The 72,089-nt window shown below is 41.4% G+C and overlaps 1 protein-coding gene across 1 annotated transcript; it reads right to left on the bottom strand.

The window, feature by feature from the left end:
* Nucleotides 1-23,479: 23,479 nt before the first annotated feature.
* On the bottom strand, nucleotides 23,480-54,552 carry NAMPT (nicotinamide phosphoribosyltransferase). The gene is made up of 11 exons (XM_034062864.1): nucleotides 54,384-54,552; nucleotides 42,555-42,711; nucleotides 41,171-41,274; nucleotides 38,265-38,393; nucleotides 37,661-37,819; nucleotides 37,164-37,300; nucleotides 34,932-35,157; nucleotides 33,646-33,765; nucleotides 28,336-28,476; nucleotides 28,047-28,181; nucleotides 23,480-26,310 (listed from the first exon to the last, which is right to left on the bottom strand). Exons 1-11 carry the CDS (start codon nucleotides 54,441-54,443, stop codon nucleotides 26,197-26,199), a joined length of 1,482 nt encoding a protein of 493 aa, XP_033918755.1. The 5' UTR covers nucleotides 54,444-54,552; the 3' UTR covers nucleotides 23,480-26,196.
* Between the last annotated feature and the right edge of the window lie 17,537 nt (nucleotides 54,553-72,089).

Here is a 72,089-nt window from a genome sequence, read left to right as displayed (position 1 = left end):
GACCGTCAGTTAAAGAAGCTTTAAAATGTGTCTGTTTGTGTGATGGAGGGAGGGATAAAATGCAGCACCCACTCTGCATGCTGAGCTACTTCTGCCTTGCTGCTGTGCACCTAATGCTGCTATGAAACTTGTTTGCATTTCGAACCAAATCTCATTAGAATTTTATGTAAAATTAATTATACATCCAAGCTGAATGCATTATGGTTTTTTTTTTCTTTATTTTTGCTTCAATGTTCCAGATTTCCCAACTGTTGACAAAGGATGTGCTAATGACATCATTATGAAGTTCTGTTGTTTACTGTTTTCTTCAACAAGTAGTAATTTTATTGACTTTGGCAGAGAGATTGGTGTTTTGCATGATTTCAATAGATTTTGTGACACAGAAGGATAATATAAACCAAGATGTTCCAGAATAAACAGGACTATTGCTACCAGATGGAAATAGTCCTGAAACATTACTGGACTTGAAAAAACAAAAACAATTAGGAAAAACAGTTTAGGAATCAGCCTAATCACCTTGAAAACAATATCTAAGTATAAAATACTGTTTATTGAGAAAACAACGGAAGGATATAAATAGTAATTATTTCAGATATTGCTATTTAATTGTCTATGCACATATTTAGAATGTGCTAGTCTTTCAAAGGCATGCCAACACACTTGAGTTAGTGAGCTAACTATGCAAAGTAATTTGAATCTGAAATGAGATGTTTCTGATTATAACACAAATCAAGGCAGCTAAAACTCAGAAAATATTCTGGCAGCAAACTTCAATATACAGAAGCTTACAGACAGTAGATGTTGGCTGACCTTAATGTAGAGCTGGTCAAATGATTAATTGCAATTTTCAGATGAATTCTAAATTTATCCTGGTAACAATAGCTTATGCAATCCATGGATAATGAGCCCTAACACATGCCATGACAGGTTTGCAACTCAAATCCGGGTCACGGACATCAGACAACAACATAAATATTAATCTATTCAACAGCACAAATATTTCTCATTCTAAATGGTGAGAAAGGAAGTCTTGTGTTGCAATAACTGTACACAAATACAGATGGTCAAGCAGGTATTATTTGTCTGCCAAAGGAGACACAATAGATGTTCTTAAAGAATCTCTTAAGAACTTAAAAACAATAAAATGCACTGGGAAGATTATGTGTTTTAGATCACAACTTGCAAAAATGCATGGGGATTAAATACAATGAGAAGTGAAACTGAAATTAACTGCATAATGAAATTAAAGTGGAGCTATGCAGTTAATTCAGTTATTATGTGACCAAAAGAATTTTTCTGGAAAACAAAACACAAATCAAAAAAGTCTCAAGCACCTCAGGTAAATAAAAAAGTCTTTCTAATGCCATTAAATATGGATGCTACTCTGTGAAAGAAAATAGTTCATAAATCCTTAGTCCAAAAGTTCATAGTCTTACAAATGCAAGGGTGAGTTCTCTTTTTGATGCAAACCAAGAGTTTGGCCAAGTCCATCTTCACATAGAAAAAGCAAACTGTACTCTTGGCACTGTAATTCTTTCCTCCTGGACTACTTCAGCCCTTGACATTTAGCAGAAACAAACTGAGCAGGCACACGGTGACCTCTGACCTTTTCTTCCTTCATCCAGAGTCAGGGAATAAACTTGGCTACTGCTGATACCTGCCAGTCACACCGCAGGCTGCAACAGGAGCATAGTTTTTGGCAGGAAATGGAGCAAACAAGGATACCAGTTGAGAAAGAAGATGTTGTAATGTTGCCGAATTGTCCTAGGAAAACAATACCACAGAGAAACCAGAAGGATCTCCTATGCTTTACCTGACAAGTCCAGTTATTTGAATATTAGGGTGGTAAAAAAAACTGGCCCTCACAGAAAGAATTTTTAAAATCAGGTTTAAGATTTGCTGTAAGAATTTTTCCAGATTAATTTTTAAAATGTCTTACCTTTTCAGAGCCTTATCAGTGTGATGAGTGGCAGTATAAATGCAATGTAAGATATTGTATAAAATACAGAAGGAAACCTTAGTTTCACAAGATGCTTCAGCTACAGTAATTTAAATGTGGCCAGGGACCTTCCTGGGCATGAGACCAGCTGACATGGTGTGATCTGATTCTCTGCTCACAAAGCCTCAGCCTCCAAATCACAGCGGTTGTAAGACATGGTGGGAATCATCTCTGAACCATCCTTCCTCCTGAACTGTGCCTGGGAATTATTTGGGAGCATGTCCATGTGTCCAGTTCTACCTCTAGAGCTTCACCAATTTGCTGATCAACAGTGCTTGAGGGTGGGTGGCTCTTCTTGCCGTTCTGTCCTATTGTCCTGGTTTGAGCAGTAGAAGTCATTTTTCTCCTTTCTGGTAGCTGGTGCAGTGCTGTGTTTTGACTTTCGGGCTGAGAAAGGTTGCTGATAGCAAGTATGTTTTGAGTTACTGCTCGGTTGGGTACGGTGGGGTGAGTTATGGGTCGGTGGCTGGTGAGGTGTTGTATTCTCTTCACTTGTTATTGGCTTTATCATTATTATTTGTAGTAGTAGTAGCAGGAGTGATTTGTGTTATAGCTTAGCTATTAAACTGTTCTTATTTCAAACCGTGGGGGCTACATTCTTTGGATTCTCCTTCCTAACTCTCTGGGAGTTGGGGGAGCAAGGGGGGGAGTGAGTGAACGAGCTCTGTGTGGACTTGGTTTAAAGCACGACACCTATAAAAGCAGCATTGTTGCGGGAGCTCTGGAGCACCAGTAGAGAGGGAAGAAGCTGCCTGAGATTTCCTTCTTATTCCCTTTAGCAGTGAGTCTCGTAGCTGTCCCACCTCTCCAGGTGCTTCACTGCTTGTGTCAGTCCTTGCAAGCCTGATTTCTTCCTTCAGCCATCACCTCCCTCCCTCCCTCATACCACCTTCGTTTTTCACAGGATCTCTCTCGTGTTAATCCCAGGGGAATTGTTCCAGCCTCCTGTGACTGGAGATAGAAGGCAGCAGGAGGCTGGCAAGAAGCCAGGCAGGCAGGGCAATAATAATGCTGCCCTGTCTGCTCCAAACCCATTTTATTGTAAGAATCCTGCTGTACAAGCCATTTCATGAGCTATTCATCATATTCACAAATGAGCCTTTTACTCAGAGAAAATGTTGAAGAACAGAAAGCTTAGGAGGAGTCTGCATTGCCTGATTATGTGGTTGCTCTGGGGTCATTTATGATTACTGGTGTAACTGTCACTGCAATGTGTCCTTCAGCAGCTACCTGCATGTCAGTAGGAGCGCAGCCAGTAAGATGTGCATTACCTGTGTACAGTTCTTTAAAGCCTCCAGCTCTGCTGTGCTGTAAGAGACACCCGTTGTGCTGTCATCTCGTGGTCATGAGCTGCTGTGTCTGTGTGTGTGTATGAAAGTGCAATTCAAAACAAACAGACCCAGGAGTCGGTTCTAGGAAGCAGTACAGATCATATTCCAGTGCTGGAAATGCTGTGTTTTGACTAGCTTCCTGGGTTTTTTTCCAGTAGTTGGTTTAATCAGTCTTGCTGGTAGTCTGTCAGCCCCAGGCAGCATTTTGGTAACGCATACTAGTGAAACATGAAGCTCTGAGGGCCACAGGCAGCCAACTGCAAGGCTCTCCCAGCTTGGCTGGTTCTGCAAAGGCATAAATCCACTGCTATTTCTTCCCTTCATCCTTTCTGCACTGAGCACACATCAAATTCTTGGCTATACATAGTGCCTGAAAATTCTACCTTCTCCATTCTCCTGTTAACATCCAAGTGAGAGGGTTTGGGTTTTTTTTGGAGCTCCTTCAAACGGGTATATATAGGCTTGGCAGATAACACATGCATACATAATCTACATTAAGCTATAAATTTCAAGCACCCGATTAAAATGTGTGTTATTATAGGCAGAATTTAGAGCCTAAGTGTTTTGACAAAACCTTCTGCAAGATGAAGTTTCATTTAATTTTTTCATTAATTTGATAGAAATCAAGAAAATCTCTCTGGAAGTCCTATCCTAAAAAACAGGTGCCATTGAGCATCTCCCATGGAAATAGATAACTTCCATTGAAGAATTTAGCTTCAGAGTGAAAGTATGAAGGTAGTAATCAGCCCAAATGAGAGCAGTTTGATACAGAGGTGTGCATCACTCTGTTCTCATCTATACACATAACATGATATTCTCACCTGGACAGATACTACCAAAACTGGATATAAGCAAGAAATTTTTATGATGAGGGTGGTGAAACACTGGAACAGGTTGCCCAGTGTTCAAAGACAGGTTGGACGGGGCTTTGGGCAACCAGGTCTAGTGGAAGGTGTCTCTGCCTGTGGCAGGGGTGTTGAACAAGGTGATTTTTAAAGGTCCTCCCCAACACAAACCATTCTGTGATTCTATGAAAAATTGTAATCTCTCTAAGTTGCATGGATTTACCCTTTCCCACCAACTTTTCTCTGGATGAGACATTATGACAGCCAGGGAGTTCACAGAATTGTACAAAAGATCTCCTTTTTTGCTACAATGCAACTGATGAATGGATTTCCTCACCTAATGACATGTGTCACAAATCATTTGAGGCTGGGAGAAACACTTGCATAGTTTTAGGTATCTTTTCCCTGGTTTTGGCACTGCCAGAGAACAGACTATAGGCTCACATGGGCTACAGATCTTGTATGGATATATGTGGGCAGTATAAATTTAGAATTCCCCACCCTACACTGGTGACACTCCTCTTCATGTGCTCACAGCAGAATAACTCCTCAGTAGCTTCCTTTTTAGCCTCCTCTTGGCAAATTTCCATTGCCAAGTGAGAGGGGTTTGATGGCTTGGCACAAGATTCAAGGGATGCTGGAGATGTCCCTGCTGAACTGTGATTGAATGTCAGCAAGCCATTAGCTGAGATTGTTTATTCTGTGCTGACCACTTGACTTCCACTTAAACTGCTCCATTATAAAGAAATGTGTTCTACTGATGGTGAGTGGACACTGCTCGTGCAAGGCTGTCAGGGACACACAGCCCAGCAGCTCGCAGTGCAGATCTATGGCAGCCCTCCTGGCTGGGGATGCAGTGGTGGGCTGTCACGTGCCAGATTCCAGCCTGGAGCGCTACCTTTCCGGCTCAGACACGGCCGTATCCTTTCACACTCACAAGACCCTGACATGCCTCTGTCCAAGAGCTCTGCGTGCTTGGCAGGCAGCCTGCTTGTGATTTTCCAGTGGCACGTGTTCAGTGACTGCTGCCATTAGCTTTGGCAGATGCAAGGAAAACATTTCGTAACCCTGGAAAATTCCCAGTACTCGCACTCCATCTGACTGGCTAACAGCAGCATCCTCCAATGGCATCTCTGGACTGAGAAGCATCAAGGAGTGTAAGCAATAGGCAAAAGCCTTAGAAAAGAAGGAAGAAGGGCAGGGAGCAAAGAAAGAAAAAGCAAACAAATATTTCTCTCTTCAAGAATTGAATGCTATTTCTTTTCCCAAGTATTCAGAAGTTAATATTTGTCTTCGAAACTATGCCACTGTTAAGCCATGCAGTTAGCTTAAAAATCAGGCTCTTGATACAGCTGAAATTCTGACCCTGCACCTTTAGGAGGTGACATTTGCCAGCTTTTCTCTAGTCTCAATGACTAGAAACTTCCTTTTCATTGTGGTGAAAGCTGAGATCCTCACATAATCATATGACACCAGAAGATGGAGACAGAAGAAGTACATTGTGTCCCACAGGGCTAGCAATCTGAGTGCTGACAACACTGCAGAATTTCCCTGAAGAGCTCATCCTGCCGTGCTTAATGTCCCAGAGATAATGTACAGAGTCTCAGATGAGCTGAGGAGAAATCTAAAGGTCACATTCAGGCCTGTGCAATTACCAGCACAAGTCTTTAGCTGACGTATCTCCCAAACAGGACCTCTCTATCCAGGCAATGCTGACATTCATGTTGACCTCAAGACTGGATTGAATTTCACTCAAGGTGTATTCAGAAGTGCCAACAGCCCTCCTGGTGACTGCAAAAGTGAATGGAAGCAAAATCTCAGAGCGAGAAAAGGGTTTGGAGGTTGGGTCTTTTTTTCCTTTTTTTCATTCTGACAGATGGCTTAGTCCCCACAAACCCCTTGTGTTGACCAGAAATTCTGTCTAATTCAGAAAGTATTGTTTGGATGAAGGTAATGGTATGAAATGTACAGGGAAGAAGAAGGTATGAAATCTTTATATTAATATGTTACATATATATGTGAAACATACAAATATATGTGAAACATACATGTATAGAAGTAAGATTTCATTTTAACATGTTTTCAATTAAAAATACTGTAGGTTGTTTTTTTTTCATTCTGAAACCCTGCTTTATTCTAAAATTTGTCTTATTTAATAATGAGAATAGATTCAAACCTGAGCAAACACAGAACATGTCACTTTGGATCCAACCGTATCTTTCAGCTGTGTGTGAATAAAATGTGGTTTATTTCAACTGCCATATTAAGCAAAGCAGTCCTCGGCATGGGACTCTTCTCAGACACTCTGACAATGCAGCAGATTGTCCAGGAGCGTGCAGGGAGCCAGGGCTGGAGGCAGCACAGCTCCAGAACTGCCCCATGTTGCTACTGCAGTCACTAATGATTATGTTGCTGCAAGAGCTGCTTTGGGCAGAGGAGGTCACATTTCACATCCAGCTGGTGCAAGGGCACATTCGTTTGAGCCAGAGCTTGTGCAGAAGCTTGCGAAGGAGCAGTGGGTGCCTATGAATTTTGCAATGAACTGGCAATGTGTTTTCTCTCTTTCTGTGTTACGGTAAAACATCCAAATGTCTTTGCTGATAGCCCTCTTATGGACATCAGCAGCACTGCACCCAGGCAGGACCTACTTTTAGGATGCAGATTAGCTCTTTTTGTCTTTCCTTATTACTAAGGAAAGGAAAAACCATAAGAGGCTTGTCAGTGTTTGGGGTTTCCCCCCATTATTTGCACAGAGAGGTGGGGAGTTTCATTATCTCTAGGTTCTGGAGCAAGTTTGGACTGAAAGTTGTGCCAAGATTTAATTTCTTGTCCCCATGTAGGTTGAACTTATTGTGGTGTTTCAGTTCTTAAAAAGGGCTTGTGATATAATGGGGAAAGACTTTTCAGCCTTGCAACAGGATGAGGGGTGATGGTTTGAAAGTAAAAGATGGAGATTCAGGCTGGATGTGAGGAGGAAATTCTTTACAATGAAGGTGGTGAAATCATGGTCCAGGCTGCCCTGTGGTGGATGTGCCATCCCTGGAGACATTTAAGGCCAAGCTGGATGTGGTTCTGGGCAACCTTATCTAGTTGAATATGTCCCTGCTTATCGCAGGGGATTGGACTAGATGACCTTTGAAGGTCCCTTCCAACCCAAACTGTTCTATGATTGTGTGATTCTGCGACTGCTCTGGAGGAAGGGGCATATGCAACAAGAAGAGCCCTCAGCTACTCCCAAAATACATAAAGCTCCTTGGCAGCACATTTTATGGAGGGCATTTGACACAAGTACTGAGTGTGCATTTTGTGGCACATTTTGCCTCTGTGACGTTTTCCCAGTGCCTTTCTGGTGGGAGGGGATGGGTCAGAGTACGCTGGCACAGGGTGGGATGACATGCATGGTTGTGGTTTAGCACAAAAACAAAATGCTGAGCGGTGAAACATGCTCAGACAGGAAGTCACTTACTTCCTTGTGCAGCTGCGATGACAGCGATGTTGATGTTGGATCTTCCCTAGCTAAAAAAAAAAAGTTCAACAAAAATAGAGCCTGATTCCTGTATGGATGAGTTGTCAGCTCTGTCTGGAAGGTGGTTTTGTACAGCTCCTGTGCACAGAGCATCAGCCATGCAGGCTGACAGAAGTGGATGGTTTTACATTTATCTTCCTTTATCTGCAAGATGCACAGCCCTGAGTAAGGAAAAACAGTGATTTAATTCTGTTTGGTTGAACTTCGTAAGAAGCAAGCAGGGATTTTCCAATAGCACTTGAGGCAGTTTCATTTCCATTGCCCTTGAGACAAAGATTTATAGTCCTGTCACTTGAGGGCAGCTGCTTGAGCTCTCATCTCCTGGGCTGCCTTTGGGGAAAAGGGTAATAGCCTTCAGTAACAAAACCCAAAGTCTTTCCTGGTCATTTCATGTGGAGAACTTGGGATTTCCTGGCACCAGGGTTGGCTGAGTTGTAATTTTCACTGCAGTTGTTGGGATTCATCTGCGAAAGACGCTTCACCGTCTGCTCAGCACACTGGCAAATGGGACAAACCACATTGTGACAGATAGATAGGTGTTTGTTTCTTTCTGTCCTCACAACTTGCTCTCCCTGTGTTGCTGAGAAATGAGCTGTTGTTTCATCAACCCTTTCCACAGCACTGCAGGCTGGTTGGACTTTTGAACAAAGTGGGAGCAGGGAGTATTTGTGAAGCTGTGTGGCAGCAGTTGCCTGTAGAGGAAAATCAATGCTACCCATCAAACCAGCTCAATAGCCTCACGTGCATCCCCAGCTCTTTTGTTTCCGGGTGCTGTGTTTTGCTCTAGTTTACAGTTACCTCAACCTGAGCAATATTGTTTACCTGCAAATATTTCAACTTGGTCAACATATTAACATGCTCAGGTTAATTTACCTTTTTTAAAATGTGTGGAGAAGGAGACCTGCAGCAAGGAGTTGGAGATTCCTTGTGAAGTGGTATATGAGAGACTGAGCAATGGGGTACAGAAGGCAGTAACATACATCTACGGATTTGATGGCACCTGTGTCTACTTTAGGCACCTGTGTCTACTTCACAGTGATTTACATGAGACCCATGTCAGGTATAACCACCCCCGAGGTTTTCTGGCCCTAGAGACAAAACCTTGGTGCTGGCACTATACCTTTGTAGCTTGCACTCTCTGGGGTATGCTTGGCATCTGCTTTGCAGTTCCCTGTCTTGCTCATGGAAGCAAAGAATGAAGTGTCAGCATCATCCCCATGTCCTCCAGGGTTTCCTATTCTTGTTTAAAAAGTAGGTCTTTCATTGGAAAACATCCCCATTTGTTCAATGTTTGTCTACATGGTATCTCCTCCTTTCCTCGAATCCCTCCCATCCATACCTGCCCTCCTACGTTAGGTACATGCCACAGTGGCCTCATAGTTATTTGATGTATTCCCCCAGTTCAGTTAGTGAAATAAACTTTAGTACCATTTTTTATATAAAGCAAAGCTGAGTTAAATAAAACACAATTTCCTGCTATTGCTATCTGAACTGGGGTTATAGCATGGGCTGGATGTAGGACTATGCTAGACATCACAGGAGGCAGGCGATGCTCTGCAGATCTGAGGTCAGGCTCAGCTCCCAGGCTGGGTGCTGTGGTGGCCACTGGACAGGAGCTGGGCTGAGCTTCCCACTAGCACAGTGAAGCCAGAGCCTGAAGGGACCGTGTCAGCCTACATACCAGAGGTGGGCAGGACAACCCCTAAACACATACAACACAAGTTGACATTGACTCGGCTTCAGTGGCATTATTTTGGGCTGCAAGATTACATTATTAAGGCTGCTCTGTTCCTCAGGGCTCCTGCCAGTGCACTGCAGGTGGCTGGGGGACCCACAGGCCCAAGCTGGGGTGTACATGTTCTGGATTTCACTGCTCCCACCATTGCACTGGCTGCCTTAGAAGATTTGTGGCTCCTGTAAGGTGAGGATAAGTCTCCAACAGCCCAGATGAATCCTGCCCCTGTAACTCCCAGGGACAGTGTCAGCAGGAGCTGGGAGACAGAGAGTCTCCATGGGGAAGTCACTGAATCACCCCAGGTCTTGGTGGGAGGACTCGTCCCTCTTTGCCTGCTGCAGGGGACACTGGATCCCCAGCTACCCCTCAAGTGTTGGGGATAGGCACCTGCCTGATCTGGCTGTTGGGGCACTGTGGTTTTGGGTGGCTGAGCTCAGCTCTGGGCATGGCTCTGAGTGTGGTTGTACCAAGGATTATGGAGACCACTTACGAACATCCACCAGTGGTATTGCCCAGCAGGAGGGCTGGTGCAATTTGAGGTGAGCTCAATGTACAGATAAACTAATGACAGGGAAAATGCCTACTAGAAGAAAATCAGGAGCCACATGAACCAGTGATTGATTAATTAAATGTTTACCAAAGGCATCCCTAGTTGACACTCTGGGTTCAGACTGGATTTACTCCAAAAGCTCCAAGGAGTTGCTTTTTTTTATGGCAGTGAATTTTTTATGACCCTTGAATTATCTCTTTCAGATGCAGAAAAGCCTTCAGACTTCTGCCTCTCTCCATTATATTTATTAGACATGTTTAAGCATAATGCTTTTGATTCTTGGCTATTGTTAATCACACACACCTCTGTGAACTTAGAAACCCTCACAATGACACTTTATTCCTGGCTGTTCAAGAAAATGTTAGGCTAAGCAGCAAGGAGGCAAAAAAAGAAAGCAATAGGTGAGTTTTTGAGGAGCAGGCATTAATTCCAGATGAAGGAGCCTCATGCCAGGGAGAGCAGCTCAGAAATGATCAGCTGAGGGGGAATAGCTTTGTCTTTCTTGGTTTCAAAGAGAAACATTTCCTGCTACAGGTGGGGACCTAAATAAGGGCCAGTTTGCACTGATTATACACTGCCTGGTATCAAAATGTTGTTTCAGCTCAAGGAGGATAAAAATCAACAGCAGCAGCTCTCAGGAGGACTTGCAGCAGGATGTATTATCAAGCAACGAGGAGGAAAGACAGGCCACTTAGTGTCTTCACTAACAACCACAAACCGGCACATTAATTTGGTACTTAGGAATTTGAATGAGAAGGGCACAGCTGCACACAACCCGCCTGGTTGCAATCTCAGTGGATTATGAAATGTGCTGTGCAAATATAAGTCATTATTATTATCTTTTTGACCCTAAGCCACAATGAATGATATCTGCAATGAGCCATGGTTTCATGCCTTCAGTGTGCCATAGGGCTTAAGGCCAAAGGCAGTATCATTTCACCCCTCCTGGAAGTGCATTATTACCTTGCCAGTGCAGGCTCTGGCAAAGTGATATTCTAGGATAGGGTATTCCTTTTTTGTTTTGGCCTTAAAAACTCCACTTTTTCCCAAATTAGAATTAATATAACTGGTTGTGTGTGCTTTCTCTGGTGTGGAAAGAAGGGGAAAAAAAAGAAAGAAGGGAAAAAGAAAGACAGTTTACTCACCTACTTTGTTTCGTTTTGGTTTCCTCCACCCACCAGTTATTCCCAATACATTTCCTGGACAAAAATACCTTTAACAGAGACCAGGATCTTGACTGGACCTTTATCTTGCTTTAAACACACCTCACAGTGGTTCAAGCCCAGAATACTTCCTTTCTGGGGTATAAAGTAGCAGCAAAACCATAATAAGCTTTCTAAGGTTAGCGTTGCTTAGTAAGACTGACATGTGTCTTTAGCTTAATGTTTGCTTTTTTTATCATTATATCTGCTTTTGGTGAAGAGGAAGAGAGCCAGAAATGCTTCTTCACCTGTTGCTTTCAAGCTGTGCTATTCTGAAAACAAACCCATCAAATAGGAGCAGATCAGTAAAGTAAGTTCAAATAGGGCTAGGATGGACCAGGCTTTGAGCAACCTGCTCTAGTGAAAGGTGTGTCTGCCTGTGGCAGGAGGTTGGAACTGGATGAGCTCCAAGGTCCTTTCCAACCCAAACCACTCTGTGATTCATGTTCCTATGAACATGGCATCACCCCATCCCTCCCTGTGCTGCTTGCAGGCTCAGGCAAACCATGTGGTGGCTGTGTACTGCCACAGAAAAATGGACTCAGTCAAAGATCAACGTGATCAGACAAAACCCATTTATTACAAAGCATCTATCCTCTTTATACTGTTGTCTGCATCTGCTTACAATAGTTTGATGTATTATAATTGGATACATACACAATAACTTGCTGTATTAAGACAATAACTGGCTGTATTGGATACATATTCAATACTGTTTATATATGTCATATTCAATAGTTTGCTGTATTAGATGATACATCTTCAATGGCTTGCAGTATTTAGATTGGATACATATACAATGTAGTACACAGCAACTAGCATACAGTTGGTTAAATTAAGCATATGGGAACCTAGCCTTTAAAACTTGCTAACAGTTCATTATTGTGTCTTAGCACATTCCAGTTTCTTCTTTTCTTGCTTGCACTGTTACTTTTGCTTCTTTACCCATGGCTTTCTTCATCCTCGGTTCATGTCGAGCTCCACGTAGGCACTTGCTGACTTGGGAATGTGGCCATTCTTTGCTAAAAATCCATCCACAGTGTACTACCTCCAAGCTGCTGGGAGAAAACATGATGAGGCAGGAGCTTCCTGACTCCTAACCAACATGATTTTTGCATCAGTGCACTAGACACTTTTATTGTGGGGGCAGCTCTTCAGAGGAAGTAATGGCTGCGTGCTGTCCAAATGCAGAGTTCATGCTTTCCATGACTTCTGTGGCCACAGACACAGGTCAGGGAGTTATTCGAGCCCAGTTTAGAAGAGATACTTGCAAAGAAAGTGATACCATTGCACAAGGTTGTTGGTTTATTCTAGAGCACAGGTATAAGGCCTCACTCTCTGATCGCAGATACTCTGCAGCTTCCCTGCAAGGGCTTGTTACCAGTCTCCTCCTGTATGGGGTGAATTTTCCACTCCTCAGAAATCCAGATTTCAAGGCTGCTGTGAACTGATGATCATGATGTGTTTTGGATCAGGTCGGTTACAACGCTTTGGTTTTAAGCAATGCAAAAATACTTCATTTTGGGTTTGCTTCTGTTTTTTAATAATTATTTATTTATTCATTCATTCTATCTTTTTGACTCCAACTGTAAATAAACTTTTCAGCTGAAGATTTATGCTGACAAACTCAGCATTTCAGCAGTTTCAGAACGTTTGTAAACAGCTATGAAATGGGCAGATTCACTGAAACCAAGCCTTTTTGCAAACTGCCCTGGTTTTAGCAAACTGGCATTTTGAAAGGAAAAATATGCTCCACAGGAGAAATTCCAGTTCTCTTTGCCCAAATTATTGTATAAAGGCTTTCATAACACTCAAAGGTCAGTTTGTTTTCTTGGAGAAAGCAAGTTCGTATTTTCTTCCACTCTCCTCCTCTAACTTGAAAGGAAATAAACAGTCCTCTTTTGGGAGTAAAGGTGCCATTTTGTGCCTCCGTAAGCATTTTATACATTTAAAGCACCATAGGAAAATGCCATTAAGTAGCTTATAATTTCTGCAGCTGAGCTGGTGAACCTGAAGCTCTGGAAATGCTGAAGTCCCAAGGCTGAGCCATCTCACGCTCATTGGCTTGCAGAGGTTGTCGGCCATCAGGCTGAGCAGCTCCAGTGTCAGATTGGTGGCTGTGCTTCAGTCCAGGGCCATGTTTCCCTTGGTAGAGCCCTGTCAGAGCTTCTAATGTGCAAAAATCCCAAAGCTTACCTTGAGCTCGCGGGTCTGCTCAGATGAAATCGAGCTCTCCTGTGCCCCTTTGGGTTTTCCAGAGACAGAATTTTGTCCTGGTTGGAAACCCTGCTGCTCTGCAAAGGTCAGCATAGGTCAGCAGAGCTCACCCACCAGCGTGTGAGCCAAGTCAAAGCATCCTGCTGTGACACATAGGCCGGGACAAAAGGGGACACTGAGCCGGGGGATGGTGGCACTGCTGGCATCCAGGTGGCAATTGCTGCAGGAGCTTTTGGGGATTGTTGATGTGGTGCAGGTTTGCTGGGGAAGGAGGATAAGCTCCTTGTTATAAAGCCCTCTGTAGTAGAAGATTATTTACCCAGTCAAAGAGAGGATGGGGAGTGGCTGATGCATGTCTCTACATAGCCACCTGGGGAGAAACAGTGACATTACAGAGGATTTGGGCTGGTGAGATGTGATGCCACGAGGATGCTGCTACCAAGAAATCACATCTACAGTGTGAAACAAATTTGGAGGGGGAGCTGTTATCCACAAGAGGCAACAGCTAAGTCTGTGCCTAGTGCACCAAGCTGCAGCGTGTCAAGCTGGGTCCAGCAGCCAGGGCCATGTCACTTACAGACAGCCCAAGTAACTTGTCCCCTCTGAGCTCTACAATCTCATCTCTGGTTGTCTCTATTTAATGACTGTTTAAATTTCTGGCATAGATAAAGGAATCCACAGTTCTAGCACAGCACAGGTGGCATTAGTGGAATCCTGCAGGTAATTTTGCAGGGCTGATGTAAAGTTATAGCTGTGGCTTATTGCTCAGGCAATTTACTGCACCCTTATGCACTTACGAATGAACAGCAGCATTCAGGATCAGGTTCTCTTTGTAGTTTGAGACAAGAGATGATGTAAGGCACACTGTGTGTGGTGCAGCAGGGCAAGCAGGAGAGAAACAGGGAAGAGGGATATGATCAAGCTGCCCCGTTCTGAGGCTGCCAATGGTGCCCAGCTGCCAGATGTGTTTGCAGCAAGCACTGTGTAAGATATGCAGAATGCATGATCTGCTGTGAGATCCTTTGCAGTGAAACCACCAGATCACCAAATTGTATTTCTTGCTTTAAGCAAGATACTATTTGCTTGTGAATGGGGCACAGGAGATGACATCCTGGCTTACAGATAGACTCTGTCTGCCTATGGAAGTGATCAAGTCAGTTTAATGAAGACTGTCTGGACTTTTCCTGGGTATATGCTTATTCTCTTGTGTCTTGGAGGAACAACTGTTGTTGATGCCCTGTCTTGCTGATGCTCTGGTAAGGTAAACTGCTCAGAAAATGAGTACCGGGTACCTAGGGTCCACTCAGCCCTTGCTGGAAGTTAACGCTACGTGCTCCTTCCCACTCAGCATGTTCCTAGCAGAAAAGTCCCAAGTCACAAACAACTGAAAATAGCAAAATGATCTCATAGATCAGTTGCTAAAAATACGGAGACGAGTCTCGTTACAAACGCTGTGGCCAGTGGTTTATTATTCACCTGCCAGAGGAAGGCCTCACAGAACCCTGAATTCTTCCACTTTCAAAATCTTTTTTCCTTTCAGGTGCTGCCCTTTCCTACTGGCACTGAGCTGACATCGAGACACATAAGGGACTGTCTTATTCAGAAGGAAGCACCAAGGAGTGAGGCAGGAGTATAGTGCATCTCCCATGGGCTGCTGGCTTTGCCAACACCTGCCCATCACCCAGGAGTGCCCTGTTGTGAGCCTGCACCAAGAGCAGAGAAAACCCCACACCCTGAGATGTGAGGTGTTTCCTCAGGGGAAAGAAACCCTGTGCAGACACAAGGTGGGTGCAGTAGTTTTGACCAGAAGCCTGATGCTGCCCAAGGAGCTGATGCAGTATTGGCTCAAGGCTACTCACTCACCTTTCAGACTTACCTGTGACAGGGAGTGAAGTCCTCCAGGGCTGCAAGATCAGAGAGGTCCCTCCTGAAAAGCAGCATCTGGGCAGCCAATGCTGATGAAGGGGCCTCTGCAGAGCCCACGCTGGCCTGGCTGTGCTGCTTAGCTTCAGCTTGGCATCTCCAGGGCAGCAGCTCTCAAAGTGTGCTCAGCCAGCTCTAGTTCAGTCCATTCCCTCCCACTTCCACTTGGACAAGTGTGATACTGAAGGCAAAGTGCATTTTAGCAAGGTACAGGCAGGATTTGGGAAGCTGAAAGGTCACTAGTGAAGCTATATGGCCCTTGCCTGTGCTCACCATGCAGTGTCCATCAGGATGCCCATAGCAGTGTTCATCCCTCTTCGATGCACACAGAGGGATCTGGCACCCTTGGAGCAGCCATTTTCCTACAGACTCCCTTGATATGTACGACTGCTCTGCCCGAGTTTGCAGCTAGGCTGACCCATCTTGAAACACAAATGCTCCTCACGTGGACAGCTTGGCTTGTTAGGAGGCATCTTGCATGCTAAATGATGATTGCCTGTCCCTGCTTACACCTAAACAAGCAGGATCAATGTGGAAGAGGAAAATGCACTTCAAACAAATTCCTGTGTTTTGTCCTTGGGGTACATTGGGCATGAGGGCAGTTTCCTCTTCACCCTTGGTTGGTTTGCTGTCTGGTTACTCCCCACCTTCTCCTTGACATTCTACTTCCCTGATCCAGACCTGGGTTGTGTCTAACTCAGCAGTTTAAATTCGTGGCCTCTCTAGTCCCAGATTTGGATGCTACTGCCCAAGGCCACTGTTCCCAGAGTTTGGGAGGTCAGAGTGTCAGCTCCACCAGGCAGTATGGAAGAAGGAAGGAGACTATGGGGTTGCTCCATGTTAGGACATGGAGCTCCAGGTGGAAAGATGTGGAAAGCACAGCAGGCAGAGCTCTCTGCTGCCCCACAGGGGTCTCGCAGCCCGCACGGAGCTGCATGTTGTGGCTGCAGTGGCTGTGTGTTTCTGTAGGACATGAGAACTCTTGGGTCCCAGAGAGCAAGCAGGGCTGGAGGAACCCAGCCAGGCAAACAGGGCAGGCTCTGGGAGGTGGGTTATGGTGCGTTCTCTCTGTGGCGCTATAGATAGTCCTAATAGTACATATTTACATCAGAGCTGCTCAAAAAATGCCCAGTTCCTCTCCCAGAGAGGCCTGTTGAGCCACTGTGGGTTGTCAAGTGCTGGCTGAAGCAGTTCAGTCTTTGAGTCCCTTCACAGAGTACCTGCTCTCTGCACACTTACCTGCCACCTGCAAGGGAAAGGCCAGGACTTTCTTCTCCAGACTTTGTGGAGACCTATTCTGTAGGAAAGCCTAGTGTCAGTCAGATGCAGCACACCAGCTTGCTTGCCGGGTGGTCCAGTTACTGACAGTGGCTATGCCCACAGCATCCCAGCACCCCAGAGCCCTACACCCCTTTCAAACAAAGTTCCTATGCTTGGGTGATGGGATGGCTGGCTAGGCTTGAAAGGCAAGCAAACCCCACTCATTCTTTCACTACCATGTGCACGTTGTCTTCAGGACAGAAAACCCCCTGTGTGCCCTTGTGTGTATGACCACCACTGGAGTAACAGTGGCTGGAGGCGAGCTGCCTCCAGGTATCACTGGCTTACCACCAGATATCACTGGCTTACCACCAGATATCACTGGCTTTGCCTGGACCATGTATATCTCAAGAAGTTGTGCTCTCCCTTAAAAATGTTGCTTCTTTACTGCTTTTTCCCATCTTATTAGCATTGCTCACTGTGTTGTAGGGACTTCTGGCACACAAACATGGATGAACACTGCATTTATGTTCATTTCAGCAGCTTTCAAATGTTGCTGGAGCAGTGTGTTGGGGACTAGATTTAGGTTCACCGCAGCTATCTTCCACCTTATCACCAAAGTACGTGGGGTTTCATCCTTAGAAATGAAGGCCCTGACCTGCCTCACGTCAGCCTGCAGCCCAGGAGCCCCCCTGCAGTCCTGTGGCCAGCAAGCCTGGTCCAACACAGACATTTGCCCAGGGATGGATGAGAAGCCAAGTCCAGGCTGTGCCAGGCAGGACAGTCCCCAGGGGGATGGTGTCCATTTCTCCTCTGACTTTACCTACCTATAACACAAATCCTGCTTCTCCAGGGCTGTGTTTCCTGCAGGCAAATATTCCCAGCACATTCCTTACCTAAAGATATTTCCTTTCATAATTAGGAATTGCAGTAGAAACCAGGATTTGGCAGTCAGCACTTCCTGCTCAAAGCTAAAGGGAGAAGAAGATCTCAAGTAAAGGACATCGTCCCTAACCTTTCAGTTCAGAGCACTTTACTGGCTGGTAGGAACATAGGGAACTGAATAGGGCTGGTGGGATTGGATTGCAGGTCTGTTGAATGAAGAAAACCATCATAATGCAATGTTAATTCCTCCAAGGCATTAGTAGAGCCCTGTGTTTGGTTTTAAAAACTTTAGCAACATGTGACTGCCAGGTAATTAACTACATGGATTAAAATCTGCCTCTTTCATTAATCTCAAAGTATGGATCATTGAGAGTCATCAATAAGCACAACCACATTTAGCAGTGATGCCAAAGGGCTGGGGTCAGTGTGTTCATTGGTGAACACAGTGACATAAAACTTCTGCTGCTGAAGCCTGTGGAATACGTATCAAGAGGGACAAAGGCAGGTTGCTGTTACGCAAACCTATTTGCCTGGTGATGGTCCCATGACACTCACTGGCAGGTAGCTAAATACCAACTTACACAACACCAGAGACAGACAGGCAGACTGTCTTGGCAAGCAGTAATTCAGAGACAGATTTAGGAGTAATCACAGATGATCATTTCAGCATAAGCTGCCAGTCAGGTGGTAGCTGAAAAGGCTGCTTACACAACCCTTTTATGTATAAATGAAGCTATCATTGGGAAGAAGTAGGGCAAAGATCCCGGTATGCAGAGATTGTGAAAGATGAGAGCCCATGAAAGATCACCATTACTAGAACGTCTTTAGTCTTTATGGATATCTCTTTTTCTAGATAGAATATATACACATTGGTCTATTTATGTACAGATAATTTGCATCTTTGTGGGTGTAAAATGTACATATATACATGTGCATATACTTATATACATGTGATCCCTGTACAGTCAGTACATGTAAAATACCAATTGCCAGCTCACTTCAAGCCCAGCAGATATGCCAGAGACATCTCAGCAGATTCAATATACCAGGTTTATATACTTGTTTTTTTGGGACATGGGACATGTCCACAGAACCTTGCATGAGGTTCTAAAACAAGTGTCCCTTTACACAGAAATATTCTGGAGTCTGGTTTAGTCCAGAATCCCTTGTTGAATACAAGAACTGTTTTGGAGTCCAAGTACTGGCAAACTAAGTTCTCCCTGCCTCTAGTCCACACCAAACATCTCGTGAAGTGGCTGATGAGACTGTCCCTTTTATAATGCCCAGCTTTCCTGTTCATGCATGTCCCTGAGAAGCCTCCCACAAGTTGGTCTGTCACTTGGTAACAGTATGTCTTTAATTCAAAACTCAAGAACCGCTTTGCCCCAGTGGCTAAACATTTTTCTTATCCCAAGTACTCCACTGAAGCAGGTGACTGTCCACACATGAATAACACTGCAGAATCTTGTTAGCACTGTGCCATTCACCACCAAGAACTATAATGCAACACGTCAAAGGCAGCAAGAGAACAAGGACTGGTTTCACAAATCCCCTGAACTGTCTGGAGTCAGATCCTCCAAATTTTCAAAATACGTTTGGTCTTGTGGGCAAAGGCACAGAAAGACCAAGGGGCCGGATGCTGGAGGTGAACAAGCTTAGCTCTGAAACTACACTGGAAGGAGTAAATTTAAACTCCTGAGGAAGACTCTGCATGAACTGTGCAAGAGAAAATCACTTTCTTTGAAGTCCTTTCAAGGAGTCAAAGGATAAGGGAGACCCTTTTAATATCACCTAAATTGATTTCAAAAAGGCATTCAACAAGGTTTCTAATCAAGTCTTGAAGGAAGCTAAGAAGTTTTGACACATGAGAGGGAGTCCTTACATGGATACAACATTGATCAAAGGATAGAAAACAGCAGGAAAAATATTCAGCTTTCCAGAGAGTGTGAAACTACTTAGTGATCTGTGCTGCAACTAACACTGCTCAACATGTTCTTAAACAATCTAGAGAAGGATGGGTAAGTAGGTGACAGTTTGCTGGAGGTGCTGAGTTACTCAGGGTAATAACGATTAGAGGTGATTATGAAGAATTGCAAAAAGACCTTACGAAACAGTGACTGCAAGTTAAAATAGGAGATGAAATTCAGCATAAACTGATGTGTACAGATAAAAATAATCCTAACCTCATGTGATGTGTTATAATTCATCTACTACCCCTTAAAATACAAAATCCTAGGGTTATAAAAAATAGTTTTGTAAAAATGTCAGTACAAACCACAATAGCACTAAACCCAAACACACAGAAACCCAGGCAGTTCAAATGTTAGGCAAGAACAGATTACACTGAGCTTCATCCCATTGTAGGAAAATTATACATGGCTGCTTGGTGAGAGTGGTACTTCCCAAATTCCATGTTTAAAGAGTAGTCAATAAAGTCAGCTGGAGAAGAACCAGAGGCAGCCAACACACACCTTGATACCCTGCAATAGCCTTTGTTGCAATGCTACAACCACCACATCAGTGACAGCATTTACATCTAATCAATTGACTTGGGAAAGAATTATTATTTACAGTCCTATCACAACCTGCAGTCACTCCCTTGTCTCATGCTGGGTTACAGCACACCACAGACTCAACAACCATATGGGTTCTTCTCTCAGAATGCCTTTGGGCAGGACCACACGGTAACAGGGAAGAAACTAATTAAACTTTTTCCAGGTCTTGCCTAGCTCTGTATGGGCTGTGAAAGGCAGACCAGGGATTAAACACATACATACTTTCCTACAAGAAAACAGCCATAGAACAGCTTCCACAGCTATAAGCAGAGCCAGAGCTGAATTAGGCTCCAAAACTCACCAAAAATGCTTTTTTTATCTCTGGGGTTCAGAACAGCACCTGAGAAGGTGCCACCTCTCTGTCTTGATGGGACTGTGGTATAAACCTTTTGGAATGTGGCTGAGACTAGTGAGTTAAGAAGCACCTGCAGAAACCACACTGAAGCATTTGACTATTCAGCTGTTTTATTACTATAAAGACCATAAGTGTACACTTCAGCATACGGCTTTTCGAAAGAAAGCAATTTGTAAGAGAATGAATTCTTAATTCTACCAGGTTCTCACGTCTTTACATTTTCACAGTCACAACTCAGGACACGAAAGGCAGCAAAGGGGCAGCTTTCTCCTCTGGTTTTAGTGTGTGAATCTATTTGCTTTTGTCTGAGGGTGTAAAGATTGCAAAACCTTGTACAGAGGTGAAATCTTCCTTTTTATCTTCTAGAGATTTATAGTTGCAATAAAAACAACTAATGGTCTTCAAGCAACAGTGCTGGAAGTGAGGCTGCAAAAACCACAGTGTGGGGGAAGAACACTAGCTTTAACGAATTTTGTCACTGGCATTCGGCTTAACAAGTAGCTACAAGCCTTGAAAACAGATTAAGGTTAAACTGAGGCACATTACCAGACCACTGCTTTGTTATCACGGTGACACCAACACTCTGTTTTGGTTGAACAACCTCAATGCTTTCACAGCAGATTATAGCATCGACTTGAACCTGCTCAGCTGAGACAGAAATCATGGGAGGCACCCTCACCAGAGGCAGATTAGTCATCATGCTCTGACCTTTTTGTGACCTACAGGCATATCCCTACTCAACGCCATTTGACCCAGAGATTGTCCTCTTAAATTGCTGGGATATGTCATCCTTCTGACACATCCAGAAACAAGCTGCAACTCCTTAGGCTTAAAATGGGGCAGCATCTTTCGGGTTAAGAAAAACCTCCTTGACAGGGAAGAGCATGCCAGCCTTGCTCTTCACAGTCAGAAAGCTGAGAAATCAGCATCCCAATACAGCTTTCTTCTTCTCCCTTTTCTGGGAAAGTTTAAGACTGATGTTCTTCGTTTTACCTTAGAAGATATAAAGGTTTAGAGCCCCTTCAGTTGGCCCGACATGTGTATTACTTTTGTTACTTGGTGATACAAATACTCAGCCATTAGAAAAGTTTCCTCATCTCCTTTTGTATAAAAGAGCTTTAAATAGCCACAGTAATAACCTAAACTAGTGACAAAGAAGTAAAAACCTCCAGCCCCCAGATCCTTTCATGCATTATTTATCTACCCACTTAAGTACTGTAAGTATAGATAATTCTGAAGCCATTTTCAATCATTTATGATCACCTGGCTACATACAATGTGTACTTTGGAACAACTGCTAACAATCAGATCCTCAGATGTCATAGACCACTATTAATCACTGAAGCATAAGTAAATGTAGTTATATGTTTTAACAGAATATGCTTGTGTAAGTAGAGATCTAGAAACAGCTTGAACTAAGTTGAACACAATTGAAATTTCTGGGAAAAAGGAGTTATACAACTCAAATTTTCTGATTTTTTGGCTCTAAGATAAACAAACCATAAACTTGCCCTTCTACTCAGAAGAGTTGTATAAGAGGGAATTACAATCATTGCTAGAGGCATGATGGCTCCCTAGCTGCCCTTAAAAGACCTCTCTACTTTAGCTGGGAATAGGAGAGAGACTGCAATTGGTTCCAGGAAACCTCACCATAAACTGAAAATTCTAGAAGTTCTATTCAGAGAGCAGTTAGGAGTAGGCAGATGAAGACTAGTAAGAAAATGGTATGGAACAAAGTATGTTACTTGAGCAGAATCCTGCTGACTTTGCTCCCTTTTCCTTTGAATTGCTCTGGATTATGCTGCAGCAGCAATCAGGGTACTCTTCAATAATATACTGTGCCACAGGAAAATACTTTTTGGAAATGCTCTATTGCTCAGTGCTTTTCATACCTTCACACCCTGAACTAAACCTGAAGTTTTACGTAACTCTGAAGGGTGATTTAAAATCATTAACAAGGCCAGCTGTGCTACAATCAAAACCATCAGTCAGATGCATCCATCCTCACAGCTCCTGCCTTGAGCAGCTCAGCACAGGTACTGCATTATTGATTACTGTAGGATCAGAGGACATAGGAAGAGACACATTTAGGAGTCCCCCACCTTCTCCTCTGCAGTCCAAGGCCTGGAATGTCCTTGCAGACTCCTTTGTGTGATGATCTGGGAGCTCACCACCACACACTCACCCTTGGTAAACACCTTGAACTTACACAAAGGCTGACTAGAAGGGAAGAAGTTGGTGTAGCTGGAGGTCTTTACCAGCACAGAAAGGAGAAGGAAGAGGCCTGACTGTCACTTAGGCAGTGCATGTTCTCTGTAAAGAGAACATAACTGAGACTTTAAATTCAAGTGCTAAAAAAAGACCTTTGTCAGAGATCCCTTTTTATATTACAATACGACCAAAAGGGATCAGCAACAAGTGATGATAATATTCTTTACACTAGGTGCCTTATACACTCATACCAAAAGCATCTGTGTTTGCAATGTACCCTCTGCAAGTTATGTAGAAGTGTAACTAATAACAAAAATCATGTCCTAACGTGAGACATTCTCTCAGCTGAAAAGCTGATATTATTTTCTGAAAGATATTGAAATGAACAGAAGGTTACAACATCTTTGGTTAATTTGCTTTTAAACAAAGATTTGTAGAAGTAAAATTTGAATACTGAATCTTTATTTGAGAAAGGATTATATCAAATATAAGTATAGTTTCTTATATCAAATTAAATTACAAGTGCTTCATTTTTGCACACAAACAGGCAAGATGCACCCCCTCCCCCCCAAAAGGGGGGGTCGGTGGGTAAAAAAGATGCTAGTTTCCCTTCTCTAGAACTGGGCTGACTGGAACTCAATCCCTTAACCACAAACTGCATGCCAGCCAGCTGAGCAGCTCCCCTGCAGAGGGCTGTAATGACAGCACAGCTCTGCTCTGTGTTTGGCAACAAAGAGCACAGAAATGAAATCCGATGCCCAACATCACAACTTTAAGACACAGTCAGATGGCTATTATTTTCACTGCCAGAACTAAACTTTATTACCATGTGTATTACATACTGGTGTTTGATGCCAAGTACATTAAAATTACTTTAACAGAGGATTTAAGTGAGGAATATTTATTCTTCACTGAACAGGTTAAGAAGGAATGTAAAAACCTACAAGAATAAAACCCGTTTTAAGCTTTGTTTTGATTTTGGCAAAACAAACAATTAAGCACTCTCCTGTTCTCTCCTCAGACCTTTCAAAGTACCAAAAAAAAAAAGTATCTTTTCATAACCATGCAGCTGAAGGAAAAAAAATCCTATAAAATCCATTTCTTATGCTAAATATGGTTACAAATAAAAGTAATAAACACAAAACTCCCAATTCCTATTTTTAAATACAAATATTGTATTGTATTATGAAATGGGCTTAATTAAAATATATCCATGACTACAAATCTAGTAATTTCAAGCAAACAAACATGCTGTTTGCTTTCACTTGGAAGAATTAGGATATTGTATGGTTCAAGCACTGCAGTCATTTCTGTCACTTCCTTGATGCCCAGAATGTCAAACCGCCAAACACAGATACACATGAATTCAGGTCTGAATAGCACCAGGTGGTTTTCTTTTTTCCCTTTTTAAAGTTATTAACACTTAATAAAATAAGTAATGTGACAACTTCCTGAAATTGACATGCACAAGGAGACAATTTGCTTCAAGTCTCCAACTAATAAGGTAAAAGTTTTAGACGATACTTAACAGTTACTAATGTATTTTATGGTACACGAGAAAACAGTGCTTCCACAGTATATCCTCAGTTCTTAAGTACAAAAATATCAGTTATGGGTAGCCAATAGTTATCAAAATCTTTATTGGTACAGAATGAAAGCAGCATTTATTTTATTGTTTTTTAAACCATACATCATAAAATTCCCTAGTACACATGGGGAGGAGTGAAATAGGCTCTGTACTATTTACCTGCTACTGATCCTAGGTTCAGATTTAAAATCTTTCCTGGCCAAATACAAATAGTATCATTAATAGCAAAGGGAAGGCAGTTCCTCAGTGTGAAAGGTCAGCATTTAGAGACTTACTAAAGCACTATTTTTGAAACAATACATCACTTCAATGTATAATTACATACACTACAAGTGGAAAACAAGTTTTTATTAACAAGAACTATTGAGACTGGGCATAAACGTCTTAACCACAAACCCTGGAAACATTATGGGTGCTTTGATGTGGCCCTTTTTGGCAAGAGAATAAGAACAATGAAGTATGGCTTTTCAATCTTCCTTTAAAAGTACATTTTATAAAATTCTGTAGCTTAAATTATTTTAAAGAACCCCTACAATTTTTCTGTAACATCGTTTACTAATTAGAAGCATTAATTACATCACTAGATTAAGCCATTGGCCAATAGTTGATCACCAGCATAACGCAGAAACCGTTTGCTGTTGGGTTTTCTTTTTATGGGAGGTACTTTTCTAGTGAGAGCCATCCTACAGTGCTATCGAACATCTCAGAGGTTACTACATAGCTTCTCAAATAAAATCCTCATCAGTTTCATTCTCCAGCAGATACTCAAATCAAGCAGATGCAGAGAGCAAATACAATCAAGTGCAGACAGTTCCAAAGTATCTCTCAAACACATTATTTTACAGCTACCCTCTGCAAAATAAAAGCCCCTCCTCAGCTCAATGAGACAGGGCAAGAAGGGGAAGCAGGTCTGCCATTCGTGTAGGAGTTTGGCTAGCATAAAGTTTTATTAAAGTTGTTAACAAAAATAGTTAAACATTTTTACAATTTCACATCCAGTCTGACAAAAGGCAAATCAATGAAAAAAATACAAAAAAGTAAAAAAGTGCACTACCCAGTCCAGTATTTTGCTTTAAAGTCATGTCACTTACAGCATATGAAAAATAAACCCAGAAGTGTAATTACTTTAAAATACACCGCTTCCATATTTCAGTATTTTACACATATATTCTATAGTGGAAGAGGAGATCTCTTAAAAACTTTACTCTTAAAATATTGAGGTGCATATGCCAAGTGGGATAGACTTGGCAAGTTAAGTTGCAGTAGAGAATCCTTTCAGATTTGGCATTTCATTTACATACCTTACTGTGCTAGCAAGGTCTGTAGTACCTAAGCCTTCTATTAAGAACAGCAATTTGCTTTAATGCAGATTTACTAATACAGACAACTACAAGAAATGGTGAGGTCAGCAATTCTATGGGATCTTAAGGAGATATGAGTCCTGATTTACTTGTCAAATGGTACAATGTCACAACAAACTTTAAGGCCATGTTTTATTTGCTGATTAATGGACAAAAGGCAATGGATTTCCCTCCCCACCAAATATTTTCTTGAAAGTCTGTGCTCATAAAAATCATGAAAAGTTGGAAAGACTTAATTATTGAAACTTTAAATATATTTTACACAATCTTGTTTGTACAAAAATACAAGTTAAATATAAACATAAAGCAATCATGATAATTTTATGTAAATCCATTTTGTGATATTCTGTTATATATAAAAAAGTTTCTCAGCTCTGTCTCATTTGTGAAAAGATCAATACCAGATTGCATCACCACTGGCAAAGGACCCTAAAAAGCACACTTTAGCATTAAATATGGTTTACAATGTAAGTACCATTTCCTGATTTCATCTTTCCTAAAGACTGGCAAAAGATAGGGCAGTATGTCCATAAACCAACAAATAATTTGGCTACGATGTCATAAAACACAAACACACAAATCTGTACAATAAACCCAGTAGCTATGCAGTACGTACTTGTTACACACACACATACACAGACATGGAATGAAACTTAGTGAGACGCCATTTCTAGTTCACTGTTCTTCAGCCTGGCATTTTGTCTTACTTCATCAAATGAATATGACTTCGTTACTTTTCCATTCTTAAATACTGTGTGAAGGAGATCCTGCAAGAAACACCACTGCTTCAGCAAGAGTGATTTGGCAACAACAACACAGGTTATACAAACTCAAAAGTGAGCACCCAAACCCTTAAAGCTTTACACTAAATTTTTAAAGCTTCCTCTGACACCTTTCACTAACGGTTAGGCAGAACAAAAGCTTTAGGCCACTGTGCACAAAGAGAAGCTTTGTGTTGAGTAGGCCCTAAAGTGAGCTGTCCACATCTGGCCAAAGCCAAATATACATGCTAAATACACCTTACTAGCTTACAGCTATTAAGAAAGGTGACACTCAAACAGTTAAATACAATTCAATGAAAGATTTCATTTAAACCTCTGTGGTTTCCTCTAGAGCAACTATGAAAAAATAAAAATCAAAATCCTTCTTCAGAGTCCCCTCTGCACAAACATTTTGTAGAACAGTGCATCAAGAAGTGCTCACAAACAGCACACTGAAACAGCAACAAGCACAGCTTTGTACAGAAGCTGTGCTGTTGTGTGTTAGCACAGCAGCAACACTGAGCAGTCACTGTGCCTGATGACATATTGCAAGGACATGTGGCATTAGGGCAATGAGAACACAGGAATAGATTTCCCTGTAACTTCCCAGAGAGCCCCAGAACCTGTACAACAAATAGACCCTTCTAATGTCCCAGGACAATTTCTTTTAATGAATTATTTCCCCTGTCAAAAATTAAGGAAGCTATATATATATTGCCTAATTTGAGAGCCAAATTCATTGGGATCATTGGGATCTCAAAATCATTGAGATTCATTTCCCACCATTAGGTGCCTCCCTCTATACATATAAATATAAATATGTGAATGAATATTAATCACAAACATATATATACAAATATGCATATATGATTTTGAAAAATACTTGTTCCTAGTTGCGTTTTCCAGAACACATTATCTACAATGTATCATTTTCTGTCTTCAAATTTCTCAGATCTCAGTTTTATGCTTACTGTTGCATAAAGTAGCACACCTATTAGTACCTCTCTGCTTAGCAGCACAGAAATGTGCTTCTGCATACCAGAAAACTAAAACTTCCAGGTTCTAAAGGCTGAAGTGCAAGCTGATAACTTATTTTCAGTCCTCTCAATTCAGGGAGACTCAACATGCTCTGAAGTTGAACATTTCTTTGCTTGCACACTGAAAACATAAAAGTTATCAAACTGAAAGCCTGACATTGACATAAGTTTGTGCCTGTTTTACTGAAATAGCACTTCATTTTGCAGTTGTAAAAACTTAACAGGGAAACTGAATTCCCTTTTTAAATTTACATCTTTGAACACTGGGTAACTATTCCATGAGCATTAACACCTGAAGGAACTATTTAAAAACCCCAGTGGTTAAGCAGAAACAAATTTTAGTTATGGCTGTCCCTCTCCCACCTCCAACTTGCATCACTACTCAAACTGTGCAACATAAGCCCATACAAAACTACCTGTTAGCATATAATCTGCAACGTTAGTTTAGGGAAAAAGCAACAATGTTCTCTACTTTCTGGAGATAAACAAAAGACAGATTTCTAATTGTAAAGTCTGAACATTCAGCTGGCATCCTAACTTTCTGCTGTTACTGAATCTGGCACCAGGGACATCTGAGGTAGTAAGAAGGCAGCTGAACAAAGATAATGAAAAATTTACTCTGAAATTAAGTTTTTAACTAAAACTTGCTTTTTCTCAGCCTACTTTTGCATGAGGAATGACGTAATACACTTCAGAAATCCATACCTGTCCATATTCTTCAAGGTCTCCCTTGCCTTCTTCAAGTGTCACATAATCTCCAGCAGGTGTCCTATGCAATGATAGTCGTCCTTTCTTTGACCTTTTGTTCGGGTCGGCAACTGGATCCTTGAAGACATTTACCTAAAGTGCAAAGAGTACTTTATTTCACAGGAAAGGGCCTTGTGGAGCTCGTGTACCAGTGCAGGTGGTGGAAGTGTAACAGGAAATGTCAAGGGTTTTTGAGTGGGGAGGCCTCTATTGAAAACACAATGGTAGAAGTTCTACTAAGACTTACCCCAAGACCATTGGTCACCACATAACTACACTTAAAGGAACAGTTTAAGAGGTCCCTGGTTAGTTTCTGCAACAAAGCTCCACCAGATCCAAAGGCAATATTCTCAATACTCCATTTATTCTTCTTCATTCCCTCCACAATCTAAGGAGAAAGAAAATTATGATGGAGCAAACTTTCAGGTGATGGCATTTTTCCATGAAAATATTACACTACTTAAACAAGATGCTTTTACAGACAATTAAACCAACTAACATTCAGTTTCCAGGAGATGTTCGTAACAATTCTGTCAATACTTGGCACTGGGTTTGCATTTTTAATTGTGATTTCAGCATGGCATAATTGTAGAAAGCTTTTGTCCTAAAACTATTTATCATGCCAGCATACATCCTTCCCCAAATAGGGGTAGTACAGTAATGCAGTGCCCAGACAATCAGAACTCTAAAGAAAAAGAAAGACTTTAAGGGAGTATTTCAGAGCCTTCCAATTACTCAGAATTATGGGAAGACTTCAAAGCATAGCATGTATCTTGAAACAAAGCAGTCATCTTTGTTCAGCAACTCCAGAAAGTTATTACCTACTTGAATAACAATTTCAACAGAGCTGTCCTCCCAAAAATCACATTGACTAGAATTAGATTAGCAATTATGAAGATGGGAAATAGAAACACGTAAAGCTGCTCAAAAAGTTTGCTTTGCCATCTTCTCAGGCAGGTATAGATCAATGTGAACTTCACTGCTATCAGCAGTCAGTTGAAACTTACTATATTGTTTCCTCCTACCTTCATTCTATCCAGACAAATGTGATATCCTCTAACCTGGAGCAGTGGGTGCTAGGTCAGTCATGCTCATAAACGGCCAAGATTTGTTTCCCTGTTACCCTTACTACAGCGTGAAATGATGCTCACAGCCCCAACACAAGACAGTTTGAACTCCTGTCTCACAACCACTTTACTAAAAAAAAGTGTGTGAGAAAACTTCAGAGTGGGTGAAACAGCAAAAAAACCCATCCCTCCAGAAAAAAGGAAGGTGAGAAACAGAATGGAATGACATAATCTATGGGGAACAGCACAGTTTCAGAAATCAACATCAGAAATCTGGTAAGCTTCATTCTGTGCGGTCTCAGCCTCCTGCATCAAATAGAAATGTCAGAGTAGCACTGAGCAGAACTATTTCATGAGCCACTGATGTCAAAACTCTTTTTTAAAGGGACAGCTAGGCAAAACTAAAGTTTCATTCATAAGGGAAAAAAAGAAAAAGTCAATTCCAACTTCAGACAGTGGCAAATAGGTGACTATGTAAACAGAAGGATATACTATTGAGAACAGTAGAGTAGCCTGCTTACTCATTTAATCACATGCACTCTTCACAGATACTCTCAGTCTGAACACCTAAGAGAGGCCAGCCAATGGGAGAGGTGGACTGCTCTAAACACATCTCCACTACATTTTTAGCAGGGATTTCCCCAGTAGAGATTTCATCAGTGTGTTTCTATCATTCTAATGGTACCAGCTTACTCAGCTTCATCTAAGAAGCCAAGGGAAATGATTCTTGGGTACTACCGCCATGACTTTCACTTTGGAAGCTTTGTATTCTGAACAAATACCCACTTCACCACATCAGAAATCCGTGAATTTTAGCAGTAGTCATGCCCTTTCAAATGGTGACCATGCACAAAAGGAATCAGTATTTTCAGGTGATTAGGTTCTCCCAGTAGTTGAAAGGGGTACTCAGGGAGAATACAGGATCGAAATGAATTAAATTCTGCCTTAAGCAGAAGATGACAAAGGAATGGTAAGAAAAGGGATTTTGTATACCCTCTACTTAAGCATAAGGCCAATACTACTGTAAAAAAAACAGACTTGACTGGGCCAGGATATGGGCTCTGCTTATCTACACCATATTTTCAGAAGGCAATTATAAGTAAACCCCACCTGGATGCTGATCAACTCTTGTCCAGCTGCTGACCTAACCTGAAGCTATGTGAACTGTTGGCCAAGCCTGAGCAATGTATTCTGCTCTTTTCCTTATCCAGTTTTATAAATCAGGTCTGACACTGAACTCACTTCAAGATGCCTCCATAATGTAGCACAAACAGCTGGTGTAGACAACATCCTACCAAGGCTTAGACTTCATGTTCACTGATACTTGTAGGTTAACAGATGCTAGTACAAGTATAGCATAGTTCAGCCATGGCTGCTTAACCTTCTTGCCTGGGTGAGAAGAAATGTGAAACCCCTTTCAGCTACTGTTCCTGCTCTCATTTGCAGATGGTTTGTTGTTCATCTTGTGCTCGTGTGGTTCATCCTCACTTACCCTGGCTGAGGAATTAGCTTCCACCTTTCCTCTCCCAAGGCGTTTTCTTACTCAGACTGACCTTTGGCTGGTGAGGGGTGGGGAAGGGAAATCGAGACTAAGTTGAAAGACAGTTCTGACTTTACCAGTGACTCACAGCAGAGGCCCAGATAACAGCTTCCTTAGGTATGGGGAAGAGATGGCAAACAGCAGCAGTAATAGGGAAGAAAAGAGGGAGATCTGAAATAACTGAAGCCTTCACCAAAGGAAAACAATTCAGAAAAAATTCTTATCTCACACTTTCAAACATATACAGGCAGAACAGTTCACGTGTCAAGGTTCTGACCAGCTTCCTCTGACCATTATGAACATGATTAATGTATCTACTGTGACTCCAGATTAGAGGAGTTTCTTTGTATAAAAATTTAAAGACATCTGGAAATTGAACGTTCAAAGAAAATCCTTTGAAAGTGTAGTACATTGTGGAGTTAGCAGATTGGAATGATTTTTAAAAGTGAAAATGCTACAAGAAAGTCAGAAAAGGTTCCTTACCTGTTCTACCAGCATCCCCTATTAAAACAAAGAATTTTAAAATCCAGTTTATACTGATACAGAGTTGTTTTCTATATTGTTGTTTCTAAATATCAAACTAGCAAAGAGCTAGTTTGGATATAGTCAAATGAGATTCATCTGTCATTACTCATTCTAGTTTTTCCTAATGTACCCATTACACCTCATCTGACCCATAACAGTAAGACATGCCTAGAAACGAAGACTGATAGGAAGTAATGAGAATAATCACTTGCATAGGCCATAAGAGGTGGGAGGAGAGGAGAAAGACAGGAAAACAATACATTCATATAATTCATTCATGTAAACTCCTTTGTGAAAGGGACGAATTATACTTCAAAGTTGGGTTTGGGTGGTTCATTATTTTTTTCAATTGCAAGCTATTACCCAGTCTTTCAGAAGTCAGCATTGTAACCTTGGGTTTGTTGACATGAGAGGATAAAGAGATGTATTAAATTTAAGCATGACTAACATTAGGCTGCAAGATCATGTGTCTTTTTGCTCCAACATAACTTGCTGCTGTTCAGTGAGAAGTGTCTCTTTCCTTCCTGCCTGCTTCTATGAGCTCACAACAGTTTATTTTCTCTCCTGTATTGTGCTAGTGAATGTTGGCCCATTTTGAGGGCCAATTTAATTCACTGAACCACAGAATTGATCACTTCTGGCCTAGTTGGTTTGCTGCTATGTGTGTGGGCTACATTAGTTTAATGACCAGTGAGTGGTTCGATGACCAAAGCTGACATGAGGTGCACAGCAAGATGAGAGTCAGGAAGAGATGACAAGGTGGCCACTAGGCAGGAGTGAGTTATATCTGCTCTTTACAACTTGTGGAACTGGATCTTCAACTTCTTCTATTATGTATTGCAGGTAGACTTTTCCTCATAATCAGTTACAGTTTGATAGGAAAACGTGTACACAGGCAGATCATCAGAACAAAGATTTGTTCTTTCTGTCTCTCATCCTCTCCCATTAGCTGCTGGAATTATTTTCCTGAGAGCAATGCATTATTATCTCTAGTGTCAAGATTTTAAATACTAGTTTTAATTTTTTATTACAATTGATAGTATATGAGCACCCTTGAATTTTGTCCAGTTACTTCTGTAAGTATATAACTTACAGAAAGCAACCTTTGAGTTCCTTACAAGAAAGGATTTATAGTCCAGTTTCTTTCCTGTCACAACTCATGAAAATCTCAACCACAACATACTTTACCTAACAGGGGCATCAGTTCTGTTAAGCAGCTGTTGAGAACATTCAGAAGTTTATTTAAAAGACTCTTCCCCTGATATTTAATGATAAGAGTTTCTTTCCAGCTATTAATTAACCTCTCATTCCTGTGCTCTGTTAAGCACATCAACACAATTGTATATTCTCAATAGCCACATGGGACAAAAAACCAAAGTAAAATAAAGTTTGCTTTAAGGCTATCGGAGGAGGAACAAAATATACTGCATGACTGCTGGCATACCAGTAACAATCTCAATATTAACTGCTCTTTAAGGATCAGAGTGACAAACATTATGCATCCATTTGAGATGTGCAGATAGTTTCAGACTAACTAAAACCCAAGACTGAGAAGCATCGAAAATCAACATTGTTAGGAAGCCACTAAGGATGTGTCAATCTAGAAAGCTAACACAAGTGTCAATAAAAATAATGTAAAATTAATCCTAAATTTAACCAACTTATTTTTGGTTTTCAACTCTAATTCAGCTGACAATGAATGATCACAGACAAACTTGATAAAGTCAAGTCCTCCTTTTATACACCTCTTCTCTGTAGTTACTGAAGTTTGTACCTTTGTGACCATATCATATTAACTAGTATCTCCAACTAGTCAACAGTGGTGAATAAGTAGTTTCAAGCATTCAGCATCTACTAAATAACTAGTTTTTGCCTGGATTAATTGCACTTTTGACTGAGACTACAGTCTAGTCTTCAACAATGCATATTCCACTAGTTGCTGTATCAATGATCTGGCTTCCTTTGTTTTTTAAAAAAAGTCTCCTTCAAATCTATACCTTCAACATCTGAACACTTCAGATGGTATGTAACTAAGGAGCCAAACAAGTTAGTTACTACTATTCCTATGGCACAGCAATCATGCAGTGTGCCTTAGGTACCCATGAAAGGACTAAACACTGCCAGACTTTGACCTGAATTAGGCTTGACAAGTAGGATGAAAGCAAACAAAAGGAGAGAGAGTGGCAGGAGAAGGTTACAACAGAGGGATTAGGAAATGTCTTTTAGTTTTTTTTTAATGCATCTTAATAATTCCCTGTGGAGTTATAATGAATTTGTTTTATGCATTAGGATACCCTGCCAGTGTCGAATGAAGGGCAGGGTGGGGTCAGCAGTCTCTGCTGCAACATCTGACTAGTCATAACTGAGTCCAGCTTAAATATCAAGATTGACAGTGTCACCCTGACACATGAACAGGATCTCCTACCTCTTGCAACGTGTTGATATCCACACCATCCCCTTGAATAACTCTGAGATACGGTGGCAGCAGCTTGTAGCCTTTTGAGTTCTCTGTAATGGGAAACTTCTTCCCTAAGATCTCCAAGACCTATTGAGAAGAGAAGAGAGAATGTTCAAAATTAGAATATAAGCCTGCCATTCCAATAAAGAAACAACTTCCCATTTGAGTCATGCTCTCTCTAAAAAAGGAAAAATCCATGAGTATGCCCACATATCCAGCTCTAAATCTACCCACACAGGCTCTGAAACAAAAAGCATGCCAGCCATTGTGATGGAAGCCATTAGATTAAAGCAGTCACAGACCATCAGCCTTTATGAACTTGTACCCAAGAGCTAATCAGAACCTGCTTTCCTTCTTTCTGTCTTTGGTTGCTGTCAGCTTTTGCTATTAAATCTGTCAACTGAAGATTCTGCTGCTCTTTTGACCTTCCTTAAGATGGTGGATGAAGCTTTCAGTTTTCTGAGATTCTGTTAGCCACTAATAATTAAAATGAAACACTTCAGTTTGGAGTTTTTCTTATCAGCTCTGATAAAGATTATTCAAAGTTCATGTGTGATATCACTTGTCCCAAAAGAAAAGTGATAAAGCTGTATGTATCTGATTTGATACAGCATCAACATAACAAAAAATTCCCCTACTTTCTTAATAAAGCAACTACTCAAATTCAGATATATCAACGGCTTTTATTATAGAACTGCAACAATCATTGTGCTCTCTAAAAAACTATGAGTCAAGAATAATTTTTTAACTTGGATGTGCCACTGACTTAAATGCACGTCTTACTTAGGAGAAAAGAGTGCTAAACTTGTCTTTGTAGCATAAATCATGAAATTACATTAATACACAACTAAACTTGGTGGTAAGAAGTTCTATTGGCATGGCATTTACTAACACTCAAGTTGTTTCCCATTTTATTTGTCATGAAGTGATGAAAAGTTTCTCCTTATAGAACCATTTCAACATCATTAGACCTGGTAAAACTGGTAACTATTGTACAAGCTTCAAGAATGGTATGCAAGAATGGGTTTGATGATGAAAAAGGTTAAACTATTCAGACTGCTGTTTCCATGTGTGTATTGAAATGAAGCAAATGTTTACATTTCTCATAGGTCTAAATTATCCAGCATCAACTACATACTACACATATCAAGTTAGAGCATTATATTCCCCATGTTTATTAGCCAGCCATTACAAAACAAACAATTACCCTTCCCAACAGTGTATATCAATGACTTCAAGAAAGGATTGATTACCTTTAAAACAGTGTCAAGGGGATTCCCAGAATCTGGTCTAATAATAAGTGGTGCCTCTGGACTTCGGTCTTCAATTATATGCCTCAAGTCATCACCCCATATTTTTTCACAAGCATTGTAAATGTCATAGCTGTCACTAACCACAGATACAGGCACTGAAGAAAACTGTGTCACTATGTGTTCAAAAGCATCTTTTTCATGATCTTTCCCCCAAGCCGTTATGGTACTGTAAAGTCAATTGAAAAATCTGTATTAGAGCAGCATTACTATGTAAACCCACACATTCTGTGTTTCCTACCAGCAGCAGTTCAAGATAAGACTAGGCAATATGATTACAAGATGGCATAAATTACGTGCTTATCAGCTCTGTGTTGCATAGACAGTAAATACACTATATACCGAGTAAACAGCACCCTGTTATCTTTGACAAGTCATACAAACACTTGACACCTGAAATCTCTTTCACATGTAAATGTGATTTTTTTTTAAATTTATTTATCATTTGTGAGTTATTCCTAAATCTGAAATTCAGGCAGTTGGGGAGCTACAGATGCAAGAACAGAACATCTGCCCTTGCAACGTCAGACTACAAAGAGAGAAGCAGAGCACTAACAACCTGTGTTAGGAAAATCTTAGAAGAAAACACTATTCATTTTCTTTTTTTAATAGTGATATAAAACCATTATGCTTGCTCATACAAGCATTCTTCTAGAGGAACCTCAGGGCATTACCCTTGGTACAAGGGTACAGGCAAGCACATAAAACAACGCTGCTATGAGAAGTGGTAAGTTACTGAATGCCAGCTGACCTGCACTAGCTGCTCTGTATGGGGCTGTCACAGATCAGACTGTACAGATCCACTGACTTTAGTAACTTGTGTGTGAACACCTACAAACGCTCTCATGCAAAGCACATATGTGCAGTAAGAGCTAGAGGGCACTGAAGTTTTACCATAAAAATGCCACCATTAACCACTTTGTGGAGAAGCCCCAGATCACAGTAGTGAAGAGATAAAGCAAAATGTGTTTCAAAGAGACTGGGGCAGCCCAAGGAACCACCCTGGTGGCATGCCAGAGGTAAGCACTACTCTCACAACACAACCTCACGTTGGAGGTTTTGTAACAGCAGATCAGCTCTGGAAAAATTCAAGTCTTTTGCATGAGAGGCTTTTTATGTATTAACTTGCAAAGGGTGACTGCAGTCTGCCTTTGGCAATGTGAACTTTAACTAGGGCAGTTTAAGCTGTCCGCTCTCATACCACCACTTCAATACGCTGTGCAAAACACACTTGCTCTCTCGGCTCCACAGCTTGTTTTCATTACAAAAAATTTTATAGTTGCTTGGGCCATCACTTTTGGACTTGCTTGTAGTATTAAACTAAGAGTTTCAGACAAAATTTATCAATTCTACTGATCAAGCAGGAGGTCTAGAACAGCGCTACAGCAATGGTCTAGAAAGTTTTATGTTCCTTTTAAGATGCCTACTACCCCTACACAGGTTGTTCATGTAAGCATTTCCATCATCTGTCTTGCAATCCTAAGTGAAAATATTCACTATTTAAAAGCACTAGATTTTTACTTGAAAGGAAAACTCCAACAATCCTTTCCTTTATATTCTGCCCATTTCAGTTTGCAGACATGCAAGTAAAATCCAAGGATCTGTATTCACTTATGAACTTCTACAGGATCTGGATATAAAAAAATCAGAGCTTTTCATCTGAAATGTCTCAATTCTTTACTCTCAAAAATTCATTCACAACTCCTAGTGAGAGATCAAGGATTTACCATTGGCTAAATTAGTTATGCTAATAGGAATCTTCAGACCAACTGCCTCCTCTGGAAGGAGAACATTATGTGGGAGAATCCAGAATTGCAACTTACATGATTTTGCATTTTAGGATTTTATGTTTAAAACAAAATTCAAAGTTCGTAATGTGAATCCTCAATATCTACTTTAACCTGTAAGCCTTCAAGTTCATTCTAAAAAGAATCACCCAATTTACTTAGACACTGATAATAAGATTACAGTTAAAAACATTTGAACACATTATAGTTAAGAGCAACCATGTCACAGTTGTGCCCCTAGAACATATAGAGGCAGCCGTATTGAACTTCTGCTTCAACAGCTGGATCAGTCATGGCTATGAAACAGCTTAATACTTCTGGACACACAGATGGATAGGAAAGAATTACATTTTGTTAAGCTATAGTAAAAAGACATTCACAGCCCTACCTGTGTTCAGCAGCTGGAACAGAATAACCTGGAACTGGATCTTTTGTACCGTAGTACTTTTTAATTAATGCAATTCCTGCTACAGTGTCTGTTCCTTTGAAGTTCACCAAATGAGCTGAAGCGCCTATCCCTGCAGTCTGAAAAAGACACAACTTTCAGCTGCCATGCAAAGTATAGATGCCTAAATCCAGCCACTGCCTAGCACTAGTTTGTAACAGCAAAACTGACTCTGTTCCTGTTTAATCAATAACCTCTTCATAATTTACACAGTATATATTCCATATAGAAGAAAGCTCTCCCAGTCTAGTGTTACAGTTTTGACACATATGCATCCCCTCACCCCAGATCTCCCCTCTCCACAGTAAGTCCAAATGCAGCACTCTACACGTTTGCGGTTTCACTGCTCAACAAGGACACAACTGGTAACAGATACATGCTACAATCCTTTATAGTTAAGAACCATTAGACTCCTCAAATTATTAGACAAGTCATATTACCTCTTGTGAAGAAACTCCTCTGTAGCCAAAATCATGCAGTTTATACTCCAGTCCATCTAAGCTGCCAGATGTCTCTAGCAAGTATTTGGCCAAAATCTTTTTCTGCTCTCTAGAGTTCGTAGCAACCGTGATTGGATACCATGACTGAACAAGAATGGTCTAAAACAAAACCCATCACATTATTAGGTGCAGGTTTGCTTAGGACTTGAAAAATCCCCACTTGGCATTTAATCAGGCACAAAAGGGTCTAATTATTTTCATCACACATGCCTCCAACAGTTTGCTTTAGGACTAAAGTAATTAGCCTTTATAATACCTTTATAAGGCAGGCCAGTTATTGACCATCTCTGGAGTTATCACTCCCAGGCTACAGCCACACAATTTCCCCCCATCCTCCCTTCCTTGTGGATAAAAGCACTGTAAGATTTTTCCTTTAAATTTGTCACAATGTCTTGCCAGGTAGGGGAAAAAAGTCTCTGTAGAAGCCCTTTAAGCAGAAAATGAAAGCTGCCAGAGATTTCCCCTTAAACCAATGTGATTCAGCCTTTAATTTAAGTGCATTAATATTTACTTAGAAAAAATATGCAAACTTTCCAAAACTGACCTCAATCCAATTTGTGAGCCAGTAGCATTCTGGATCTGTGTTTTCTACTGTGAAAAGAACATTTCCTCTGGGAATTACAGAGCCCTCAGGAACAGCCTTTATTTCTATAGGAAGATGGCCATCATATTTCTGTGTAAGAAACAGTAATACTATTAGACAACAGGAAAGATTACGACTTACCTCTCACGTTCTACATAACTACATACATATAAAAATCAGGCTAAGAGTTTATTTATAAAGCCTTTTTCTTAATTTCTTTCATCCATAAAAATAACTTTGTTTGCCTACCCATCAGCCCAAATAAATAAATACATAAAAATCTACGTTTATGAAAATTAGGAGAAAAATCCTGTAGCTTCAAAATGGTCTATTTATCAAGCCAAATACTGGTTATCAGTTGTATTCCTTGTGCAAATTGAGTTCAGAAGGCTTGAATATTCTATTAAAATATGTAGCTTCTACCCACAGAACAAGAAACATCAAGATAAAAAAAAAATAAAAGATCAGGCATTATCTAGGGTTTCAAAAGAAACCTCTCCTTTTGCTTATTATAGATGCATGCTTTAATTTATTAGAGCAGGATCTATTTAATATCTATTTTAAAGAATATTTTATCATCTCAATTAGCCTCTAAACATGACATCTAATCTTGAAGTGTCATTCTTTTGTCAAATTCAGTCTTTCATCCCTGAAGGACTACACATTGTGTGAAATACACCTTTTGAAAAGGAGTAAGTTGCAAACAGCAACCTCGAAAGGGTAGTTTTAACTTTCTGAAAGAGCTCTGCAAGCCGAACTGATAATACTTATTTTTGTATATTAATGTTTGTTGACAGAAACTATTCTTTAAAGGCAATAAAAATGGCATTAATTCAGGGTAATTACACTGATTCATAAGTAACATCTAAGCTTATCCTCTAGTGCCCCAAATGCATCAGAAGTGTCTTCGATATTGCAGTTCAAAAGTTTCTTTGAAAGTATAACATGCTGAAGCAAATTGTGTTTATATACCACACAGGGCTTAATTATCAGACTGGGAGATGTCTGTTCTGGATTAACAAAGGACAATGAAGTCTTCAAAATGGCTCAAAATAATTTATTAGTGACTCAGTGAAGATAAAAATATAGTTAAATGAAAGAACAAAACACTTCAAAGTTGCTGTAGGTGTTGATTTTGTCCACGGAAAAAAAAGGCAACATGGTCATTTCATAGCACTGTGTTATAGCCCTTTTCAAAACTGTTAGGTAGAATCAACTTGTACAATTCAGGGCTTACAATTCAATCACTTGGATCAATTCCTGCCAACTTCCAGCCTTCACAGTACCCCTCTGCTCTCCAGGTAGTCCGTTCCTCTCTTTCACTCCTTCACCCTATCAGTATTTACTCATGTGTTTACTCTCAGTACAAATTAACACATGGACATTTCATTTTGGCACTTCACTCATACAGCCACTGCTCGCTCCACTTCACCAGCGCTACAGGTTAGGTAACAGAGCCAGAGAGCAAACTGTGGTAGGTACATGAATTACACAGGAATTCAGCAACAGAAGCAGGATCTGTGTGTGCATATAACGGCATACAAAGGCCCAAAGGGTACATACACTTCCTGTATGAGACCCACCAGCATCTAAGATCAAGGAGTAGAAATCATATTAATTTATATATATATATATATATATACACACACACATTTTAACAAGAAAACCTGACAAAGGAATGAGCAATCTATACAGGGGTATGCAGGAAGGCTTCTTTTAACTAAACCAAAAGTTGATCAGAATTAGCTAAAACTCAGCGTGGACAGACATGCAGCATTGAAAGTTTATTAATTCAGTTTGGTCAAAGAGGGATCAAGATTACTTTAAATGCAGATGAGAGCAGTTCACAACATATAGCACAGCCTAAAAGGGAATACAGATTGAATTCACATCTGTAGTTACTTGAAATGGATTCAAGTCCTCTACAAACCTCTCCATAGCTCCCTCTTAGAAAACAGTGGGCTTAGTTACCTTGCTGCCATTTGCAACACTTAGCTGAAATTCACTTTTCTCTTGCACACTTTATGGTCCACCCTGGTTGCAAAGATGACATCCAGCTGTTATCAGACAGATGCCACCATAAAATAGTTGCAGTCAGATCATCCAGGGGGAAAAAAAAAACATGCAAAGAACTAAAAAAAAAAAAGTGTTTTCAAATATTCAATTCAATAACCAAAATATTCATGCACTAGAATTTACAATGAAACTTAGCATTTAATTAATCTGCAGAGATTAGAACAGCTCCAATGAATGCTATTAGCCTGAATCAGCTGCTTTTGCAGAAAGAGATGCTTGCAATTACTTGAAGACTGACACCTTTTGAAACAAAAGGGAAAGAGGGTAATTGTGGAAAGACTTAATTTGAATGATTTTTGTGTCAGAAGTGCTCAAGCGTTGTACTTCATAATAAAGTTCAACTTAAGTATTTGAAAAATTTAGGAAACAATTGAACAAAATATCCATTTTCTGGAAGTATTTACACATGCAAGAAGTTGTAATGCTTTCTGCATTAGAATAAAAACACTTATGATTAGGTACAGAAAGTAATGTAAATGATGCAAGTGACCCCTAAGCACTGTATTACATATGGAGACTTGGCAACAAGCCCTCTCTTATACTAGGTAGCTGACGGCAACCATAAATCCTTATTACCTACAAAGCCATATTTGGCATCTGAAAGGATAAAAATTACTTTTCTCCAAGGAATTACAATTACATGATTATTCTTTGACAGCTGCTACTCCCTGTACACTAAACATAAAAAGCTAAATTTATCCAGTCTTTACTATCATTAAAATGAGAGACTGTTCTACAGTTGATTCACAAATCCTTCATAATCATCTCATACTATTTTCATGAATTTTTACCTCCAGAATATAGTTCCATCCCTTTTCATTGAAGACATCATCTTGAAAATGCTCCCTATATACTTCTTTGGCTTCCTTGATTTTCTCTTTGGTCACCACTTTACCTGTAGTTTTAGAAACAGATGAAAACTTAGAAACTTATGAAATCCATCAATATATAAGCTAAGTAACAAAAAAGACAGACACGGAAAAGTCACTTTGCCTCCAACAAAGACATGAAGAACACATCAAATGCAGTTTACTGTGTTAAAACCAAATTTTACTTTATTATAGATCAGGATGCTCAAGAAACCAAGAGAATAAAGTACACTCGTGGCTTGCGGGTGACTCAGGAACAATTTGAAGTTATTACTTTTTTATGATGGTTAAACACCTGTCATGAGTTTCAGTAGCAGTGTTTTTCCCAGAGGAATTTGATGACTGTGCAAGCTGGCACATGCAACAAGACATAACCAGACTAACACAAGGGTTAAGCTATGCTGCTCCAGGGAGAATCCCCATGGGAGGCCTTACAACCAGACTTTGGTGGTAACCACCTTGCAATAGGAACTGCCAGATTAACCACATGATTTTAATGAGCACCACTACTGCTGTAGGACCAATCATCTACTGCATACATCGAAAAATAATCCTTAGAGAAACAAACCAAGATTATTGAGTGTTTCGATTTTAATGGAATTCCAATCTTTGGTGGAACTCGCAGAGTTATTTATGGATTCTGGATCAAGACAATGATATTAAACCATATGACTAAAGTTTTCCTTCTGAAGCATGGCAGAAAGCAACTTGTATTTAGGTCAGACTAGGTGATATTTGCACATAACGCAAAAAAGCAAACAAAATCTTAAATGGCCCCAAGGCATTTTCAGACATTACTCTTAAAACTGTCAATATCAATTTTGACAGTTATCTGTCATATTCAATGATCTAAGCAGAGGGGCAATCAAAATTTAAGGGAAATTAAAACCATTATTATTTTACATAGTAAATAAACCTGCAAATACAGACTGGAATTTATGTTTAAAATACAAAATGTATTTTTCCTTGCATCTTTCTATCTCCATGTGATTCTATGCACAGTCTTGCTCTACTTCCATTTATTTCACCTTAGCCCACTGAAGGTGGGATGGATTTGAACACCTCTCCATTTTTAATAAACCACTGGCATAAACAAACATAGATAAGACGTGTCTAAATTAAGAAGTCAATACTATTTTATGAGGGTGGATATATAATTCTCACACTCGTAAATCAGATCTTACACACGTCATTACCTACACTGTACCAAGATAATCTGGAATTGCTCCATCTATGAGACTCCAAGCTTGAGGAAAAATTCAGGTATTTATTTACAGGTAAAGTTTTACTGGAATTTGACAGTTACCTTTTAAGTATTTATTCAGAATGTACTGCAAACCATAAAAAACAGTTTCTTCATATTTCACTTTCCTCAATTTGGAATTTTCAGTCTTCTTCTCACGACATTCAAAGTAGGAATATACTTTGCTTGTATTAGGTGGATATTGCTTGTAGTGTGTAACCTATATTAAGAAAAATTTCAGTAAGAGCTTAAAACATCACTATAAAGCACAAGAGAAATTATAATTGTACATTAAAGCTTAGAGTAATTCCCAACTCTTCTGGACTATTGCTATTTATCCATGCACATTGTACAAAGTAAGTGTTTAGGGGATTTCCCCTTTTTTGGCTGCCTTCAATTTTCAGTTCCAAAGATTGACCTCCCTATCTTATTCTTTGCTTCTGGCAAACCCCTAGAGTAATCTTCATGGTCAGCTCTTCCACTCCCCTGATAACTTGGCTTTGATTAACTGGAAAAGACACTGGATAGGATTTTAGGAGCAGCACTGAGCACTGATCCTCCCATTGTCTTTACTTATATGAGGTTTTCCAGACCAATCAAAGAAAACCCAATCTTGTCATTGCAAGTTTTCTGCTTTTACTTCAAGCAAAGCACTCCAATGCAGGCATATAATGGAGCGCAAACCTATTCTGTTCCAATTTCACTGCCATTCAAAAGCAGAATGCTTAAGAGTAGCACTGTTAGACCCAAAGACAAGCCCTGGCTTTTAGATTTAGTTCTAGTTATTAATAAATGTCTCACTCCACAAATTATAACATGTCCTTTCCTAGTTCACACAAAGCTTCCAAAGCAGTAAATCACACTGCCAGCTCACAGTAAACTCCCTCGAGGATATCATCATGTTTAAAGGGAAAAAACACCAATAAACCTCAAACAAAACACACCCCCACCCAACCTCCCCTCACCCCCTCACTGTGGAGCAGTCAAGAATACACTGTTTTACATGTCTTTCTAATAGGAACAGGAGCATATACACAACCCCCTTACAAAAACTATTATTACATGGACTCCCAGAAAAAAAAACATGTAATAAAACATTAGGTTTGTTCACAGTAAGGCACAGGGAGAAGAAACTCCGCATTTTGTTCACATCATTGCCACTTCAGGAAGCAATAGCAACAGTGTGAAAAATCTTGTTCTATGACTGGGACTGGACTTTCACTGGTGCTTATCAGGATTTGAGAGTATCACCTGGGAACTCTGCTTATTTCTGTTCTTCATCCTACTGGCATGCTACATGTGACATGATTTCAGAGTAAACACTCAACACAGAGCCCACCAGCTTGAAGTGTACATAGCAGTCATCCCAGGAACAACACCCCAAACCCATACCCGAATTCCTTGTGTCAAGCTATACAGCAAACCAGTGTAACGCTGCTGTTCCCACCTCAACAGTTCAAGCAAAACAAAGAAAACACATCTGTATATGACTGCCTACTTGGGTTTCTTTCAAAAAGTTTAATTATCCAACTTACTAACTTTGGGCACGTTGCTGAAGCCAACACCTATATTATAATGAAAATTTGCATGATCTTAGACTATCATCTCTAAAAGAAAGTTTGACTTTTGCAATTCCATAACATTTCTCTGGCTAAATGCTTCTCTCTATCCAATGGGTACTGATTCAAATTAGCTTAAGGTGTACTTGTACTGTGCACACATTTGAGCTGGTGGCACCTTTTCCTATGGCATTTAAATACAGGGTTTTTTAGACATGTTCCCATTCTATCTCTGCTTTGAAATATGATCACAAAACACAGTGCTCTAGCTGCAAATCAGAACCGGAGGTCTGAAACCGGGCTGGAATGCTAAACAGCCTGATTTTTCCTTTATGTAGCATACCTGGGGAAACAGGTCCTTGCTGGCAGTTTCAACCTAAAGAAAACCCCACTCAAGTTCTTCAAACATTAAATCACAGGTTTAGCTAATTCTTCTGACTTTAGATTAGATCTTAACCTGAAAATATATTCTGGATAGTGTCCAGAAAATAGTTGTTTCTAAGGATTTAAACATAAACAAAAATTTAGTGCATGACAATGTCATGAACAAATAATAAGGAAAAACAATAAAATGAAATGGCATTTTATCAATTAAATTGCTTCAAGCCCTTGAAAGAGATAATGAACTAATTTTACAAATTATATGCGTATGATTCAATTAAATTCTTCACACATTAGAATCTATTTCAACAGTGGAAAATGCACATCCCTGGCAATTAAGATGTTTACATCTAAGCAGACTTTACATCTGTAATTTTAAACAATTTGTGCTTTTTTTTTATATATTCCACAATGCTCTTAGCTTTATCTGTAAACCTGAAATACTCTTTGGGCGTCTGCAAGGCTTCCCACAAACTACTCAGTATTTAAAGACACGATCAAACCTTGAAGCACCATGCTTTTCAAGCACAGCGTGCTCCAGTCGTGTGATATAGGTACGTGAGAAGTTAACCACAAGACCTACATCCCCTTTCACTTGCCTGGCCATCTGCTTTGCTTTCAAGCTCTCTCCTAGCAGGAGCATCTGCCCATGAAACATCAAGGCTGCTCTGATCGTTAGCTGGCATTTCTGGACTACTAAGACATGGGGAAGTAATACCCCTTCACCACAGTGATGCTCAGGAGGTTTGGCATGTAAAGAAATTCCCAGAAGATGAAGTTCTAGGGAGTGGGAACAGCTCACAGGAGACACAAAGAATGTCACTGAAAACAAACCAACCAATCAAACAAACAAAGAACCCCAAAACAGCACAACACCACAAGGCACTTGGGCAATGAAAACTCTGCTCAGAAAATGCTTAAGCTTTCCTTGCTGTCAGATGAAGTTTTGTTTCTTTCTGTATTCTAAAGAAAAGTGGAAAGCACAAACCAGTGGCAACACAGTTTTGAAATGTATTTTATGTGACTTACAGATTGAGACAGTATTGATAAATCTACGCTTTCAGGTAGGGGATGACAGAAACAGGACTTGTACAGACGGGCTCTTGGTAAGTAGGAGTGACTATAAAGTCAATAGGAAAGCTTCCTCTACAGAAAACAAACAAACAAAAAATCCCAACCAAAGACCCACAACAAAAGCCCCTACTGGGATGAAGAGACCGTTATGAGAAAATGAAACCTCCAAAATATCTTCAAAGGCCTTTTGATATTTAGTTCAAAGGCTGTGGTTTAGGCTTTGTCTACAAAAAGTATGACAACCTTTGAACAATCACCTACAAGGTTATGTATTATGACTGAAACAGAAAACTTTTATTCCAGTTGTGATAGCTCCTTATTAAATTTAATCCAAATAAAAGTATATTCAGGAGAAGGAATACCTCCACAAGGACTACATCTACTTAACTAAATCAAGTCAGCCATTTGAGAAAAACCATAAGGGGCAAACTGCATTTAGATCAGCCATCCAAAAAACCCACTCCAAATATTAGGAGTTAAATTATAAGAGAAGGAAATTAACAGGTTTCATCACAAAACAGGGATGGCTGAGATGAAAGCTAAGTTTTTATATGCTAAGTAATAAGACCTTCGGCATAAAAGCCGATAATCTTATAGTCTACAAGCTTTTCTGGACAACAGATTGCAGTGCAATGACTTTAAAAAGTCATTTAAATCTATAAAACACAACAATTTGAAAACATGAGAAACAGTCTGACATGAGAAGTCAGGCACAGCTAAATTTCCTGTTGTTGGTTTACTCCTAGTACTCACCTAGGTCAGATGAATGTGAACATGAACCATCAGAAAGATGCTTCTAAGCCCTGTCTACAGTGAGAACAAAACGCCAAGTATCTAGCCAGTAGGATCATTCCTGCACCATAACTATGAGAAATGATACCAGTTCAACTAAGAGGGTATTCAAACATTCTGGAGTCATTATGAGAAGTCTTTAGTGCAAAATGTGTACAGAACAACCCAGGTAACAAACCCATGGCCGCAAACATGAAGAATCAGAGGGATGGGTAAAGATGAGCTAGAAGAAGCCCAATCCTGGAAGCTAGTGGCTGCAGCACTTGGCTGGGGCACGTCAGGCCTGAGGATACTCACTCCCATATAAAACTTCCAAAGTAGATGATTCTACTGCAGTGGTGCTCCTGGCATTTACACCAGGGAGACTTTGATGAAGCACCTCTGAACTGCCACCAGTCATGGTATGACATGTTATTTGAAAACACTGTGGAAAGAGGCTGTGATTTGAATGGTTGCTTTACCAAAACTTTTACAAAGTTGAGCCAATGAAGTGGTTAAAAGCAAAGGTTGCAAATAACCCATATTGAAAACAACACTGTTTGCAACAATAGTTTAGATGGTGAACAAAAGAGATGGTTTAGTGGTGGACTTGGCAGTCCTGAGGTGACGGTTGGATTTGCAAGGTCCTACACCTGGGTCGGAGCAATCCCAGGCACAGCTACAGGTTGGGCAAAAAGGAAATTCATGGTAGTCCTGTGGAGAAGGACTTGGGGGTGTTGGTCAATGAGAAAATGAACATGAGCCGGCTTCAGTGTGCACTTACTGCCCAGAAAGCCAACCGTATCCTGGGCTGCATCAAGAGGAGTGTGACCAGCAGGTCAAAGGAGGTGATCCTGCCCCTCTACTCTGCTCTCGTGAGACCTCACTTGGAGTATTGTGTGCAGTTCTGGTGTCCTCAACATAAAAAGGACATGGAACTGTTAGAACAAGTCCAGAGGAGGCTACGAGGATGATCAGGGGACTGAAGCACCTCCCGTATGAAGACAGGCTGAGAAAGTTGGGTCTGTTCAGCCTGGAGAAGAGAAGGCTGCGTGGAGACCTCATAGAAGCCTTCCAGTATGTGAAGGGGGCCTACAGGGATGCTGGGGAGGGACTATTCATTAGGGATTGTAGTGATAGGACAAGGGGTTACGGGTTCAAACTTAAACAGAGGAAGTTTAGATTCGATATAAGGAGGAAATTCTTTACTGTGAGGATGGTGAGGTACTGGAATGGGTTGTCCAGGGAAGTTGTGAATGCTCCATCCCTGGCAGTGTTCAAGTCCAGGTTGGATGAAGTCTTGGGTGACATGGTTTAGTGCGAGGTGTCCCTATGGCATGGGGGTTGGAACTAGATGATCTTAATGTCCTTTCCAACCCTAACTATTCTATGATTCTATGATGATCTTGAAGGTCTTTTCCAGCCTCAATGATTCTATGAACTAGTATTCAGGAACAAAGGGAATGCTTTATCAGATATACCTTACTACACACACATAACTAAAAGCAATTAGGTAGCATTGACCACCTTCAGTAAAAAAAAAAAAATAACCAACAAAACCCCACAACTGTGACTAGCATTTATATTTAACACGCTTTTGTAACTTTCAAAGCAATCACAAAGGGAATGCACATCACAAACAAAAGTGGAAATGAAAACCAAACAAAAAAAATCAGTGGTTAAAAATTATAAACTTCTTTGAACAAAGGAGGAAAATTCAGAAGAATCATTCTTCAGTAACTCAACAAAAAGAGCACCAACAGTAGCAGGTAAAGTGCAAGACACACACAAAAAACAGAAAAGTAAAAATAACTCAAATCTGAGAATCAGTACTATCTTACTCTTCATCAGGGACTGTAGTGACAGGACAAGGGAGAATGGGTTCAAACTTAAACAGGGGAAGCTCAGGTTAGATGTAATGAAGAAGTTCTTTGCTGTAACAGTGGTGAGGCACTGGAACAGGCTGCCCAAAGAAGTGGTAAATGCTGCATCCCTGGTAGGGTTCAAGGCCAGGTTGGAGAGAGTCTTGGGAGATATGGTCTAGGGTGAGGTGTCCCTGCCCATGGCAGGGGGGTCAGAACTTTATGATCTTAGGGTACTTTCCATCCCTAACTATTCTCTGATTCTATTTGATTATGGGAGCTTCAAATTACCATAGGAAAGTAGCCTTAGAGAGACTCCAAACCCCTTATTAAACACGCATAAGTGAAGCAAATGCAGATTAAGATAATGTTTAAGAACTAAAGTGAGAATATTGGGAGATATCTGCTCTCATGAGATGAGAGGGATAAGCTAATGCAGGTTATGACTGAAGGTTGATCTTGTACCACTTTTAATATCTCTGTATTCTAATTCATCCATCATCACTTAAGTCTATTGAAAAATAAGAGGAATAGAGGTGAGCAAATGAAAAAAAAAAGATAACAATCAGTAATAAGAAAACTGTGGAGAGAGTACATAAGCAACTGAATGTATATATGGAAGCCGCACATTATCAGCAGAGATGCTTTAAGTGACCACATAAACATTAATTTAAAAAAAACAGGGTCACGTGTAAGCACTAGAATGGAATGTATTCTGAATTGCTCAGAGAAAATACAAAAGATAATGATTTACAGTGGATTTCTTTTTACCACTAAAGATTTCTGTGTGTTCTTGCCAGGGTTTAACCTCAGCCAGCAGCTCAGCCCCACACAGCCTCTCACCCAATGGGATGCGGAAGACAATCGGAAGGGTAAAAGTGAGAAAACTCATGGGTTGAGGTAAAGGCAGTTTAACAGGTAAAGCAAGAGCTGCACAAGCAAAGCAAAACCAGGAATTCATTCTCCACTTCCCATGGGCAGGCAGGTGTTCAGCCATCTCCAGGACAGCAGGGCTCCATCACCCGTAGCAGTTACTTGGGCAGACAAACACCATCACTACAAATGTCCCCACTTCCTTCTTCTTTCCCACCTTTACATGCACATGGTGTGGGATATCCCTGGGGTCAGTTGGGGTCAGCTGTCCCAGCTGTGTCCCTTCCCAGTTCCCTGTGCATCCCCAGCCTGCTTGCTGGTGGGGTGGTGTGAGGAGCAGGAAAGGCCTTGGCTCTGTGTAAGCACTGCTCAGCATTAGCTAAAACACCCCTGTGTTATCAGCACTGTTTCCAGCACAAATCCAAAACATAGCCCCATACTAGCTACTTTAGAGAAAATTAACTCTACCCCAGCCCAAACCAGCATAGTTTTGCATCCAAGATTGTCAAACAAGGTGACAAAATGCCTTATGTTTACTGTTTACACATTAGTGAGTAGCCAGCTGCACTACTTCACATACTACTACAAGTTTCCTTTTCCTTCATGAAAAAAGTAAAACCTCTTCAACAACAAAAGCTGTAATGATTCTGGAAGGGGTTACTTTCAATTAATTTTAAAATTGGCTGGATTTTGTACAGTTGCAGTGTTCCTTTAGAGCAACAATGACTCGGGGTTTGTAACAGGACCATGCGACTGCAAATCAAAATGTGGAAGATAGCGAACCTAGATAGAGCGAAGATTGCTTCTTACGAGGAACACCGAGCCAGATGCTTTTCCATTGACAGAATTACAGGAAGCAAGAGACCACATTCACACCACCACCACAAGGTTTTAATTAAAAAATAATATATATATAGGCTGCTGCAAAGAATAGTTTGCAGTCATTAAGTACTAGTCAAAACAAGCAATTTAAGATTATAGATGTGTTTCCCTTGCAGACCTCTAGCCTTCTAAATAAAGAATATAGAGGCTGTCAGATCCTGGAATAACACACTCATGAGAAGTGCTTCAGAAGTAAGAGCTCTCCTCTACCCGTGCATAGTAAAAGAAGTCATTCAAAGCGACAAATACTTAAAATTCAACATGCAAGGCATACAGAGTTAAAACATATCTTTTAGGCTTCCTTGAAGGGTCCAGAAAGAACTCAATTCTGAAACAGATCTCATTTACAGTCTAGATAGCAAGTCAGCTCCTCCTATGGGGTAATTGCATGGCACCTTATTACAGCTATCAGCTTAATTACGAAACATTCCAAGCAACAGTAATACATTTCATTGGTAAAAGCAAAATAAGCTATTACTGCTTTAGAGAACAAGGTGCAGTCCTCGCTTTGATAGCCTTTACCCACATGCAGTTCATGATCCATCCAACCCAGGACTGGTATACACCAGCCACTGGTACCTTGCAACTGAACTACACAGCTCTGCTATGCTGATCTTTTCAACAGAGCTTCAGACTTGCATATATCCTACTTGGACAGAAATAAATATGGGATAAAGAGATCACTGATAATCAAAGACAAAGAAAATGAAGAGCTGGTGTGTCACCAACACCAGACTAATGAGGAAGTGAAGGGCATGGACCCTTTTGCTTGGGAAGCACAATGAGTGGACAGAACCTTTGCTGTCACAGAGGAGCAAGATTGTGGGGACTTCTTGGTACAGACAGAAAAGTAAAACATCATGCAGCATGAACAGTGAGCTTCAATGAGCCTGCTGTAGACCCACTCTTGCAGCATTCTAGAAACAAGGATTTTGACTTAAAGTAATTTTTGGTAATACTGAGTCACTAGCAGAAAACTCTGCTATTAAAGTGTCATTGCTATAGTGGACATTCATACAATTAAGTTGCCCAGATAACATTACATTGATGAATCTCCCAAAAGTCTTAGAATTCAAAGAATTAAAAAGACTGCTGTTATTTATCAGCAAGATGCACACACACACTACCATATGGCCATGCTGAGACTCTGAGGGGATGGCATATAATACCCAGCACACAAGAGGAATTATACTGTTGGGGGATCTGGAGACGCTTAAGAATATGCAACAAAGTGAAGAAGAAAAAAAACCCTAACTGATGTAAAAACATTTTATCTTGTCATGGAAGTTGGAGATGAACTGCACCATTTGATGCCTTGCCTCAAAATCCTGAAGCACTTGTACAATTGAGTAAGTAACAGAAGCTCAGTAATGCAGCCAGAGCGTAATAAGTGTTTCTATATATAAATATCAAGTATACTAGAAATTAGCATGATACTCAGTTGTTTTTCCAAGAAAGCTTTTAAGATTTTGAAACTGAATACTTGCTAATCTTTGACTTCAGAGGAAATGTCCTGTGACACACACAGACAGGAAAATAGTTTAGAGGAGGCTGGATTAACTGTCTACAGACAAATCCCTGCCTACCAAACTACCTTGTTGCTGAATTTTTATGGGTACTGAGACACTAACCAATTTTCTCTGTGCCCCAAATTTCCAACTGTAGCAAAAAAATGGGATGCTGGAGCTAATGCTCAAACTAACAAATTGTGACAGGTATGACCCCAAGGTATCAGAACTTTTTACCCACAGACAGCTGCCTGAGTGAGGAGCTAAGGTTGTACTGGTTAAGGCAGTCTGCGCATTTATATTTCACTACCCTGAACTGTTTATTCACACATTACTTTTGTCACCAACATTAGTTTGTATGGGTCAGTGTCTACTGCAATAGGATCACCAAGTAAGCTTCTGAACTAATACAGGTTTTTTTCTCAGAGTCTGAAATGTTATCCGTGGACAGCACAGCACACAAGTGGATGCTACAACTGTGGGTAGTGCAAAAGTATCTGAAGCAAAAAACCCACACGATCAATTCTCCCGTCTAACTGCTAGTAAGAGTGTTTGGTAATTCCTGTGAAAAGCTTGATGTTGCAACTACCAGATATTTTAGTGCAATTGTTACTGAAAGTGCTCTCACTAAGGGGATTTCATTGATTAGGAAATGAGTTTCATCCAGGGAGAAGATAAGTGCTGTTTGCTCATGCTACCTAACAAGATAAAAGAAGCTACTTGTTTAAGCATTGTTCAAAGAAGCTGGAGTTCCTAAGATTTGGGAAAAAAACCTTACAGGAAGAGGCAATTTGAATAGTCTTGACAAAGTAAAGTAGATAATTCCAACTGTTTTCAGTATAACACAAAATGCTCCTAGCTGCGACAGAAAAACTCATCCAAATTCAGTTTTAAACTGCAAAAACCCCAACCCAACCTGAGGCCTTTACACGGCCACTTTAAGATTTCTACCACTCCTGCAGTGTTACTAAACCATCTTTCCTATAAAACAGCAAAGCAAAACGGAAGCAAACTGGTCATCTGACACTCTGGCGCTCCTCACCATCACTAATCCTAGAGCAGACCCAGTGCATTTAGAAGAAGTAGTATGCAAATTAGATTTAAATAGATACCATTTAAACGCAGGCCTACAGTATTTAATGTGATTAGTCTCAGACATGGAAGTGGATCTTCCATATTTGAGTAAGTTTGATAATGATCACTTAAGCCCTTAATGAAAGCAGTTTTGGGAGCCCTCAATAGCAGCATTACGATGCTCTAACTGAGCTGCTCTAAGATTTATCAGTGTCTTCCAACACACCTTCCCACTAACAGCAACAATAAATGCTACTAATTTCTTTACAAAAAGAGCACCTTTACGTAGCATCATATAATAATCATAATAATATGACAAAGGAGCTGGGAAAGGTACAACATCACAAGTCAGCAATGGGAGTACAAACTGAAGCTTGTACTTCAGTCATTTGCCAGTAACAAGACCTGGCTGTAACAGTGTATTTGCTTTTTCAACTCTTCTATCTAGAAGTACCCTCCTCCCAGCAACCCATTGATTCATAGAATGGTTTGGGTTGGAATAAAATCTTAAGATTCCACCTCCCTGCCATGGCCCCGGCACTGGATCTGGTTGCTCAAGGCCTTGTGCAACCTGGCATTGAACAATTCAGGGATGGAGCATTCACAGCTTCCTCGGGCAGCCTGTTCCAGTGCCTCACCACTCTCACAGTAAAGAATTTCTTCCTTGTATCTAACCTAAATCTCCCCTGTTTAAATTTGAACCTATCACTTCCTGTTCTATTACTACAGTCCCTGATGAAGAATTCCTCTCCAGCATCCATCCGAGTGATCTAATCTTTAAAGAGCTGTAACATAATGCTTTATACTGCTAAAATAATAACTGTCACTGTAGCTTCGTTTAGGGCACCAACAACCTCTTTGACATGGCAACACAGCTCCTGAAGCAAAAGTCATCTAGCCTAGGAGACAACAGGGCACATCTCTACAACCAGACTTCTAGTCACCCACTGGCTCTGTCCAGTGTCTAGGAGCTGTTGATATACACTAATGCAACACTACACATGAGGAGAACTTGGGCCTGGCCATACTCGTGTTGTGAGGCACATCAAGAGCTCCTGGGTCAGAAATCACCGGATCAGAACACGGACAGCGAGCCTGCACTCAGCCTTTGCTACCAAGCACCACTGTTTTCAAATCACCCCATGGAACGCAGGGAGGATTGTGAAGTGCAATTTCCTACTCTGACCTAAAACCTTGCCTCGCAAGTGTGACACTGCAACGACCACAAACTAAGCAGGGGATAAGGAAATACACACTTTAAGTCAGCCGGTAGCTCAGAGCATTCTGCATCACAACCCGACACAGGACGGCAGGCAGCGGGCAGCCCGCACACCGTCCCACCCCCCGAGGGCAGAGCGGGAGAAACAAGACACGGAAAAGTAACAGCTCCGCTCGCCTCTACCCTCCCACCGCGGCAACACGTGCGCCCACTCCCGGCCCCGCCGAGGGCGGGAGGGCAGCGCGGCCGCCGCCAAGGGATGCTCGGCGGGGCAGGCACCCCGCCCCCCGCCAAGGCCGCCCCTCGCGCCCCGCCCGCTTTCACTTTCTTTTCTCGCCCGGCCGCCGCCGGCACCCCAAGGCAGCGCGGCCCCGGGCACCCCGACGGGGAAGCAGGATCGGCCGCACGCTCCGCGGCGCGGGGCTGCCGGGTCAGCCGCCGGACAGGCCTCCGCGGCCCCTCGCCGCTCCGAGGCCGGGCACCCCCTCTCACACTTCGGGGACTGCAGGGTTCCCAGCTCCGGCCAGGTGGGCAGACGGACGGAGCCGGTAGCGGCGGGGCCGGCCCGGCTCGGTGCCCTGAGTGTGGAGCGCCCTTCACCAGGCCCGGCAGGTCCGGTGCGGCGGCACCAGAGCGCCCGCAGAGGTGACTCGCTCCTGCCCGCCCGCCGTGCCCGTGCCCGCACCCACCTTGTAGGAGTCGGTGGCGAGAAGGATGTTGAACTCGGCCCCCGCCGCAGCGCACTCCATGTCGCCGAACCCGCGGAGGCGCGCGCCCGCACGGACACGACTGGGCTGCACCGCTGCCCGCCGCCGCCAAGCGCTCGGTGCAGGGGGGAGAGAGGAGAAAAGGGGACGGGGACGGGAGGGGATTACGGCCGGGGGGCGGGGGCCTCGCGCGGCCTCCCTCTCCCCTGATTGGCTGCACGTCTCCGCCGCCGAAGGAGATACCGTGAGGTCACTGCGCGGGCGGGGCGGGACTAGGGAGGCGAGAGGGCTCTGATTGGCCCCGCCGCCCGGTCGGTGCAAGGGAGGGAGGCGGTGGCTCTGACATCACGGAGGGCGGGGCAGAGCCCCCCAGTGCACGTTCCCTTTCATTGGATTCCGGGAGCAGGGCTGGAGGGTAGGGTTCGCCTCCGTGACGTCACTGCGCGGCCGGTTCTCGCTCTCTCGCTATTGGCTGGCGCAGCGGCGACGTGCTCGGCAGAGCGCGCGGGGGGAGGGGGGAAGGGGTGGGTTGCTTGGCGCTGGGCAGTAAGAGGCCTGCGCATGCGTGGGGAACTGGTGTCGGTTCTCTGCGGCAGTCGTCTCCCGGCCGCGGTTACGGGAAGAGGTGGGAGCTGGTTCTGGCCGGGCAGACCCGGGTGTCGTGACCGGGGTCAGCTGCTCTGCCGGGAACGCGGTGCCCGTCCGCCTTCCGGCGCCTGCCGAGTGCGGGAAGCCCGGGGCCCTGTGCCCGCCGGTGGCGGGACGATGCCCTCATCTGCACTGAGAGCGAGCAACTTCTGAAGGCAGGGCTGGTGGGAGGGGGGCCGCTGCCCGTCCGGGATGCAGCCTGGCCTCGTGTGCCCGTGGAGTGAGGGAACCCTAAGAGTGAGGGGGCTCGCGAGGGCGAGTCCTTCAGGAGTGACACAGACACCGTTGACCGGGTGCCTGGCACTGCATTTGTGCCAGGAATAGACAGCTGCGGCAGCCATGGGGCGTGCAATAGCTGTGCTCGGGTCAGGGCTCTTGGGCCGGTGTGATGACGGAGGAAGGAGATGAGCACATGAGCTTCGGGAAAGAGATGGCATAAGAAAGTGGAGAACTTGCAAAAAGCTGCCCTATCCCTGGCAGTGTTCAAGGCTGAATTGAATGGGGATTTGTGCAGCATGCTCTAGTGGAAGGTGTCCCTGCCTATGGCAAAGGAGTTGGACCTGGATGAGCTTTAAGGTCCCTTTCAACCCAAACCATTCTGTTGTTTTGTGAAGACAGAAGGCATGTGTGCGTGCTTGAAAAAGCTGCAGTTGTAGGGAGAATGACAATAGCTGCTGTCCCTGTCAGGTCTCCTTTCACCAGGGTGCTGGGATTGCCGTATGGTGAAGGACTCCATGGCCTTCTAGAGCATCAAAATCTCTACCTCCACCACACTTGTTACCAGGTGCTTCAGTGGGAGAATATAATAAATTTCAATAGAAAGATACTTCCTTGCCCGTGTTGATCAGAATATAACTGTGCCTTAGAAAAACTTTGTAACTGTATTTTGTCTTCTAATCTGTGTAAATACATGAGGGTTTGGATCTTATTTAGTTATTTGTTCTGTGACAATAAAACACTACTTTTGGAGCAAGTAGCAAACATGGTGTCTGGCACAATCATTGGCTTGTCCATGATAGGGAGATCGTTTTCTTGCTTTCTACTAATCAGATGTATGGCGAACTAATATTAAATATCAGCAATACTACTGACCAGTAATGCATTAAAAAAGCTGCTTAAATAGCTTTTTCTGTAAGACCATTAGTGAATTAGCAGGTTGATATTTGGTGATATAAACCCCCCAAACTGAGTAACTTATAACTGTTTATTAAGATAATTTAGAAAAGATGGCATTTCACCAGATTTTCTTAAAAATACGAATATGTAAGAGAATTGCAAAGAATAAGATCAGGAATGGGATCCAGATATTTTGGACCTTATTCTACATCAGTCCTAGTAGTTCCATAATTGCACTGTGAGCCACACTCCTTTTATTACCTTTTTGTGTCCTTGTTGACTTCAGCATGCTCTTGCTTTATGCACCAGGTCTTTTGTTTAATTATGACTATTACTGTTTGGAAAAGAAAAAAGGAAGGTAAACACTGACAGCTGCTAACAACAAACAAGCTGTATCAAATCACTTTCATTAGTTTTCTCAGGAGGGAAAGGGTTCCCATAGATCGCGAAAAAGTCACTGAAACAGTTGGAAACATTAAGGGAATATGTATATTAGGAGTTTCCTCTATGCTTCCCTCTGCCAGATTGTCTGTGCAGTCTTGCACTAAAACTCAGTAGCAGCAAGGGCAATTGCTATTATTGCTATAACCCACCATGAAATTGCAACTAACCATCTCCTTGTCTTAATTTTTCCACTTGTTCAGTCCCATGGACACGAAGTTATCTACTTGCTACCCCAACACAGGAAAAAAAAAGTTTTAAATTTCCATTTTCTTTCTTGGAGCTCTCAGTAGCTCTTCCCCTCCTTATCTCTTTGTCTTGTTTGTTGTTGCATAGCCAAACCAGTCTACTCTCTTCCATTAGGTAAACTGAAAGTGCTGTTTATTTGCTAGGCTGGAAAGCTGCTCTGAGGACATGGAACTGTTGGAACAAGTCCAGAGGAGGCCACGAAGATGATCAGGAGATTGGAGCACCTCCCATATGAAGACAGGCTGAGAAAGTTGGGGCTGTTCAGCCTGGAGAAGGGAAGGCTGCATGGAGATCGCATAGCAGCCTCCCAGTATCTCAAGGGGACCTATAAGGATGCTGGGGGTGCACTCTGCATTAGAGACTGTAGTGATAGAACAAGCGTAATGGGTTCAAACTTAAACACGGGAAGTTTAGATTTGATATAAAGAGGGACTTCTTTACTGTTAGGGTGGTGAGGCACTGGAATGGGTTGCCCAGAGAAGTTGTGAATGCTCCATCCCTGGCAGTGTTCAAGTCCAGGTTGGACAGGGCCTTTGGTGGCATGGTTTAGTGTGAGGTGTCCCTGCCATGGCAGGGGGGTTGGAACTAGATGATCTTAATGTCCTTTCCAACCCTAACTATTCTATGATTCCATGATTTTCCTTAAATACAGAATGTTTTTTTCCTGAAGTTATCTGTACTTGCCTCCTAATTGATTCCTTCTGTGGAGTGTCCCATCAAGGTGACAAGAAGAGTAATTTGAAACTATATACAAATCTCCCTTGTTTTGCCCCCAGACTTTTTTCTTCTTTGTTGTTGTTTACGTGAGAATTTCCCCCTTTGCCATATCCTTTATATGTGTATTTTTTGTGGTGAAATTTCTCTGCCGCAAAAGACAATTCTTGATTTTCCCTTGGAAAGTCTATTTTAATGTAAGAAATGTAAGTCTATTTTAATGTAAGAAAAAGATAAGTGAATTTGATCCGATCAATCTTTTATCTTAACTGTTGCAAGTAATTAGAAATGGCAGAGAAATACTACAGGGCTTTTCTGCTTTTCAGGTAAAAAAAAAGACATTTCTTGCTTGTGAATTGTGCTGATTGATCTTCAGATCTTCAATAGAATAATTAATAATGATTTGCTTAGACAAGTATTTTTTGTCAGCATCTTCCTCCTCCTCCTGCTGGCTCTTTGTTGTATCTTACAATGTGCCAGAGCCAGAATAATAGTTTAATGTAGCTCACATGAACCTATTTAAAGCTGTATCTGCAATGAAATATTGTGAATTTAGGACACTTCAGAGTGTTAGAAAAAAATGGTATTATGCTAAACAGAACTATATTAAATCACAGGTTGCTGTTAAAGGGAGCATAAGTTTTGAAAAAATTAAATACAACTCTTGCAGCAGTCAGTAGATAGTAGGAGTATAGTTACAACGGCAGAAGAGAAATAATCCTAGGAACTTTAATACTCAATTCCTGTGCTGTATTTGCCATTTATTACTATGAAACTGTCTTTGGACTGTTTATCTGACTTACTGAAATCAGCATTTGTCATGTATGTGAAGCTTAACTTCTCTTCAGGTGGAATCACACCAAGAAATCATGTTCTTCAATTTAAATGCAAGTTCAGCTAAATTGTTTCTGATACCATTTAGCCTCCTGATAGAGTCAGAGTTCTTCAATAATTACTTTCTAATGTTTGGCATTTGAGAGGTTTTTAGAGGCACTCATTTAGATATTTTTAACACAGCTCTAATGGTAGCTGTAAGAAATTCATATTAATCAAGGGACATGCTTTGTTCCCCAGGGCTTTCTGATAATAAATGATATTCTTTGTAGCAGAAGTGTCCAGTCAGCATTTTCTGTATTTAAAGCCTATAATGTAGTCTGCTGCTGTATTTGGAGGAAAGCTGTCCTGCGAATATGTCCTGGGGTTGATGTCTTGAGAAGTATACAGGGACAGCCAAATGAAGATGGATCTTACATTATATCCCTTCCTTGATTACTATTGCAAAACTTGGTATTTCTTTCATCTAGCTGTGAAAGTCCCATTACAGTTGCACAGATCAATGTGACTGAAATATCTGCACATGCCATGGTTATTCACAGAGTATGAGTTTTTCCCTTCTAAAGTGTTCCTAGTTCTTCTGGTCATTAGTTCTGAGCCTGAACCAATCCCCTGTGCTCCCTTTAGTTGTGTGATAATTCCAAGGCATATTAACAGATTAAATATCAACATTACCTCCTAATATTGTCTTAATATTTTTCTGTTCAGATATGTTGACACAAGAGCAGAATTTTAGCTGTGCTCCTTTGTGCCTTAGGTTTGGTGCAACTAGTACTTACAGTGGTGGTTAAGCTTATAATGATTGGCAACAAGTCCCTTGGTGCCTAACTGCCAGGCTGGTATTGCTGTAGTTTATCAGACATCTGTCACTCTCCACCTCACTGCCTACAATTCTTTGCTGTAGAGCTATGAGGAAAACAGCGTAGAGCCTGTAGATATTTTTCAAGACTAAGTCTCCTAAATCTCCTTTCATCCTTCCTAAAGCATCCCATCCTACTTCATTCTTCAGCATCTCAGCAGTGTTTCCTCTGTGCTCTTGTAGCATTCTGTCACCTTGGATACCTGTCTGGGGCTCCAGAGTTAATCAGTGCATAATTGGTTAAGAACATCTAAGTAGATTTTAGTTGGCTTGAGAATTTAATACTCATTGCTAAACAGTATCCACCAACAGTCCTGTTGAACAGTATCCCAGTCACAGGGAATCATGGAGAGGTAGATAATTTTGAATAGAAGTCAATAAAAAAAAAACCTGACACATTATTTTAAATCATATTCAGTGAATGAAGCAAGCCTAGTATTTCTGCCTTCTAGGTTATCTAAAGGCCTGTCTTTAAAAATTACATACTATTCAGACTGTATAAATAACTGACTAGAATATGTATGAAAATAAGAGGAATTGCTTTATCTATGCAGTATGTAGGACAAGGTTAAATCCAGTGCAAGATTTGGTTTACAGGAGATGGCATTCTTCTGGTGAGTAGTCACGTAAGATTATATGTAATTTGATACATAGATCTTTTGCCTGTGCATGTGTATATATTTATAAACCCCCCTAATATTCTGTTGAAATACTGCTGCTTGATGACCTGTCTACTGAAGTTCCTTTTCAGTCCATGCATAGCATCTCTTTTCTGAACTCCAGCTACCAAGAGGTGTTTGTGTGACTGCAGGGCCTGGGTCAGCAAGATTCGCACCTCAGCACAGCTAACCTTCAAATGTTTGTCAGACTTTGTGCTCCTGAGTGTGAGTCACAGCAAGTCAGTTTTTCTTTATACCTTCTTCAGAACTGTGTCTTGCCATTTGGTCTTTTCTTTGAAAGTCGATGCACGTGTTTCTTCTGTAAGCTGGATTGCTAGCTTTCCAGACATGCTGTGAGACTTCTTGCCTTGGTTTTTGGAAGAGGTGAATTTCAGATTATGATCATGGTTTTGTATCACAGCATGTGAGTTTTTATTTGTTTATGTTCATTGCATAACCAGTACTGAGGTTTTCATATTTTCTTCAACAACAACAGCAGTTCACTTGCTTCATTGTTCAGAGTAACGTGAAGCTGAGATAACTTGAAATGCTGTCACGCAGGTGGGAGAATGCCACAGAACACCCTGAGGCTTCCTGTGTTCCAGAGGTGCCTGACTGGTTCTGCATAGCCACTGTGGATCCAGCACAGTTTACTAGCGTTGGCTGAGTCCTGAGGCTCCCTCCTCAAAGAGCCACTCAGGTGGATCTGCTCTGCTTTTTTTCTGGTGCTTAGGATTCCTTGTGAGATGTATGGCAAGACAGTGTTGCATTTGGACATTTGAGTGCATCTCTGTGGCACCAGATTAGATTAAGAAAGACCTTCCTGATGAAGAGCTTGCTGAATCCAGCATGGCTCCATGAAGTTGGAGGTGCTGATGTTGCACTTCTGAGTTTTCCTGGTTTTGTACTGTGGTCCAGATACACAGTCTATGGAGCTGGCTTGGATCAGTAGAGCTTATTCTTCATGTTTCAGATCATGTAAAAATGTCTTAAACTGCTTCCAGATCTGAACCAACACTGGAAGCTGTTTGACTTTGTGCAGCATGGCACCTGAGCCAATAAACTTTGTATTAATAACCTCTGGGCTATACAGAGTGTGTCCATGGCACAATTCATGTACAACTAAAATAACTCTCTACAGACTGTTCAGTGATGATGATGGAGTGTGGGATGCAGTGCAAGAAGGGAGCTGACACGAATATTAGACTGGATCACCTGTGCTTTGCCCACACATCTGATTTTTCAAGCACCCAAACAGCTGAGTTTATTTTTGTTTTAAACCAAGTAAGCACAAAGTATTTTCTTTGCTTCTCAAATCAAATTTTCTCTACTTCATTACAGTGCCCTGAGGCTCAGCTTGGGCAAATAGAGTTCGTCATAATGAATGCATTTGGCTTTTACAGGAAGAGGAATTAAATATTTCAAGTAAATATGTTTCAGGATTCAGAAGTGCTTCTAAATAGCTTCTTCAGCAGTGTTCGGCTGGTGGGGAATTTGCGATGTTATGACATGGTGTGAAGATTTTACTACCATTTGTCTAGAGTAAGATCTGTAATTCAAGCAGTTTTTACTGCTCCAGAGTAAAACAATAAATAGTGAGTCCTCTGGAGCTATGACTATTTCTAGCTCTGTGTTTATCACCTGACATGGTGAGGACTGATTCAAACCAGGACCTCTGCAGTTACACAATAACAACAGCAACCACAGTATCTGTGGGGCACGATTGAGTTTTGTATGGTGGAGAGATGAGACCTGAAGCTAAACTGATGGATTTTTGTTGTGTACTTCACAATACACAATACACAGTATGTATTCAAATGCAAGATAGAGATGTACAGTTGTGTGTCTAGGTTGACAACAGTGGCTACATTGCTGAGTTAGCAGAACATGAAAAGTTCAACCTCACTGCCACAGTTGTGTCTGAGGACCAAATGACAGTTGTCCAGTTTGGAAAGACAGAAGCTGACTTTCTAATGATACAGGTCTCCTTGTTTATTCTAGCAAGCTGAAGGTTTGATTTCTCTTAATTTGATTTCTACATACCCAGGAAGAAAAAATACCTGGAACGCCCTAAAAATACTGATTGCCCAGAATTTCTGTTTTTGCTGTGTAGATAACATGAAAGACTACACATTTAGTGATTGCTCAGTTTCTTTATTATTTATGCTGGTTTTGCAGGAGAACACATGAAGTAGAACAAGAGAACACATTTCTGAAGAGCCGTAGAGGACAGGCATTCAGCATTTTGCTACAACACATCAGTTAGAGGAGATGCAGTTTCACAGCTTGTGACATCAACCAGTCTCCTCACATGAAGTTCAGCCTTGAACTGGCTTTTCTCTGCAGTTGTGTTAACATACTCAGACACTTTCTACTTAGGCCTGATCCCTTAACATGTACTGCTTCTCCAGTGAGCACCCTGAGCTGCCTCTGACTTTAGTACACTCAGGATCTTGTATGCTGTTTCTTTAAAGGGAGAAAAAAAAAGGAATAATTTATTTATGTCCTCTACAAGAATTATGGAGGGCAAGCTGTACTGAACAGGCAGTTTTCTGGCAAAAAATATCACAAGGTTCCAAAATCCGTCACACTACAGATTTGTGTTTTGTTTTTCCCCTTGCACCCTTTCTGAAAGGGACCTGGGAGGTTTATCAGGCAAACACCTTGCTCCTGCTGCTCCTGAGGAGTGCAAATATTTAGATTATAAAGGGACCAGGACAGAGCCCCAAGGTTTGTTCATTTTCATAACAGTTCATCACAGATGATAGTTTGATCAGGAGACAAAACCCTTTCAGTCAGCAAGGGTATTTGTAACCATGGCTGGACCTCTGATACTGCTCAAGGGTGCAGGGCTGTTCTGCTAAGTCATCCTAGCTGTAAGTGAGAAAACCAGGCATACAGATGCAGGATCATTTCTGCTCACTCAGTGCTGGTTCATGCAAACTACTGCTGGACTGTGCCACAGCTCGGGCTTCTCCTGTACAGAGAAACCAGGGAAATCCTCATGGAAATTTCTATTTAGGTCTGTATTTTGTTGCTTCTTATGGTAACAATTAAGGGGAAAGAGTTTAGAGTATCAGCCTAATCCCATAACCTGCAAAAACTGTGTCAAGTGCTGGAATTTAGGATGTTAGCAGTTGATTTGAGCAGGATTAAAATCAGCACTTTTGGTGAATAATTGCAGAAGTGATCGTAGAATCACAGAATGGTTTGGGTTGGAAGGCACCTTAAAGATCAACTAATTCTAACCCCCTGCCATGGGCAGGGACACCTTCCACTAGAGCAGGTTGCTCCAAGCCCTGTCCAACCTGGGATGGGGCAGCCACAGTTTCTCTGGACAACCAGTGCCAGGGCCTCAGCTCCCTCACAGGGAAGAAATTTTTTTCCTAATAGCTGATGATGAAGCAATGTGTGCACATTCATTTGCAGAGCTGGTGATCTTTTTCATGTCTCAAACATAAATGATTTCAAATGTTTTGTTTTTAAAACAACTGGTCTTACACAATGTTTGCACTGTGCACTGAGCTTCCCGCGATCTCTGTGGACTGATTCATGTGGAACGCAGAGTCACTGGAGCAGCAGACACCCTCCTAGAGCTGTGCCCCACAATCCTTACAGCATAGATGAGACGCAGGTTTCTTCTGATGTCTGTCAGACCCAATCCATCTTTGATTCTCCCAGCATCACCCTTGGTAGGCTGGCACGCAGCCTGGGCTTGCCTGTAGGCAGGGGGTCAGGGTGAAGGGCACAGGCTGGGAACATATGCAATAGCCCCTTTCTGCAGTGCTGCTGTTTAAAGGCATGAGCAGTTTCCTGCCCTCACTCTACACAGGGAGAAGGATTGCAGCTGCATTTGCAAAGAGCTTAATCCCATTAGTGTGCACCAAGCGTGGCCTAGAAGTGCTCTATGGATGTAAGCAGAGGGATGATGGCTGTGGATGATGACAGGCTGAAGAGAAGTGAGCACTGAAGCAGTCATGCTGTGGGCACGCGCAGAGCAAACTGATAGGCACCAAGAAGGTCTTTGGGCTAAATGACTAGGCTCCTACTATATTAGGCAGAGTTTTCTATGAATGATATGTTGGTGGGGTTTTTTTTTGTTTTTTTTTTGTCTCTATTAAATTTTCCTTACCCTTGTCTTAATTTTAATTTAGTACATTGTAATTAAACATGAAATAAAACCTGGAAATCGAAGCCTGCTGTGGCAGGAGAAGAGGAGGCAGGGATGAACTTCATGCATCAATTTCAATACAGATCAGACTGATGCATAGATTAAAAAAGCAGATTACCTCAAATTATGAGGTGCTACAAGAGTGGAAAGGCTGCCTGAGCCTAGTAGGAAGAGAGATGGCAGGCGTACTATGTAACAGCTTGTGCTGCATCCGGAATCAATGTGGGATCCCAGTTTGAGCTATTTGATTTGGATTGCACCTACTTAACAGATACCTGTAGGCCTGGCTTTACTCTTTCACTTTGGTGACATTTGGAGAGTTTGTCAATCTGATAAGTTGCACTGAACTGAATTACAGCGAGGCCCCCTGCACACAGTCTGTGATGCCAGCTTCTTTTCTCCTCCTGGTTTGCCAAGCTCCCTGAATTCAGTGTGTGCTTGTCATCTCATTTCTTCTTTAGTACTCTCAAGAAATGAACCAAATAATTCAAACATACCCCTGAAATCCACACTTGTTTGTAGCTAGTCCTTCCTCTGGGATCATTAGCAAGGTGTCTTTTACATTTGCTTCCCTGTAAATTTGATCCTGAGATCCCAAAGTTAGCAGAAGCAGGAGTGAGATTTTAGATTGCTGTTTTTTAGAGGTGTTTTTATATCAAAACAACACTGAGGTTGGGATGAAGCAATAATCAGATCTCCAGCAGTGTTACTTTTGAAATGTGAAAATGAGGTAATCTTTAGCAAAAAAAAAAAGAAGAAAAAACCCCTGGCATTTAGCTTATCAGGTAGCAACTAAAAATAATTCCACAAATATTTTGGGAAGTCTGTGGTCCAGTGAACCCAGTAAAGTGGCTTGTGACAATCCTTGCTAAAGCTTTCCATGGCCTCCATTCATTTTACTGTATTGAACCAGTCCTTTCCTTATGTTTTCATTTTCTCATTAATTTTGTCTTTCTATCTAAAGCACCCATTTTGCTGCTTCTGGCAGGAGTTTCTTCTTGCTGGGGAAGCAGAAGGTATCTGATGTATTTTTTTCTCTGCAGATACATCCTTCTATGGTTTATATAGTAATGTTTTTCTCTTATATAAACTGTCCATAGAAGTGGAAATTAATCCATATTACTGTTAAGAGGATTTATTTCTGTGTCACTGTATATTTATTAGTTTTTATGTATTATCCAGTCACTTAACTTATACTTCATAAAGATCTGCCATTTGATAACTCAGTTCCAATTAGAAGATTCAAATCAAGAAGACTTTTAAGATTTAAATAAAAATTAACTTGTAAATGTTGTGCAATATTTGTTAATCCCAAAGATTTCTTTTACAGAGAGAATGGAAATGCAGCACTGGCAATTGGAGACAGGAGCGTCAGAGTGTGTAGTTCAGGAAACAATGTACTATTTAGTGCTGAAATACTAAAGATTCAACACTTTTCCTTCCAAAGGGAAATATTGTGGGGGGGTGAAAAGACTGAAAATCCAGAAGACTGAAAATGGACAGTCTAGTAGAAAATGGTGACAATGTAGAAGAAACGGTCAGTCATCCTTGGTTATGCAGACAGTGTTGGAGGAATCTTGCCCACCCCTCAGGTGGGTGTTCTCACAAGTTTCACTAGATCAGGAAACCAGCAGAGGAGCTGTGTCCTAATTTATGTGTCGAATCGCACTGTGGTACAGCAGTGTTCTGGCTGCTGGTTCTCCAGTTCATCATCTCTTCCAGCATATCAGCTTTCCAAGATGTGCCTGAGATTTAGTATGATGTGCAAGGCAGGGTTAGGTCAATGAGGATGGCTATGGAGTCTCATAAAGGTGATACGAGAGCTCCAAGTGCATACACGAGGTGGTATGGTTCCAAATCCAGAACTGGGAATTAGAGGGAATTCCTGGATGCAATGGTGTATGTGTGGTCTTTGAAAACATTGTGCTATTTTGAGCTCATGAGAAAGGAGATGTGTCAGGAAGGGGAAGAGATGAGCTGAAGTCTTGGCAAATATTTGAGTCCATTTCTTTTCCCACCATTTCTGTTTGGATCTCAGGCAGCTCAAACTGTCTGTAACAACTGATAGAGCTATGCAGATTGGAAGAGACCTTGGAAGAGTTCTAGTCTGGTCTACTGCTCAAAGCAGGTCAACAAGGAATTCAGAGCACATTTCACAGAGCACACTGTTCAGTGTGACACAAGATGTGTCACGTCTTGTAAATTTCCAAGGACAGAAGTTCTCCAATGTCCCTGGGCAGTTTGTTCCAACGCTTAATTATCCTCCTAGTGATACACACACACATGCACGCTCCCTGATTTGTGTTCAGCTGGAACCTTCCATGTTTCAGTCTCCTTGTAGGCACTGAAAGGTTGCTATTAGGTGCTCATGAAACCCTTCTCCAGGCTGAGTAGGCTCAACCTCACCTCATAGGATATTAGGACATGTGTGATCTGGTCATATTAGACAAGTTTTCTCAAGATATTCTTGCCTCAATACTCTCCTGAGGGGAAGATAGTTCTGCTTTTCTCCCCTCTCTAGGCACAACAGCACAGGAGACCTTGCTGGTGAAGACTGAGGCAAAGGAAGCACTGGGTACCTCAACCTTATCTATGACCACTGTCACTAAATCATGCACTCCATTCAGCATCAGGCCCACATTTTTTTATTCTTTTAATGCTCATGTAGTAGTAGAAGCTCTTCTTGTCCCCAGTGCCTTTTGCAAGTTTAAACTACCTGAGCTTTGGGTTTCCTGGCATCATCCTTCAGTGTCTGTGCAATGTTTTAATATTTCCTCTGTGAGCCTCTGTCTCATCTATCCGTGCATCCATTCATCCCTCTGTCCATCTCTTAATGTCTCAGTGATTCCAGTGATGTCATAGTGTTCTGGATGCTGATCTGCAGAACTCTAGCTGATCCCATTTCTCTGGCTGCCTATGTTTGTGTATGGGCATTTGAGGTGGCCCCTTTATACCTGTTTAATCCTTCCCAAGGGCTCTCTTGCTCCCATCACCTTGTCTCACCTGCTTTCCACCTAGACCTCCCTTGCTTAGCTGCAAGCTTGTGATGGTGTCTCTTGTTTCAAGTCCTCTTTACCAGTCAGTAAGTCTGCTGCCTGTTCCTTCCCTGTAACATGAGGAGGGTTGTACTTTTCTGTCTTATCAGCATATCATAATGATAAATACATTAAATAACTGGGAGCAGAATTAGATAAAAAGGTAAATACCTGCCATGTGGGAAACTTGTGTGTGCAATGAAAATGATTTATGTTAGAAAAAACATGTAGAAATGTCAATATTTGATGTGGAAAGATTTATTGATACATATTTTAAGATAAATACAAATATTTTATTAAAAACAGTCTTCAAAAATGTTGAAACTGAGACATGGAGCTCGGCTTCAAGACACCTGCCTCAGCTGTAGTGCACAGCTTAGGTGCTCTGTTTGGAGCTCAAGAAGGATGAAGGGAACTGGGAGACTGGAAGTCCTGGGGAGAGTGAATGAACCTGGAAGCTTTGGAACCAATTGCTGCAGGGTTTCTGAGTTCCTCATTGTCCATCAGAGCACTGTATTTATTAGCTTTGTCTGGGTCATCCATACCTTTGGGGTTTCCTGGAAGCCCAATCTAGCCTAATAAAAGTGTCGGAAACAAGCAAGATGAGGTTTTATTTGAACTCGTTTTAATAAGAAACTCTTTAAAGCCTATATGTATTCATGAGATGTGTTTGTTCTAGCTACTCAGTCTTCCCTACCTGTTAAATCAGAAAATTGCCCAACCGGTTGCTGCATTATATATGCAGTACTGTTGCTCAGACAACCAAGCCATTGGGAACCCAGGAAATGGTGGTCTCCTTTATCACAACCAGAGATAATGGAATGCCTTGAATGTTATGCCAACAGTGAAGGAAGGTGGCTAAAATGCACTATGTGAACCAGCTGTTCTCCTTTCACTAGGACAGACAGTAACCTCTTCATGAAGATACCTGATTCTTGATGACTCTCTTTGTCAAGCAAGTCAGTTGAAAGACTGCAACTGCAGGTATCCCCCTTGAAGGCCACTACAAGCAATGCAAATACCTCTGAGCAATTGCGGTAGCCACTATTTCCTCTGATTGTGAACAGGTGAAAGTAATTCAGAGCAGTTCTGGTTCAGGAGGTGAGCTCGTGATGGTGAGACTGTGTAAGTAACACATACTGAAATCATTCTCCATATATATATATCTGTATTTGGATGTTTTTGAGGAAGATTTTAAAGTCTGTAAATTCATCATAAAAAGCCAGGAACCTCCAGGACTCCTGTGAATAATTCTGCAAATATTACTGCGATTTATTAATGTATAAAAGACTATGTTGTATTTTATCTTCTGTGAAATTTCTGTTCAGCTATCTAGAAAATCATAGTGAATTCCTGCATAGATTTGATTATAAGTGCCCAGGGAAAATGTGGACTTAATATTTTCTGAGCAACACTTAATGTACAAGCAACATGATTGAAGTGCTTTAATCTTCTACAGCTCAGGTCTGTGTGGCTCTACCTGGCACTCAGTGGCAGTCATACAAGGACAGATGCTTCAATTTTTAAGGACACTGCTGGAGCATAGACTGTTCTCGTTTCTTACATACCAATTATATACAACTTAGCTGTGTGAATAGGGAAGGGTAAAGTTAAAACACTTGGGCCTAGTTTTGTTCTCTGTTACACTGTTGTAAAATAGGCATAAATATACTGAAGTCAGTAGTAGTTACTGCTTTGTAAAATGGGTGTAGTGATTACAGAATTAGGCAAATTTAAGCTGAATTTTTTCCTTCTTCTGGTTTAAGTAAAAGGGATTATTAAGTTATGAATTCTGATTCAGCCAAGGCAGAAGACTTCATTAGCACAACACTTCAACATGTTCTTTTTTCTGATCCATGTCCAGTTTGGTTAAATCGCAACAATTAAATCCTTCAAAGATAAGTAAAACCTGTACCACTGACAAATTTCTTTTAAGAAACTGGATAAAACCAGATTTTCAAATAATGAATAAAGCTACTGTATATCGCATTAGTGTGACTGGATATCATGTCAATATCAAGCCTATCACATTTAATCTGATTAAGCTCAGACCTAGTTTCTTAGTATTAAAAATACCACCAGGAACAGTTGTAGATTCTTATCTTCTAGGGACTATCCGGTGGACAAGATGAAAGGTATATTCTATTATGAAGTGGACTGCATTTGTACTTTGCAAGTATCAGTCACTGACTATTTATGTTATTATCAGAGGGTCTCGTGTTACAGAATGAAATGAAAACTGTCCACATCAGTACATTGCCATATTCAAATTCTTGGAAGGTTTGCTAATGCTCTCAATGCAGTTGGATTTTGAAAACATACCTTCCTTTAATGGGATGTTGATTGCATACATTCCTTGGTAAATGGCTTTTTACATACCTCACACAGATATTTTTATAGGTTATCTCTCTAAGAACTGAAATTGTACATTTTTCCATCTCCTGCTGTAGCCAGATCAGAAGCCCAAAGAGATTTGACATGAGAAGAATTCATACTCTGTGGAGTTTGTGTTCTTATTATCTTACAGAGCCATACAGATTTTTTTTAAAGTAAGAATATTCATCTAGCATTCTGAATAAATTTTCCATCTCTTCAGCTTAATTGGAACAAAGGTCTCCGGGTTATTTTTCACATGTACTCAAACTCTGCTATGTGGGTTTGAAAAGTCAGTTCAGGGAGAATTTCCAAATATATGAGAAATTTTGATCAATAAGATGCTAATCAGAAAGAATATATTTTGTACTCCTGTATCAGTCTACCCTCCTAAGATCTTAGAGCCCTTGAAACACTGAAGGAGTGAAGCCTGTAAAGTGTATCATGTAGGTAACTTAATATTTTAATTTAATATATTGGGAAATGAAGGCATACAAATTTGTAACCATTTTTTCAATGTCCACTGGCTTTTGTTTTCAGGCAAAGACTTTGTCCCAGGCTCTGGGTTCAGAACAGCATTTAATTGTGTTTAGCCCTTGAATTTTCAATTCCATGTAGTCATGTGGAAGAGTTAGCATTTTTATGGTGCCTTTATGACTGTGTGTACCTTGTTCTGTGATCATTCCCCTTTGTTTGTGTTTCTCCATGACCTGTACTCAAGAGGTCCTTCACTGAGCAGCTTGCTGCCAGGGCCCTTTGGCATGGGTACTGCATTTTGCTGTTCTTTGCTATTATTCCTTCTGTTTCTTGGTTCAGGGGTTTTGTTTGTTTGTTTGGTTTGTTTGTTTTTTTTTTTCCTGTTCTTTTTGCTATCCTTATTCTTACTTATTATCCAGTTTAAATTTAGGGGTTTACCTTTTGCTTTTTGCTTCTTCCTTCTCCTCAAACAAAGTTAGGTGTCCCAGACCTCATCCTCCTACAGAAGGAAGACATGGGCCTGGAAATGACATTCATGTAAGACTATACTGGAAGAAGGGGGTCAGGTTTTGCTGCCAGGAGGGCTTCTTAGCAGGAGTGCTGGAGAGGGATGCTTATGAGCAGCATATTGGTTCAAGATTTAGGGCAGAAGCTCCACAGTCAAGGGCTTGTAAAAAATTATCTCACTTAAGGCAATCAAGATGAAAGCTTTGATTAAGAGTTCATCATGATGCCACATGTAGTTTGGCATTCATATAAGGCATGTCATGGTATAGGAAACCTGGGACACTGGGACATTCCCATGCAAGGTCAAGAACAATGATCTAGAACAAATCCATCAAATGGAATCAGGAAGCGGCTTCCTTTCTCTGTCACCACCATTCTCAGTCTTCATGCCATGGTTCTTGGCTACCCACAAGCCTATCACTGGTGACTGCTTTGCTTTGTACAGTTGCTTCAACCCAAAGAGAAGGAGAAGCGGACATGAGTGCAACAAAATAAGAAGCAAGCGTTTTCTAAAGCTGTCCCAGCCATTCTCAGTGCTGTAGGCAGCTTACAGATGGTAGAGTGTACCGGGTTTGTTAAACAGGATTTTCCCTTGTTTAGCATCAGCAGGAGAAGATTCCTGTGCAGAAGCCATCATATCACATCAGTAACTCTGGTTAAGGCCATGCTGCAATAATTATTTTGGTTGTGTACATTGTGATTGCAGTTCTATGAAGAAGAATTGCTCTGAACAGCATCCACTTTCATTTCCTGGCACTGGCTTAGTGTCGTGGTGTTACTGTCAAACTGCTATTGCAGTTACATTTATTCTCCTTACATGGGAAAAACCAGTGCAGCACAGTCTTCCACATGACCCCTTTTTTCCTTTTCCAGGACTTCCTGAGCAACAGTGTTTTTTCTTCATCTTCCATTAGCCTTGGAAAAAGTCCTGTTGTCAGGCCACACTGGCATTCCCGAAAGTCCAGCAGTTGTTAGCAAAACCATTCCAGTGACACACTAAAAGAAGGGGGGAAAGCCTGAAGAAAGGTACTTTCTGGTAAAAACAAAGCAAGATAGAAATCTCTTAATTCTTCACCTAAACAAGCCCCAGGATGCACAGACAATTGTAACTCAGCATGAGACAAGTGTATTTTGAAGATAACTTCCACTAAAAACCATTAGAACTTACTCTTCCATCCTCTACCTGAACACAGAATCCATGGTGTGTCTGCCACAAGGCCCAGTGGGAAAGGGGCACAGTGACAAAACTCCAACAGCAATGAGAACTCCATGAATTTTATGGAATAATTCAGAGTAGAAGGGACCTCAGGAGGTCTCAGAGTTGTCTATGGGATTTCTGTGTTTCTCAGGGCTTTATCCTGTTGCCTTGTGAAATCCTTAGAGGATGGAGGCTCCACAACTTCTCTGGACAATCTGTTCCAATGCTTCATTGTTCTCAGGGTGAACAAGCTTTTCACAATAGTCTGGTACAAGCTCTCTCATTTCAATTTATGCCTGTTACCTTTTGCTCTTCTGCCATGGATCACTTCAAACCTTCTCTTCTCCAGCCTATAGAAGCCCTTCCTCTCCTCATGGGGCACGTGTAGCAGCCCCTTGATCATCCTG

The sequence above is a fragment of the Melopsittacus undulatus genome, chromosome 5 (assembly GCF_012275295.1).
Source record: "Melopsittacus undulatus isolate bMelUnd1 chromosome 5, bMelUnd1.mat.Z, whole genome shotgun sequence".
Lineage (NCBI taxonomy): Eukaryota > Metazoa > Chordata > Aves > Psittaciformes > Psittaculidae > Melopsittacus > Melopsittacus undulatus.
The sequence above is the reverse complement of the archived record's forward strand: the minus strand, read 5'-3'. Positions and strand labels throughout refer to the sequence as shown.

Bases quoted from the DNA above. Each gene is read 5' to 3' on its own strand.
- NAMPT (XM_034062864.1), bottom strand. From the start codon at position 54,443: ATGGAGTGCGCTGCGGCGGGGGCCGAGTTCAACATCCTTCTCGCCACC. The intron at 37,820-38,264 runs GTCAGTTTTGGA...GTTTTGTTTTAG, and splicing joins GGCTCACAAATTGGATTGAG to ACCATTCTTGTTCAGTCATG. The intron at 33,766-34,931 runs GTAATCAATCCT...TCTTCTCAATAG, and splicing joins CCCTTGACACTGTTTTAAAG to GTCTTGGAGATCTTAGGGAA.